The sequence below is a fragment of the Pongo pygmaeus genome, chromosome X (assembly GCF_028885625.2).
Source record: "Pongo pygmaeus isolate AG05252 chromosome X, NHGRI_mPonPyg2-v2.0_pri, whole genome shotgun sequence".
NCBI lineage: Eukaryota > Metazoa > Chordata > Mammalia > Primates > Hominidae > Pongo > Pongo pygmaeus.
Genome location: NC_072396.2, coordinates 148,341,380 through 148,413,468, shown reverse-complemented (window position 1 = coordinate 148,413,468; position 72,089 = coordinate 148,341,380). Strand labels below are relative to the sequence as shown.

Genomic DNA, 72,089 nt, shown 5'->3' with positions numbered 1-72,089 from the left:
ACAAGCACATTACACTCAACAGCTGGAAGGTTGGATATTTCAACTTAGATGTCAGAGAATAGATTCCAATTCTAGTTTCTGGTTTTATTTGTTCTGAAAAATATTCAACATGTTCTGTTACAGCATTTAAATGTCGGTTTTAACTATGCCTAATGATATGCTATCAGTTTCCTTCTGTAGTGAGTGAGGAAGATGTTTAGATTTGAAGAAAGAGCCAAGTTGTTGGTAATCTTTTTGCAAGCCATTTCTTTTTAACATATTTTGATACATTATCGACAGTATTATAAATTAATTCCATTTTGTCCATAAAATCATTGGTTTGGGGCTGTTCAAGACACTGAATGTGCCACTCTTCTGGTGCGAAGACAATACTTTATTTCATCTTTTCCTTCAAAAACTCTTATGTACATATTTTTTTCCTTAAAAGCAAGCATACATCACTATGTGAAAGATGATTTTTACCATTTCTATAAAAACCATACCAAAAAAATCCATTCAATGGCCATTATTTGATTAGTTTCATAATTTTCACTGGATCAGCATCAGGAGGTATAACTGATTTATGTGCTTAAAGTAGTTTGTGAAATTATTTTCAAGTGCTACTTTATTGTCATAACAAACTAGCACTAGCTCCATCACAGATACTCTTAATGAAAATATTCTTGTCTTAATATTGGTTACAAAAGAATCATTGATTAAATGAGAATTTTAATTTTTTTCTCTTGTACCATGGGTTTTCAGTGATAAATAAAACGTAATCTAGAAGTTCTTCAAGATATATGTATGATATGTATACAGGAGGCTGATTCATACTTTGCAAATCAGTAAAGAAAATTAGAAAAAAATATTTTCATGTGTGACAAGCATTTATTTTATAAACTTTGTGTGTCATAGACATAATGAGATTTCTAGTGGTATCTATCACATTTTTCCCAAATGGTTTTCTGGTTTTTTTTTTTAACTATGTATAATGTTTATCATTAACTTGGCAATTTTTTTTTAGTTTATATACCATACCTACTTGGTTTATTATTTTTCTTTTTAATTAGCTGCTTGAGACTTAATCTATTGTAAGCTATTACATTATCTGTTCAAATAATCTCAGATAAGTTCACATATAATATGAGAACCTAAAATAGTGTATTTCTATTTTCCCACTCTCATACTTTGTGCTATTATTGTTGTGTATTTTACTTCAACATGTTAAAAACCAAAAGGAAAATGTCATTTTTGTTTTAAAATTAATTCTCAAATAAAAATTAAAAATTAAAAATTATTATTATTTTAAAACTTTTAGGTTCAGGGGTACTTAGGTGCAGGTTTGTTATATAGGCAAATTCATGTCATGGAGGTTTGTTGTACAGATTATTTTGTCAATCAGGTACTAAGCCTAGTACCCAAGAGTTACTGTTTCTGCTCCTCTCCCTCTTTTCACAGTATCTGTTGCTCCTGTGTTGTGTCCTTGTAATCTCATCATTTACCTTTCACTTATAAGTGAGAACATGCGATATTTGGTTTTCTGTTCCTGTGTTAGTTTGCTAAGGATAATATGGCCGTGTTTTTTGTTGTTGTTGTGTCCCTGCCAGGTTATGGTATTAGGATGATGCTAGCCTAATAGAATGAGTTGGGGAGGAATCTCTCCTCAGGTTTTTTTGTTTTGGTTTGGTTTGTTTTTGTTTTCGTTTTTGGAGTAGTTTCAGTAGCAATAATACCAGCTTGTCTTTGTATATCTGATAGAATTTGGCTGTTAATCTGTCTGTTTCTGGGTTTTTATTGGTTGGCAGGCTGTTTATTACTGATTTAATTTCGGAGCTTGTTATTGGTCTGTTCAGGGAATCAATTTCTTCCTGGTTCAGTCTTGGGAGGGTGTATATGTCCAGGAATTCATTCATCTCTTCTAGGATTTTTAATTTGTATGCATGGAGGTGTTCACAATAGTCTCTCATGGTTGTTTGCATTTTTGTGGTGTCAGTGGTAACATCCCTTTTGTTGTTTCATATTGTGTTTATTCGGGTCTTCTCTCTTTTCCTTTTTACTAGGCTACCTACAGTTTTTTTTTCAGAAAAACAGCTTAGGAGTTTGTTAAACTTTTGAATTTTGTCTTCTTGTGTTGATCTCCTTCAGTTCAGCTCTGATTTTGGTTATTTCTTGTCTTCTGCTAGCTTTGGGGTTGGTTTGCTCTTGCTTCTCTAGTTCTTTCAGCTGTGATGTTAGGTTGTTGGAGACCTAACTTTTTGATGTGGGGGCCCGGTGCTAAACATTTTCCCCTTAACACTGTTTTGACTGTGTCCCATAGATTCTGGTATGTTGTATCTTTGTTTTCATTAGTTTCAAATAAATTCTTGATTCTGCTTTAATTCCATCATTTACCAAGAAGTCATTGAGAAGCCGGTTGTTTAATTTCCATGTAATTGCAAGGTTTTGAGCAATTTTTTATTTGTGGTTTCTGGGTTTTTTTTTTTTTTTTTTTTTTTTGAGACAGGGTCTCACTCTATCACCCAGGCTGGAGTGCAGTGGTGCGAATTTGGCTCAGGGCAACTTTGGCCTCCTAGGTTCAAGCAATCCTCCCACCTCAGCTTCCAGAGTAGCTGAGACTACAGGCACATGCCACCAAGCCCAGCTATTTTGTGTGTGTGTGTGTGTGTGTGTGTGTGTGTGTGTGTGTGTGTGTGTGTAGTTTGTAGAGATGGCTTTTTGCCATGTTGCCCAGGCTGGTCTCAAACTTCTGAGCTCAAGCAATCCTCCAGCATCAGCCTCCCAATGTGCTGGGATTGTAAGTATGAGCCACTGCACCCAGCCTTGATTTTTATTTTTATTGTGCTGTTGTACAAGAGTATGTTTGGTATGTTTTCAGTTCTTTTGCATTTATTGAGGATTATTTAATATCCACTTGTGCAGTTAATTTTGGAGTATATGCTATGTGGTGATGAGAAAAATGTATGTTCCGTTGTTTTGGGTGTAGAGTTCTGTAGAGGTCTATCAGATCCATTTGGTCTAGAGTTGAGTTAACGTCCTAAATATCTTTGATAGTTTTCTGCCTCGATGATCTATATAGTACTATCAGTGGAGTGTTGAAGTCTCCCAGTAATATTATGTGGGAGCCTGAGTCTCTTTGTAGGTCTCTAAGAACTTGCTTTATGAACCTTGGTGCTGCTGTGTTGAGTGCATATACATTTAGGATAGTTAGGTCTTCTTGTTGAATTGCATCCTTTACCATTATGTAATGCCCTTCTTTTTCTTTTTTGATTCTTGTTGGTATAGAGTCTGTTTTGTCTGAAATTAGTATTGCAACCCCTGCTTTTTTCTGTTTTCCATTTGCTTGTTAAATTTTCCTCCATCTCTTTAATTTGAGTCAATGGGTGTCACTGCATATAAGATGGATCTCTTAAAGACAACATAACATTGGGTCTTGCTTTTTTATTCAGGTTTTCACTCTGTGTCTTTTAAATAGGGAACTTAGCCTTACATTCAGGTTAGTATTGATATGTGTGGATTCAATCCCATAATTTTGTTGTTAGCTGGTTATTATGATGGCTTGTTTATGTGGTTGCTTTATAATGTCACTCATCTGTGTACTTAAGTGTATTTTTTTAGTGGCCAGTAATGGTTTTTTCTTTCCATATTTAGTGTTCCTTTCAAGATCTTTTGTGAAGTAGTTCTGCTGGTAACAAAATCTGTCCATCATTTGCTTATGTGAAAAGGATCTTATTTTTCCTTTACTTAAGATGCCTACTTTAGATGAATATGAAGTTCTTCATTGAACTTTTTTTTTAAGAATGTTCTATATAAGCCTCCAGTCTCTTCTGGCTTGGAGGGTTTCTGCTGAAAAGTCCACTGTTAATCTGATGGGGTTCCCTTCATAGATGACCTTCCCTTTCTCTCTGGTTTCCTTGAACATTCTTTTATTTCATCCTTCAAAAATCTCACGATTATGTGTCTTGGGGATAAACTTCTAGTGCAGAATCTTGCAGGGGTTCTCTGTATTTCCTGAATTTGACTGTCGGTGTCTCAAGAAGGGTTAGGGAAGATTCCATGGACAATATCCTGAAATACATGTTCCAAGTTGTTTGCTTTCTCTCAGTCCCATTCAGGAATACCAATGACTCATAGATTTGGCTTCTTTACATAATTGCATATTTCTCAAAGGTTTATTCATTCCTTTTTATTCTTTTGGCTTTAATTTTGTCTCACTGTCTTATTTTAGAAAGCCAATCATCAAGTTCCAAGATTTCCTCAGCTTCATCTATTTTGCTGTTAATATTTGTGATTGCATTGCGAAATGTTTATAATGTGCTTTTCAGTCCTATCAGATAAATTAGGTTCTTTTTTATACTGGGTATTTCATCCTTCAGTTCCTCACCATTTTATTGTGATTCTTCATTTCCTTGAGTTGGGTTTTGCTATTCCCCTGAATATTGATGATCTTCATTCCTATCCATATTCTGAATTATATTTCTGACATTTGAGCCAATTCACCCTGATTAAGCCCCATCAGAGATTCTTGGTATTTCTCAAACGTTTGTACTCATTTAAACTATAGTATTTTTCCTTAATGACTCCCAAGAAACTAGAATATGTGAAGTATTTTCAGTGCCCCAAGACAAGAGAGCTAGAATCCAGTCCTTTCAGAAGCAGCCAGGCAAGTTGAGGTACTAGATATGTGCTTCAATTCCTTTTTCCTTGAGGAAGAAGCTGAGAGCTGAATTTTATCACCTTTCTCTGGATTGAACTAGGAAGAGGAACTATGGCAAGTGCCTGCATGCTCATTCAGATCAGATGCTGTTTCAAACCATTGCTCTGGCCTCTGTCACCAGGTTTCCTCATCTCTGTGAAATATACTTGAAAATGCCTCCAGATAAAAATTCAGGAGACGGGGGGTGGAGCCAAAATGGCCCAATAGGAACATCTCCAGGCTACAGCTCCCAGCATGAGCGATGCAGAAGACGAATGATTTCTGCATTTCCAACTGAGGTACCGGGTTCATCTCACTGGGGAGCGTCGGACAGTGGGTGCAGTACAGTGGGTGCAGCGCACTGAGCATGAGCCAAAGCAGGGCGAGGCATCGCCTCACCCGGGAAGCGCAAGGCGTCAGGGAATTCCCTTTCCTAGCCAAGGAAAGGGGTGACAGACGGCACCTGGAAAATCAGGTCACTCCCACCCTAATACTGCACTTTTCCAACGGTCTTAGCAAACGGCACACCAGGAGATTGTGTCCCATGCCTGGCTCAGAGGGTCCTACGCTCACGGAGCCTCGCTCATTGCTAGCACAGCAGTCTGAGATCAAACTGCAAGGTGGCAGCGAGGTTGGGGGAGGGGTGCCCGCCATTGCCGAGGCTTGAGTAGGTAAACAAAGCAGCCAGGAAGCTCGAACTGGGTGGAGCCCACCGCAGCTCAAGGAGGCCTGCCTGCCTCTGTAGACTCCACCTCTGGGGGCAGGGCATAGCCAAACAAAAGGCAGCAGAAACCTCTGCAGACTTAAATGTCCCTGTCTGACAGCTTTGAAGAGAGTAGTGATTCTCCCAGCACGCAACTTGAGATCTGAGAACGGATAGACTGCCTCTTCAAGTGGGTCCCTGACCCCCGAGTAGCCTAACTGGGAGGCACCCCCCAGTAGGGGCAGACTGACACCTCACACGGCCAGGTACTCCTCTGAGACAAAAGTTCCAGAGGAATGATCAGGCAGCAACATTTGCTGTTCACCAAGATCCACTGTTCTGCAGCCTCCGCTGCTGATACCCAGGCAAACAGGGTCTGGAGTGGACCTCCAGCAAACTCCAACAGACCTGCAGCTGAGGGTCCTGACTATTAGAAGGAAAACTAACAAACAGAAAGGACATCCACACCAAAACCCCATCTGTACGTCACCATCATCAAAGACCAAAGGTAGATAAAACCACAAAGATAGGGAAAAAACAGAGCAGAAAAACTGAAAATTCTAAAAATCAGAGTGCCTCTCCTCCTACAAAGGAACGCAGCTCCTCAGCAACAATGGAACAAAGCTGGACAGAGAATGACTTTGACGAGTTGAGAGAAGAAGGCTTCAGACGATCAAACTACTCCGAGCTAAAGGAGGAAGTTCAAACCCATGGCAAAGAAGTTAAAAACCTTGAAAAAAAATTAAACGAATGGCTAACTAGAATAACCAATGCAGAGAAGTCCTTAAACGACATGATGGAGCTGAAAACCATGGCATGAGAACTATGTGACGAATGCACAAGCCTCAGTAGCCGATTTGATCAACTGGAAGAGAGAGTATCAGTGATGGAAGATCAAATGAATGAAATTAAGCGAGAAGAGAAGTTTAGAGAAAAAAGAATAAAGGAAAAAAGAATAAAAAGAAACGAACAAAACCTCCATGAAATATGGGACTATGTGAAAAGAACAAATCTACGTCTGATTGGTGTACCTGAAAGTGATGGGGAGAATGGAACCAAGTTGGAAAACACTCTGCAGGATATTATCCAGGAGAACGCCACAAAGATACTCCTCAAGAAGAGCAACTCCAAGACACATAATTGTCAGATTCACCAAAGTTGAAATGAAGGAAAACATGTTAAGGGCAGCCAGAGAGAAAGGTCGGGTTACCCTCAAAGGGAAGCCCATCAGACTAACAGCTGATCTCTTGGCAGAAACTCTACAAGCCAGAAGAGAGTGGGGGCCAATATTCAACATTCTTATAGAAAAGAATTTTCAACCCAGAATTTCATATCCAGCCAAACTAAGCTTCATAAGTGAAGGAGAAATAAAATACTTTACAGACAAGCAGATGCTGAGAGATTTTGTCACCACCAGGCCTGCCCTAAAAGAGCTCCTGAAGGAAGCACTAAACATGGAAAGGAACAACCGGTACCAGCCACTGCAAAAACATGCCAAATTGTAAAGACCATCGAGGCTAGGAAGAAACTGCATCAACTAACGAGCAAAATAACCAGCTAACATCATAATGATAGGATCAAATTCACACATAACAATATTAACCTTAAATGTAAATGGGCTAAATGCTCCAATTAAAAGACACAGACTGGCAACTCGGATAAAGAGTCAAGACCCATCTGTGTGCTGTATTCAGGAAACCCATCTCACATGCAGAGACACACATAGGCTCAAAATAAAGGGATGGAGGAAGATCTACCAAGCAAATGGAAAACAAAAAAAAGGCAGGGGTTGCAATCCTAGTCTCTGATAAAACAGACTTTAAACCAACAAAGATCAAAAGAGACAAAGAAGGCCATTACATAATGGTAAAGGGATCAACTCAACAAGAAGAGCTAACTATCCTAAATATATATGCACCCAATACAGGAGCACCCAGATTCATAAAGCAAGTCCTTAGAGACCTACAAAGAGATTTAGACTCCCACACAATAATAAAGGCAGACTTTAACACCCCACTGTCAACATTAGACAGATCAACAAGACAGAAAGTTAACAAGGATATCCAGGAATTGAACTCAGCTCTGCACCAAGCAGACCTAATAGACATCTACAGAACTCTCCACCCCAAGTCAACAGAATATACATTATTTTCAGCAACACACCACACCTATTCCAAAATTGACCACGTAGTTGGAAGTAAAGCACTCCTCAGCAAATGGAAAAGAACAGAAATTATAACAAACTGTCTCTCAGATCACAGTGCAATCAAACTAGAACTCAGGATTAAGAAAGTCAATCAAAACCGCTCAACTACATGGAAACTGAACAACCTGCTCCTGAATGACTACTGGGTATATAACGAAATGAAGGCAGAAATAAAGATGTTCTTTGAAATCAACGAGAACAAAGACACAACATACCAGAATTTCTGGGACACATTCAAAGCAGTGTGTAGAGGGAAATTTATAGCACTAAATGCCCACAAGGGAAAGCAGGAAAGATCTAAAATTGACACCCTAACATCACAATTAAAAGAACTAGAGAAGCAAGAGCAAACACATTCAAAAGCTAGCAGAAGGCAAGAAATAACTAAGACCAGAGCAGAACTGAAGGAAATAGAGACACAAAAAAACCCTTCAAAAAATCAATGAATCCAGGAGCTGGTTTTTTGAAAAGATCAACAAAACTGATAGACCGCTAGCAAGACTAATAAAGAAGAGAGAAGAATCAAATAGATGCAATGAAAAATGATAAAGGGGATATCACCACCGAACCCACAGAAATACAAATTACCATCAGAGAATACTATAAACACCTCTACACAAATAAACTAGAAAATCTAGAAGAAATGGATAAATTCCTTGACACATACACCCTCCCAAGACTAAACCAGGAAGAAGTTGAATCTCTGAACAGACCAATAACAGGCTCTGAAATTGAGGCAATAATTAATAGCTTACCAACCAAAAAAAGTCCAGGACCAGATGGATTCACAGCTGAATTCTACCAGAGGTACAAGAAGGAGCTGCTACCATTCCTTCTGAAACTATTCCAATCAATAGAAAAAGAGGGAATCCTCCCTAACTCATTTGATGAGGCCAGCATCATCCTGATACCAAAGCCTGGCAGAGACACAACAAAAAAAAGAGAATTTTAGACCAATATCCCTGATGAACATCGATGAAAAATCCTCAATAAAATACTGGCAAACCGAATCCAGCAGCACATCAAAAAGCTTATCCACCATGATCAAGTGGGCTTCATCCCTGGGATGCAAGGCTGCTTCAACATATGCAAATCAATAAATGTAATCCAGCATATAAACAGAACCAAGGACAAAAACCACAAGATTATCTCAATAGATGGAGAAAAGGCCTTTGACAAAATTCAACAACCCTTCATGCTAAAAACTCTCAATAAATTAGGTATTGATGGGACGTATCTCAAAATAATAAGAGCTATCTATGACAAATTCACAGCCAATACCATACTGAATGGGCAAAAACTGGAAGCATTCCCTTTGAAAACTGGCACAAGACAGGGATGCCCTCTCTCACCACTCCTATTCAACATAGTGTTGGAAGTTCTGGCCAGGGCAATCAGGCAGGAGAAGGAAATCAAGGGTATTCAATTAGGAAAAGAGGAAGTCAAATTGTCCCTGTTTGCAGATGACATGATTGTATATCTAGAAAACCCCACTGTCTCAGCCCAAAATCTCCTTAAGCTGATAAGCAACTTCAGCAAAGTCTCAGGATAAAAAACCAATGTGTAAAAATCACAAGGATTCTTATACACCAATAAACAGACAGAGAGCCAAATCATGAGTGAACTCCCATTCACAATTGCTTCAAAGAGAATAAAATACTTAGGAATCCAACTTACAAGGGATGTGAAGGACCTCTTCAAGGAGAACTACAAACCACTGCTCAATGAAATAAAAGAGGATACAAACAAATGGAAGAACATTCCATGCTCATGGGTAGGAAGAATCAATATCGTGAAAATTTCCATACTGCCCAAGGTAATGTATAGATTCAATGCCATCCCTATCAAGCTACTAATGACTTTCTTCACAGAATTGCAAAAAACTACTTTAAAGTTCATATGGAACCAAAAAAGAGCCCACATTGCCAAGTCAATTCTAAGCCAAAAGAACAAAGCTGGAGGCATCACGCTACCTGACTTCAAACTATATTACAAGGCTACAGTAACCAAAACAGCATGGTACTGGTACCAAAACAGAGATATAGACCAATGGAACAGAACAGAGCCCTCAGAAATAATGCCACATATCTACAACTATCTGATCTTTGACAAACCTGAGAAAAACAAGCAATGGGGAAAGGATTCCCTATTTAATAAATGGTGCTGGGAAAACTGGCTGGCCATATGTAGAAAGCTGAATCTGGATCCCCTCTATACACCTTATACAAAAATTAATTCAAGATGGATTAAAGACTTAAACATTAGACCTAAAACCATAAAAACCCTAGAAGAAAACCTAGGCATTACCATTCAGGACATAGGCATGGGCAAGGACTTCATGTCTAAAACACCAAAAGCAATGGCAACAGAAGCCAAAATTGACAAATGGGATCTAATTAAACTAAAGAGCTTCTGCACAGCAAAGAAAACTACCATCAGAGTGAACAGGCAACCTACAGAATGGGAGAAAATGTTTGCAATCTACTCATCTGACAAAGGGCTAATATCCAGAATCTACAATGAACACAAATAAATTTACAAGAAAAAAACAAACAACCCCATCAAAAAGTGGGCAAAGGGTATGAACAGACACTTCTCAAAAGAAGACATTTATGCAGCCAACAGACACATGAAAAAATGCTCATCATCACTGGCCATCAGAGAAATGCAAATCAAAACCACAGTGAGATACCATCTCACACCAGTTAGAATGGCGATCATTAAAAAGTCAGGAAACAACAGGTGCTGGAGAGGATGTGGAGAAATAGGAACACTTTTACACTGTTGGTGGGACTGTAAACTAGTTGAACCATTGTGGAAGTCAGTGTGGCGATTCCTCAGGGATCTAGAACTAGAAATAACATTTGACCCAGCCATCCCATATACCCAAAGGAATATAAATCATGCTGCTATAAAGACACATGCACACGTATGTTTATTGCGGCACTATTCACAATAGCAAAGACTTGGAACCAACCCAAATCTCCATCAATGATAGACTGGATTAAGAAAATGTGGCACATATACACCATGGAATACTATGCAGCCATAAAAAATGATGAGTTCATGTCCTTTGTAGGGACATGGATGAAGCTGGAAACCATTATTCTCGGCAAACTATCACAAGGATAAAAAACCAAACACCGCATGTTCTCACTCATAGGTGGGAACTGAACAAAGAGAACACATGGACTCAGGAAGGGGAACATCACACACCAGGGCCTGTTGTGGGGTGGGGGAGGGGGGAGGGATAGCATTAGGAGATATACCTAATGTTAAATGATGAGTTAATGGGTGCAGCACACCAACATGGCACATGTATACATATGTAACAAACCTGCACATTGTACACATGTACCCTAAAACTTGAAGTATAATTTAAAAAAACTCAATTGAAAGTAAACAACTAATCAAAGTGAAAAAAAAATTCAGGAGACTTGTAAAAATCAAATTGTCTGTTTCCATTTTCTCAGAGCTCAGAGTGCTGTGTTGGCTATTGCCCAGTATTTTAAAAAGTTGTTTGATTTGTTTTGTCCGGTTTGCTAGTTATTTGTAGCAGGTGAGCTATTCCCATACCAGTATTTTTTCATAAGAGATACCATGTAGATGGTTTCTTTACAGAGCATTAATTGTACATCATTGTACCTATTTTTTCATGATGACTATGATGTTGAAGGATGCCCATTTTTTTGTGCCTCCCCTTTTTCAAGAAACAAATTTATGAATTTCTTGATATATTTATATCAAACTTGGTTAAGAAAAGATTAGTTTACCGGTGAGGTCATTGTATTTTGTTTAAAAATATGAATTGCTTTAGGTTATGGTTTACCAACTTTTTGTGACAATGAATTTATGGAACTAGGAGAACATTCACCACCAATTAAATAAAATCTAGTTTTTCAAACATTCTTTGTATTTTTTTCTAATACCAGTTAGTCTTCTGGATCCTCTAATGAAATTACTAGGTTAATAAATTTACTTTTTCTTCTTGAATTCAAAGATATATGTTTTATCACTGGTATACTATTTTCTAGTTATGTTCACAGTATTATTCTGAATTATACTATTTATATTACCATTGTGTTACTACCTTTGCACTATTTGTGTCTGTTGCTGCATTTTTGTAGAGGATATATCTTTAATTATTTGTAATAAAAAAGACATATATAACAGACACGAGAAATAACATTAAAATGACATTCTCGTATATTTCCAATTATAAAAATTTATGGTGATACAAGTGAGAAAAATTGCTTATATTTGTCGGGATAGTGAGATAGAGGGTATACCAGTGAGGTTTATGGATTACTGGTAATAATCTATATCTTAATAAAAGTGTTGGTTACATGGATGTGTTTACTCAGTGTTGTTTGGATACTTTTAGTATTTTTGCATTCTGTTATGTGTATTTTTTTTTTAGACGGATTCTCGCTCTGTCACCCAGGCTGGAGTGCAGTGGCACGATCTCGGCTCACTGCAAGCTCCGTCTCCCGGGTTCACGCCATTCTCCTGCCTCAGCCTCCCGAGTAGCTGGGACTACAGGTGCCAGCCACAATGCCCGGCTAATTTTCTGTATTTTTAGTAGAGACGGGGTTTCACTGTGTTAGCCAGGACAGTCTCGATCTCCCAACCTTGTGATCCGCCTGCCTCGGCCTCCCAAAGTGCTGGGATTACAGGCATAAGCCACTGTGCCTGGCCTGTTATGTGTACCTTATACATTGCAAAAATGTTTTGTTAATGACATACAAGTATATAAACTTAGATTAACTATGCCTGCTAAATGAGGTGCCATTGAAATTAATCAGTGCAATCTTATAGTACATGTGGAAATTTTAATAACATAATAAAATTTGAAAGATGATTTCTGTAAAAATTATGATTAATCTTGCTTTTAATTCTTAATTTTGTTTCTTTTGACATCACTATATTACCTGTGGAACAGCTAATATATGTACAGGGCAAAGTGTCATTAACCAAACATTGAAGAATGCTGATTTACAAAGTGGACTTCAGGCCAGGTGCAGTGGCTCACGCTTGTAATCCCAGCATTTTGGGAGGCCAAGGCGGGCGGATTACCTGAGGTCGGGTGTTTGAGACCAGCCTGGCTAACATGGCAAAACCCCATTTCTACTAAAAATACAAAAATTAGCTGAGCATGGTAGTGGGTGCCTGTAATCCCAGCTGCTCGGAAGGTGGAGGCACAAGAATCTCTTGAACCCACAAGGCAGTCTCCTGTGAGCTGAGATCGCACCACGGCACTCCAGCCTGGGAAACAGAGGACAGAGTGAGACTTCGTCTCAAAAAAAAAAAAAAAAAAAAAAAGAAAGTGGATTTCAGATACTTTGCTTTCTACTTTGCTAATTTTGCTTAAAGCAGCAATAGTATTTGAAGAACTAACATATCCCATAAGGTGCGTTGACCCATAGTGTCTCTCTGGAGAAAATTTTCAGTGGGCATATGTTCCAGTTAATTCATAATTAAATTTTCTGACAGATACTAGTTATGCATATATATTTTGTTTGTTGTTGAACTGAGAGTTAACTTCTTTATGTACCCTTCCCAGTCATTGTTCTTTCCTGCCCTTAGGGGCTTGAGCTGAAGCCACACACTGCCTCCTAAAGAAACTTTTCCTTGGTGAAATTGCTGCATATACCTCTTCAAGTCACTGTTGAGCCCCGCAACTGGGGACCTGAGCTAAAGCTGCACACTCCCTCCTGGGGAAATGATGCTTTGGTAGAACCATTCCATCCACCTGTTTTAGTTGTGGCTGTGCCCTGCGCCCCCAGGCCTGCGCTGAAGCTACAGCACTCTTTCTTGAGGAAAAAGTGCCTTGGCAGAGTTGATCCATTTACTCCTTATAGTCAGTGATTCTGCACCCTGCACCTGGGAACCAGGTCTAAAGTTGCACACTTCATTTTAGGGAAACAATGCTGTCATGGGGCTGTTCCATCTACCTCTCCCAGTCCCTACTGTACCCTGTCCCTTGGGGTCCAACCTAAGTTACACACCCCCTTCCTGGGAAATGGTGCCTTGGTTAAGTTGCTCCATATGCCCTTCAAAGTCACTGCTACACCCTGTCCATAGGGGCCTGAGCTGAAGCTACACACTTCCTCTAGAGAAATTTAAAAACAATAACAACAGCAACAACAATAAAAAACCTGCCAGTTGCTGCTGCACCCTACCCTAACCTTGCTGGTGCTGAAACGATGCCAGTCATTCTGGGAAAACTTTGCCTTGGCTGTCCATTATAGTCACCCTCTTCTGTACTTGAGCTAAAGAAGTATTCTGCCTCCTGGATACAATACCATGGCCACCCAGAGCAGTCATCCCCTCCCACTGTCTAAGTTGAAGCAGCAACCTGACTCCCAAGAAAAAGTACATTGGTCACCAAAAGTGGTCACTCACCCTAGTACCTAAGCTGAAGCAATGCCCTGTATCCTAGGGAAATGGTGCCTTGGCTGCCAAGAGCAGTCATGCACACTGAGCCTGAGCTGAAGAAGAACATTCCCCCAGGGGAAGTGGTGCTTTGGCCTAGCTGAGCAACCATGCATCCCAGAGCTGAGTTGACATAGCATCCCACATCCCAGGGCAAAAAAAAAAAAAAACAGTAGTGGCTAAGCTAAAATACCCTGTCCCCCAAGCCAGACAACTCTAGTAACCTTCATCCCTGAAGCTGGACTAGGCCCCTGGAGTCTGAGCTTCTGAGAAACCTCTCTCTGGGTAGAGAAGTAATCACTGTGCTACTCCCAGCTCCCCCAGGTGTAAACAATAGCTGTGCTCGGCCATTCTGAGGTTCTTGCTGCCACTACACCTGGCCTCACAGAGAGTCTAGGTTATAGCAGCACCCCACCATTCCAGGGACTACAGTTACCGCTAGCACTGCCCCATCCCTGAGGACCTGAGTTTCCACTGGGCTGTATTGGCTCAGGTTCCCAAATTGCAACCACACCCTGATTCCCAGGTCCAAACATCCAGAATGCCCATTTATCCTTGGAGGCAGACCAGTGCTATGCCCTGCCACAAGTGACGGAATTGCAGCAATAACCTAGCCGTGTGGACTAGGAATACAAATTGACTGAAACCAAAAATTGATCCTTAGTACTAACATGTTCAAAGATTCCTGCTATAAAAGCTACTATTAATCTAACTGGAATTCCCTTATATGTGACTTGATCCTTTTTTCCAGTTCTTCTTAGAATTCACTCTTTGTCTTTAACTTTTGACGATTTTACTATAGTGAATCTCAGAGAGAACGTTTTCGGATTGAATCTATTTGGGACCTTTTGAGCTTCCTGGGTGTGCAGCATCTAGGAGTAAACTAAAAGTGGAATTTATAATTAGAAGAAAAGCAGAACACAAAAATTTGAAAAATATGTAGATTGGCCACGTGGTAGAGAAGAAAAGAAGATTCTCAGGTAATAAATCCAAGGATTTTGTGGATCAACAACTTGCTAAAGAGATTAGCACAAATAAGAGGGAGCCAGGTGCTGATAGCCAAGACAATGATAAAAAGTCCCTAAAGGCATTTCAGAAATCTTCAAGTTCACCCTTCCCATCAGAGGCGCAGAGGCCTTAAGAGGACAGAATGGTTTTGGCGTCCAGGCCTGGGGCTGCTGTTGCCTTGCATTGCCTTGGGAAGCTGCTCCCTACATCCTCACCGCTCCAGCACCAGCCATGGTTTAAACGGCCCCAGGTACTGCTGGTGCCCCTGCTCTAGAGAATGCACATGGTAAACCTTGGCAGCTTCCACCAGATGTTAAGTCTGCAGGTGACCAGGATGAAAGAGGCTTGGTGGCTTCCAATTATATTCAGTTAGTCATCAGAAAACTTGAGACTTTGGGACAGTGAGAAAGCAGCATCAGCTCTCCTACCTGGTATTGGGAAGTGAAGAGTTTGAACGCAAACTTAAATGTATTCTAAGTTTGCTTCTTCTATGAAGCAGCTTCTTGTATTGAGAGGCGACAACGTGCTAGCAGCCCTCGCTCGCTCTCGGCCCCTCCTCGGCCCCGGCGTCCGCTCTGGCCGTGCTGGAGGAGCCCTTCAGCCCGCCGCTGCGCTATGAGGGCCCTTCTCTGGGGCTGGCCAAGGCCGGAGCTACCTCCCTCTGCTGGCGGGGAGGTGTGAAGAGAAAGGCGTGGGCGGGAGCCGGGCGGGGCTGCGCGCCGAGGCCGGCCTGCGCGGTTTCCAGGTGAGCGCGCGCTCAGCAAGCCCCGCACTCGGCCAGGCTGGCGCCTGCTGGGCTTGATAGGAGTCTGAATCCGGTGCGTGGACCACCGTTCCCTCTTCCCGGGATCACTGGCCATGATAGCAGGTCTCTGTCTCTTTCTCGCTTCCCCTCTTGATTGTCTGGGAGGAGCTCCCTCTGGGCTGCCAGAGTGCCCGGGTGAGATAGGCACGTGGATATGGTAAGTAAGGCTCTGAGGAGTCAATTTTGAAGCATGAGTTTTTTACTAGGATGCCCCCAGAATACTACTGCCCCCTTTCCCCTATTTTATACACTGAAAACTATATTTTAAGATTAAATGGAGTGCGAATGCACTAAGAAAGTTCATTGAGGCACAAACCAATATCAGTTCTTCGGTAAAAAATGCTAAAAATTGTTGTGGTTCATATGGACTATTGATTTCATCAGCAGAAAAAATACAGTTTCATTCATTTGAAAAATCACATTCAGTGCTCCATGGCAAGAGTATTACAACAAATTCTCTTCAAATTCTCCATGTTTGGTGTTCATAATCCACAGGGTCAAGATAGTAAAGTTGGAGCAGTCCCTTTGTCAGGGAATAGAAAAAACCTTGGGAGGAAGTCCAATAGAGTTAAAGAGTCCAATGATTAGAAAACAGGAAGCTGCCCTCTCAAGAATGATTAGAAAACAGGAAGCTGCCCTCTCAAGAATGCATATGCACCAATAGGGTCTAGCCATCAGGTATAAACAGAAATCTAGTTTAGACAGATAGTACCAGAGAATTCTGGCATTATGCAGCCAGTATCACAGACATTATTGAGCCAGAGGGCTAAGTCACAACAGCCACACTTCTGGAAGGATTAAGTGATACAAAGTGAAACTCTAATCCCTAATTCTAAATCCTATAAAGCTTGAAGGAAAGCAAACAAGTGAGGAACATACAAATGGGGAGAAAAACCATGGATCCAATTACTGAAATCAGAGTATAAGATAACAGTTTTATTTCCAAGGTGAACAGGCAGGATCACAAAGTTTGAGCTTTAGTAAAAAGGAAAATGTCCTTTCAAGAATGCAAATGTAGCACACTTTGGGAGGCCGACACGGGCGGATCATAAGGTCAGGAGATCGAGACCATCCTGGCTAACACGTTGAAACCCCGTCTCTACTAGAAATACAAAAAATAATTACCCCGGCGTGGTGGCGGGCGCCTGTAGTCCCAGCTACTCGGGAGGCTGAGGAAGGAGAATGGCGTGGACCCGGGAGGCGGAGCTTGCGGTGAGCTGAGATTGCACCACTGCACTCCAGCCCGGGTGACAGAATGAGACTCCATCTCAAAAAAAAAAAAAAAAAAAAAAAAAAACTGCAAATGTACCAAGAGTGTCAGATTCAGAAAGAATGGTAATATAATGCCATTTCCTGCTAATTGAGAAGTTCAGACTTAATTGGTAAGTCTAAGTTCAAGACATTTTGTATGTTTTTCTTTCTTTATCCAGAATATATGTGATTAAAGCTTATAAAGATTACGATCTCCACAAGCAACTTAGTTTAAGGCTCCTCATTTTTCCACCATTAGTAGCTAAAAAAGTGGTTCTCAAATAATTTATCTGAGATGAAAGTTAACCTCCACCATGAAAAATTTTGCAAGATGTCTCATTGTAAAACAAGAAAATAACATTGCTCTTAGAAAATGAGGCCAAGAGACAATAAAATCAGCACATAGTGGTTCACAGAAGAGATTTTAAAGTGAATCATTTTGAAGCGAATCTGACCCCCAGTCCTTAGACTTGACTGAAGATATTAACACATTTATAAAGAGAGTGTCCCTGCCAAGATAGTGTAAAAATTAGACAATCTCTGACACTGAGTCTGAAGCCCAGACACTGAACTATAGTGAATTCATTAAAGTTATTTCTCTCAATAGGGCTTCTATTGGAAACACTGAAATATATATTGAGCTTTTCATAATCACACACACACACACACACACACACACACACACACACTCCTACTTGACACAGGAGTAGTATACTTTATCAGCAATGGTTCAGAAAGATTAGTTTAAAACTTGCATATTGGAATGTGTTTTGCCAAGGCTGACATCTACAACTCTTTTAACTTTGTGATGTTAGATACTCAGAATAATAGTCTTAGAGTGTTAAAAATAAAATTAGCTAAGTGAAAATATTGTTCAGAACCCTTTAGAATCATTTTCTGAAGTTTGCAGCTCATAGTTTTCCTCTAATTAAACTCTGCTTGTTCTATTCAGCTATTTAAATTACACAGAATTTGATGTTCTGTCAAATGCTCTTAAGGATAATGTAGAATTTCTCTCACTAATTTCCATGTTTCATTCAACAATTCTGTTCTGCTAACACAATGTGATGCCAGAGAAAGAGGTGCTTTCTTGTAGCTTTCTTAGCAAAGGGCAGTGCATGAACAGAAAATGGATTGTAGAAAAAGTTACTGTGAAGACGTTCAGCAACCGTATTTCTTGTAACCCATCAGTTTAAAAAACCCAAAGAGTTTGCTAGAAAGAGTGTGTACTTCTACAAACCTGAAACTCCTCATTCAAAGACAGCTCTCATTTCTGAGCAGGAGGGTGCTTCTAAAATCATCAGAAGAGAGTACTCCCTGTAGCTTCCAGCTGAGAGATACAACAGGCACTTAGCTTGCCATTAAGGGCCCTTGGTACAGTTTAGGGCCCTCAAAATAGTGACCTAGCAAACTGGAGACTGGATAGGTAGGAAAAGGTGAAATCTCGGCCATGCAAAACTAGTAAGTAAAAAAATAAAAAGGAGATCTTGCACTGAAATGCACTGAAGAAGCGACACCTTGTGCTGAAGTGATATGTTTCTGTGATAAAGTCGAGGGCAAAAATAACTAACTTTGAGAACAAGGATGGCATGAGAGTTTTTGTGAAGCCTCTCTCTACCAATAAGCATCACATCTCTTTTATAACTTTACCTTTTATTCTGTTTTCTTCTCCTTTCTGTTTCTTATTCCCTCTTCCTCTTTAGCATTTTCCTTTCTACAACTTTCTGGCTTTCCTTCCTCTCTGTGAGTCAGCCTTGTCAAGTGACCTGAGGCACCAGACACAACGTAGCTTAGTTGGAGATAATCACACTAAAGTAACCACTGATCCATCCCAGAAATTGTGCATGACTCTTGGCAAACCTAATATGTGTGATTAAATGCATTACGGTAAACATGTGCAGACACGTTCACTGAGTCTTCTAGAAATGTTTGAATACTCTGTGCCGTGAGTATTGGCCCCATTTCAGGTTCATTTTCAGATGAAAAACGAGTGTCCCTGATTTCTGAATTGGTGCCCTTTTTGGATCTGGGATCTCAGTGGATATCCTGGTGTAAGAGCCTGACATTTCTGAATCAGGATTGTTGAGTTCTCCTATTTCTCTTTCTAACACTGTCTCCCTTAACCTTGGAGAAGTTTGTCTGTGGGCTCCAATTTTCTCATGTAAATTAAGGGAGTTGACAAGGAAGGAAAATAAGTTTCACCTTTTTAAGCAATCACCACTGATTGGAAGAAGTTGTTTGAGTCACTGTATTCTGAGTATCCTGGTTCAGTATGGTCACTGTCCTCTATCATGATTGCATTATAACACAACAGCTAGGTGCAGGGGTTAACAGCACTAGATTTGGAGTCAAACTTCTCTGGACCCAGTTATCAACTCTAACCATTATCATGCTACTTAACATCTCTAAGCCTGTAAAATAAGATGAATATTTCCTACATTACAATTTTTCTGTAAAGAATGCATTAGATAATTCATATAAACTTCATAGCATAGCACCTTCACAGTGTAAGCCCATAGTGTGTGTGTGTGTATATATATATATAGCTAATTATGTTTATGGAAATCAGTTCACTTACAAGCAGAGGATTGTGGAGTGCTGCCTTGCCAGTACAATCTCTACACTGAATACTTTCTAAGGTGCTTTCCATCTCTGGAGTTACACTTCCATGGGTACCAAAACAGCACAGATTGTGTGATTCAGCAAGTTTGATGGAATTTATGTTAAGAATCAGTGGGCTGTTGACAGCTTTCTTTAGTTAGCTATGTCAATTCAGTTTGTCATCCAACTTTTGGATTTCTTTTAACTAATTGTTTCTCCCCACACAGGAAACAGTTAGAACCAGGAGGGACCATAAAAAAAAAAAAGGTGATTTTATTCAACGAGTAGATTAACTTTACACAAAATTGATTTATATCAGCTTATTATAATTAACTGGTTATCTTTTCCTGTGTCTAATGAATCTAGTATTTTTATGGTTTTCAGTGAAGTTACCACTTCCATTTAAACATTTCTAACTCTCAGTCTTCTGTGGATTCTGGTAAAATAATAATCATTTAACAATTGTTTTTAATGAATGCTTGTGTGTCAGGCATTTTCATAGCCATTAGAGATACAAAATCATATAAGACATTACTCTTGGAGCATCACTTCGCTTCCAAGGAAGTCAATATTAGGTGAAAGTGTCCATGCTCTCTCTTTGCCTAACATTAATACACTGGATGCTCCCAGTTGAAATGGTGGCATCCTAAGATGGTGAACCATCCATTCAGCTGTGAACCACCCTACCCACCCTGTCTTACTCCCTATTTGTGTTGAGCAGAGTGAGCAAATTATAAGCCATAGTTGTAATATATCACTAAAATTTCTGATATTGTTACTTCAGCATAGTATCAATTACATTTATCCTTTTTTTATATAAAGGCTTCCCACCACATAAGGATCATACTCTGTCCTATGCATATGAATTACCTTCTCTTCATTTAACCGAACATTTGAGGTTGAAGAATATTTAAAACATCATTTATGCAACAGGGGGCACAGGCTAAAACACCAAGAAAAATTTAGTCCAAATATCAAATTTGTTTCCATCTTATGTGTATTTTATATACAACAGTGCTTTTTACATAATTATTCAGTTTATCTTCTAACGCTAGTGAATTTTGTGCACTATGTTTAGTGCATTTAATACAAAAGTGGGTACATTTTGTGTTATGATAAATACATCCAATTCTTCAAATGCTTTCCAAAGAGAACATACTATTTTTACTTAGTCAGTTGTAGAGCTGAGTAATACCTGTGTTGATAATAGAGGGCTTGGTTATGAGAAATTGACTTGGGAGTAGAACCAAGTATATAGATGATAGCCAAATCCAAATCATTTCTCTATAGTATATTATTACAAGTGTACTTATAAGCTACTTTTCCAGTATTATTAAAATAGTGTAATTATTCCTTCATAATTAGAAAATTTCTGAGTATTCAAAAACCTTGATCACCCTAAAGAAAGAACATAAATGTATAAATAATTTGTAAATGGTAATAAATTTATAGACATATCTATCATTTTTATATACTAACAAGTTAATAAGTTCATAGTCCATGTTGATTTCCATATGCTTTTAATTGATAAAACTCATTATTTCTTTAAGTATCAGGTGGAGATGTTCTCCATAAAATTATACTACAGGTTGAAATGGAAACATTCAGTAACATACCTGTATATTTTGCTTTTCAATACCACCATATGATTATTTAGATATATCTGTGCAATTGGTATCATTCAAAGTTCTCACATTCAACTCATGAAGCTTATAATCTTGTTGTGCACACATAAAAGGAAACTAGAAAGCAATTCACAACCTTATGCCTTCATTAAAACTGTTATTGCCTTGTGTTAAGGTAAACCTTTGTTTACAAGTCTATCTCCATAAACAGTGTATGAGCTCCTTGAATTTTGCCTCATATCACTTCCTGCCTGCAGTCCTGTTCCCACCTCGCCCAGTGTGTTATCTCACCCTGCATCCAGTCATCTTCAACACTTCAGTGGTCTTCCGTTAACAACATATGTAATATCCAAGTTCCTAATCATACCATTCAAGTTCCTCCAGGACCTGGTCCTTGGTACTCCCCTACTTTTCTTTCTCCAACCAAACACCTTATGTGAGGTTTATAAAAGTGTGGTCTACAAATTTATCTTATGGGATTCAGTTAAGATATTACTTCCTCAGAGAATCTTTTTACAACTCCCCTTGTCCCTTCTTCATGTTTTCCCAGTTGCTAACAACAATTCTTGGTTTGATAGTATGAGGAAATGAGCAGAATCATGCCGTATTTACCATTTGATAGCTGTAGCCTTAAAACAGACAGCCAATGTTGTATTGAAGACAGATCACACCAGCTTCTGAGAGCCAATTGTATTCATATCTTCCTGATTCTTTACAGAGTGACATCATTTTGGTGGATTGAAAGAAGTCCGGGTGACTGAAAATGTCACGCAAATTGGTTACATGATACATATCACATTTTTTCTTTCCAGAAAGCTTGTCATTTCAGGATACCAACATACCACTGCAAAATGTTTGACTACATCAGTAACGTGATAAATCGTGAAAATATGTCATTAATTCAAACAAATGAAATAGCTCTATTACATCAAAATTTGAAAATGAAATTATTATTTTCTTAATTAAAATATGATGCTTTCCAAGTCACAGTTTCACAAATGGTTTGAGGATAATTTGTATTTTTTTTTTCAGTAACAGTTGCCTAAGAATTTGAGTAATTTTGTGTATAACAACTATGGTAATTTTGTTAATTTAGTCATCTTGATAAATGTATCAGATTAGTTGTGCAGAAATCTCATAAATGTCAACATGTACTTTGGTGAGAGAAGGTTGTTATGACAAATGTGAAAATACATTCATTTAGTCCTACCAAAAAGCAGTCAGTCTGTACCCAACCAACTATTTTTGAAGTTTGCTCCAAAGAGAAGTTTCAAGCCAATAGCCCTTCTACCGATAGCAGTTTGCATAGATCTTGAAGTACTCAAATCTCCAGCTGTGCTGCTATGAAAATACCAGACTGGGACTGCTCTGATCAGGAGTTTTAGAGAAAATAGTTTTCTCTCTATCAATTTCCATGATATATAAACAGTGTCATAAGAGAATTCAGATAAAATGCTTGAATGCAAACTATCAAATATATAAGAATCCTTCTAGTGAAACTCAACTGTTAAATATTTGCTATGATGTAGTTTAATAATTCCCAAACATTAATTGATGTTGGCCGGTTGAGATGCATCAGAATCACCTGAACAGCTGGTTACAAATACATATTATTTATGTATCCCATAACGAGAAGGTATATATATATAAAATTATATTTTAACAGGTTCTCTAGATGCTTCCAGTATATAGATTGAAAGCACTAGTGTAGTTTTTGACACAATGTCCTCTCCCACAAATATTTTGTTCTAGTTTTCAAGTTTGTCTTTCTTTTATTTTAAAACGTATGCTCTCATATCTGAGTAATGACCATGAAGAGACGCCAGAATTCATCAGTAACATCGACAAATAGCAAAAACAATGTTTTCAGTATAGAATACAAAGTATTGTGCTTACACATGAAAAATGAGCAGGGAAATTTAAGCAATTATCTCAATAATTTGGCTTGCCTTTCACTTGATAAAATATTCTTTCTGATGACCTGTCCACATAATAGAGGGATGGGTGCTGTGATAATTGACTTCTCCAGGTAATTTCCTCAATTCTTCTTTTTGAATATACAAGTTATTCTTTAATAGAATAAACAAAATCTGAGGCATTGGCTTTTGGTCATTATTGCTCTACAAAAAGCTTTGCTTATTTCCGTATGATAAAACTACCTCTTGATTGTTTAAAAGCTAGACACAAACTAGAATGTATTGACAGAATGGCAACTTAGTCTCTCAAAATATATGTGAGTACATAAACAAAAGTAAACCTGCTTTGTTAATTGATAGATTCATTTTCATATATACCCTTCTTTTCCTGAAAAAGATTTTACTTACCTCCGTTGAGTTTGCCTTTGTATTCACCTCAAAGACTGCATGGAGACTTTAAGGACAGCAGATGGACAGCATCACAGCTATAAGCCAATACCCTGCTCATCTTAGTAATGTATCATTCATTTAGAAAATACACACTAGTTTTAGAAACACAAGGTGTGTTTTCTTTAGTATCCATGAGTACATAACCATTCTCACTTTTGTATTTGGTTACACATTTTTTTAATGGAAAGCCAGAGGTTTCTGTGTTCCATAACCATAGAATTGTTACATTACTCTGTTGTTGAATGCCTCTGAATGTCATTATAACACCATGTAATTTTCGTCTTAATTCATAAAACATTTTAAAAATTTATGCTAACACTTGGAAACCTGGGGAGTACCCTACTTCTGAAAACAAAAATAGTAACACTTAACAATACTATCAGTACTTAATACAGGGATTGCTTTGACTGTGTGTGTGGGGGAGGTTGAAGGTTGGATCTGCGTTATTGACTTTAACATCTTGGTTCTAATGTCTTGTCCAGAACCACTAATTTAATTACTATTTTGAAACACTCATAACACAACGTGGCTATAACTGTACATCTGTTGGGCTTTACTTGAAATTATTATGAAGACCAGTTATAATACATGATCTGGTCTTCTTTTCTAAGTGGTGTCATTAATCCAAATTAAAATGCTTAGTTAATGTGCTTTCTGCCATACATGGGAATTAATATATCTTTTATTGACAGTGTAGATGATTTGGGATGATAGGATCAGGGTAGATTGCATTATATTTATTTTCACAAAACTAAAATTAAAGGTTAAAATAATAAGAATATTACAAATACGTTGGAACTTAAAGCATCTCTATTAGACAGTCATATCGATACATGACATTAGAATGGAAAGAGCCCCGATGCAGAAGTTAAGAGCCTTGAGTTCTAATTTAGATTCAGTTACTATCAAGCTGTGTGACTTTGGAGAATTTACTTAACCCCTCTGGACATCAGTTTTCTTCATTATGATATAAGGATATTGAATTGGATATTCTCTATAATCTTATCAAACTCTAGTGATTTCTATGGGAGAAAGTGAAATCACCAGCATGACAGTTTGAGGCCACAGAGGGCTAGAAACATGACGGCAAATATTTTCACTGATTTATGTTAAAACATGCTGGAAATAATTGTTGAACAGGACATTATAGTGTTAGCTGTGTTCTACAGTTTCAGCTGACAAAGCCCTTAGAATAAGAGCAAATGTATCTAGAAAGAAAAAACATAAAAGCAGAATTAGTTGAAAAATACTTATTTTAATTTGATTAGGCACAAAAATACCACTGCAATCCAATTTGGATTTAGTTTACAAAAATAATTGTAATGTGATTCAATCTAAAGTGGTGGTTCCTGCTGGACAAAGCCAAAGGTTAAAAAAAAGATACAATTTTAAAATAGGTCAAGAACTATGAAATGTATGGTTCTCATCTTAGACTGTGAAAGTGTGAAAAATGAGTCGGAATATAAATACAGAAAATGCGTATATAATTTGAAGGAGAGGCTCAGCTGAGAAACATGAGATGTAGATTCAGAATGTAGGTCATCTTTGAGATTTAAATACTCACAGTAAATTTCCACTAATTGGGAATAATAGAATGGAGAAGCATTTAATACAAAGAGTCCTTTTAGAAAAATAAATACTTAGGCAGTGCTACAGAATGACTTCCATTCAGCACAAACACATATAATAATTCATCAGTTCGCTTCCCTTCATAGATGGATCATCTTTTTGCTAGGTGAGATTGGTTACAGTGGGAGAAACCTAATTCATTCAAAATGTCACTGGCCAGGTTAAAGACCTTCATACATTTATTCTGTCAGAGAAAACTACTGGTGAATAAATAAAAGGTAGGGAGTAAGTAGAGTAAAAATAACGAAAAAAATAAAGCATAATAAAACAAGTTTGTAATTTACAGTTGTATACAAATAAAAGATGTTATTGTCCTTGTGATAGTTTGCTGAGAATGATGGTTTCCAGCTTCATCCATGTCCCTACAAAGGACATGAACTCATCATTTTTTATGGCTGCATAGTATTCCATGGTGTATATGTGCCACATTTTCTTAATCCAGTCTATCATTGTTGGACATTTGGGTTGGTTCCAAGTCTTTGCTATTGTGAATAGTGCCGCAATAAACATACGTGTGCATGTGTCTTTATAGCAGCATGATTTAATAGCATTAGGAGATATATCTAATGTTAAATGACAAGTACATGGGTGCAGCACACCAACATGGCACATGTATACATATGTAACAAACCTGCACATTGAGCACATGTACCTTAAAACTTAAAGTATAATAAAAATAAATAAATAAATAAATAAATAAATAAATAAATAAATAAAGATGTTATTTAAAAAGACCTTCATAGATCCCTTTGATAAGAAGATCCACCCTAATTTCAGGAAATGAAAAATTGTGAATCTCAGAAATAAAGTGACTGGCTTACTTGTTTTCCCCTCTTCCCAAGCTCATAGATTCTATTCAATGTTTTCATTTTATTGAATTATTTTTGATGAGATACGGGTCACTCTTGACACTCTGGATGCGATTGAGCCCGAACTCACCAGAGTCTAAATAATATTTATCTTTGAACCACATTATTTTAGCTTTAAATAATTTTTATCACCATTTTTAGCCACCATCTTTGATGCTTTATGGTAGATTGGAATTGAAAACCTTGCTCTGCCACTAAATAGTTTTATGACCTTGGAAGATCGCTTTCCTAGGTCCTCAGTTCCCTCAAGTATAAAATGAACATTCATAAGATGTCGTTCAGATGCACAGCTCAATGGATTTTATCTCCTCTCATGTGGATCAGCTGTAGGCTTTGTTCTGTGTATTTACACTTCTGTAATCCTTTAGAGGATCCAGTATGGATTTATTCATGAGCAACATCCCAAAAGAAGCATGGTGTTCTAAATGAAAAAAAAAATCCAGCTATTCAAATTATCCACTATTTAATCATTTTCTCATGTAATAAACATTTACTGAGGCCCTACTAATTGTCATTGAGATAGTAGGTTTCAAGTCTAATGTAGGAACAAATGAGAAAATAAACAATTATAATAAAACACGACAAGGGCATGATAGAGATACAGATCCTGAAGAACAGGTACTGCAGGAGCATAGAAATGAAGAAGCCAGACAATTTGGAAGTTTTCCAATTAGATACAATTTAAGCCTTTTTTTAAATTACCTATATCAATAATACATAAATTTCCATTTAAAAAAATCCGCAACCAACTGGATGAAGTGTGACTTTTATAGACTTATTTAAATGGAAAATTACATACACACATACACAAAAACACACACATTCATGTGGTAAGGCTACTGTGAATATTCAGCAAGGTAACTGGAGTCAATATATCATATATCTTTGAAAGTATCAACCATAAACAAACCAGAATGCACTAACCAGAAGCAATGACAAGAGGAGAGAAAAGAGAGCATGGCTGCACTATCTCAGAACCACGCTGAATATGCACTTTGAAAGGTATACTGATAATTCATTAAAACCACAAAGAGAATCTTACATTACGTTTGCTGGATTTGACTACCTTGCCTCATGATGTGACTAATTACCTGTCAAATTCAAATCTAAAATTATAAAAGAAAAATTATAGGGTACCTCTAAAGAAAAAAACGTGGGGAAATTTCCACAGATCGTCCCCCACCCTCATTTGAATAACTAATAAACAAACACATTTGTAGATCAAGTTAAAGAAAGGCATGAGAACTGAATCTTTCAACAATTTCTACGGAAGTGAGTGGAATGAAGAACTGAGATAATTAAGTAAACAATCTGGGAATAGAGACCTAGAAAGGCAGAATGAGTTTGGGTCTAGGTCACCTGGATGAGTGATCTATGTAATTACACTACTTGAACAAATGCTCAGTTTTCTATGTTACTTTCCAGTTAATTTAATAGTCCAAAAATATAACCGAGACAGGGTCCTCATCATAAAAGTAAAGTGTTATATTAAAACAATTTATTCAGATGCTTTCAGGTCACAGTGACTATCTGGGACATCTTTAGACAAAAAATATTTTGTTTCCTTTATTTTCGTTAAAACATAGTTGTAATGTGTAGCTGATTCCTCTGATTCTCCACATCACATCTGCTCAGCCCACATCTTATTTCACCTGCAGCTTCAGTGGACAATTTTATGTGAGCTCAGACTCACCTCATGCTGGCAGCATCTCACCTCAAAAGTTTGCCACAATGTCTCTCTGCTTTCTTCCCAGGGCCTTCTCCAATAGCACAGGAGTAAGAACATTCTTTCCACGTATCAGAAATGGGAGATGATTAGCCTGAAGAGTAATTTTTAACCAGTGAGGGACAAGATATGTTATATTGCCTCTGTTCATCAGGTGGAAAATTCTGGCAGTCATTCTGTGCACTTTTCAGGAAGTCTCAACACAATGGAGCCCCTATTGCCCACAGCGAAGGTCTCAGTTATATACCTTAGATTGGCATATTTATTTTTCCACCTTCCTATCTTCCTCTCTCTGCTCCCTTACTCCTGCTCCTGGTAACTCCCAAATAAACTACCTGCACTTTGGTCTTTATCTTGGGCTCAGCATTCAGCAGAATTTAAACTAAGATGGTGTGATAAATTATTTTGTGTTCATCAGAATTTCTTCTTCCTGAGTTTAAATGAAAACAATATTTCTCAGTCTCCTGGAAGTAATGGTAAGGTACCTGTGACAGATTTCTGACTAGTGGAATGTCAACAGAAGTAACCTAAGCTGTTTTTGTAAACCTCAAAGTATAAGGAGAGCAAGTTCATCACTGAAGGTCTCTCACCATTCCTGTAGCACCCTGCTTTTCTCAACACTAGCTCGAGCACTTAGTATACTCTACAGAAATTGTTGCTTTGTTTATCTTTCCCCTTACTCAAACATCACTAGATTGTTAGATTTTCACACAGAGCCTGTCACAGAGGAAATTTTTAGTAAATGTTTTTGAATGCATAAATAAAGCCTAATGTCCGAGCAAAAGCTCACCAAAAACCTTAAGTCACTAAGAAGTTGCAAAAATTAAATCCCCTTACTTTACCCTATATCCATTCTCTTGATTATTTAGCCTTTCTCTATGAGCCTTTCTTATCAACAAATATTTTTGCTCAAGTCTTTTTCCAAAACCAAACCAAACAAAAACCTTCCTGGATTCTTTTTTATAGCATCCAGGTTACAGGTTATCCTTCTTAGTCAATTTCACAGCCAGATGTCTTTAATGAGCTGTCTAAATTCAACATCTATGCCTCCTCACTTCCTACTCACTCTTCATCTTACTTCATTTTGGCTTCTGTCTGCACAAGTCTGTTGAAACTCATAAATGTCACTGAAGAATTCTATGACTCTAAAGCGAAAGAATATTGTACAATCTTCATCTTGACTTCTTAGCAGCAGCCTTCACAGTTGGCTATTCCCTTCTCCTCAAAACAGTGTTTTAACTTGATTCCTGTGATATCCACTCATTTAAATTTCCTCCTTTCTAGTTGCCTTTTTTCAGTCTGTTTTGGGGGCTCATCTTCCTCTCTATGTTCCTTGAAATAAGTATTTCTCTAGGCTTTTTCATTTTCTCTTGGCACACTAGTATTATATGGCATCACCTGTCATTTGTGCACTGATTATTCCCAAATTCATAACCATATTTCCGATTGCTCTACCCATTTACAGATATCTATTGTCATTCCATCTGCTGGATATATATATGTATATATAGATATAGATATAGATATAGATAGATATAGATATAGATTTTTTTTTTTTTTTGAGACGGAGTCTTGCTCTGTCGCTAGGCTGGAGTGCAGTGGTGCGATATCAGCTCACTGCAACCTCCACCTCCCGGGTTCAGGAGATTCTCCTGCCTCAGCCTCCCAAGTAGCTGGGACTACAGGCATGAGCCACCACGCCCAGCTAATTTTTGTATTTTTAGTAGAGACACGGTTTCATCATGTTGGCCAGGATAGTCTCGATATCTTGACCTCGTGATCCGGCTGCCTCGGCCTCCCAAAGTGCTGGGATTACAGGCATGAGCCACTGCACCCAGCCTGATATATAGTTTTAAATATTCCACAAACACTTCATGTGAACATATCAAAAAATGAACCCATTTTTTGTGCACTCAGACCTTAATCTACCACTCCATCTGAGTCTCCTGTCTCAGCAGATGGCAGATGAATGCCTAGTAAACAAAAGTAGAAAATTGATAAAACCCTATCCCTTTCTCTTCCAGTATCATAGGATCACTACATACTATCAATGCTGTTCCCTAGGTATCTCTCAAAATCTATCTTTTCTTCATGTTCCCAGCAGACATCTCCTCATATTAGGTCATTATCATCTCTTACAAAGAATTCCATATTATACCTGGCTACTATGCCTACCTCTCATTATATTTCCCTTATCTCTTCATAAGTCTGCCTTCTCCACTAGACTGAGTGCTCTTAGATAACAAATAATTTCCTTATGCATTTTTACAATTTAGAACTTGTTGCAATAGGCACTTGAAACATGTTAGTTGAATAGATGAATAAAATAATGGATGGATGAAGGCTACTCTATTTTTCTCTAATTATGACATGTATGTATATATACTGCTTCTTTATATTCTTAGCAGGCTTATGTTCTTGAAGTTTCAAGATCTGAAAAATTTTGCCCTAGGGATTAATATCCAAAAATAGATAAGGAAGTTATACAACCTAATACCAAATAGACAAACAAATGATCTTGTCTAAAAATAAGCAAAGAGCCCAAATAGATATGTTTCCAAAAAGACATGCATAAGACCAATAGGTATATGAAAAGATGTTCAACATCACTAATCATCATGGAAATGAAAATCAAAACCACCTCACACCTGTAAGGAGGACTATATGAAAAAGACAAGAGATAAAAAGTGTTTGTGAGGGTATAAAGGGAACTTTTGCACACTGTTGGTGGGAATGTAAATTGGTATAGCTGTTACAGAAAACAGTATGACGATTCCTCAAAAAATTAAAAATATAACTACCATATTATCTAGAAATCACACTTATGGGTATACATATGAAAGAAAGGAAATCAGTATATTCAAGACATATCTGCATCCCCATGTTTATTGTAGCATTATTCACACTAGCCAAGATAGAAAAACAAACTGAATGTCCATCCATGGATAAATGGACAGAGGAAATGTGGGATATCTACACAGTGAAATATCATTCAGCTATGAAAAAGAATGAAATCCTGCCTTTTGCATCAACATGGATGAATCTTGAGAGCATTATTGTAAGTGAAATAAATCAGATAGAGAATGACAAATACTATATGACCTTATATGTAGAAACTAAAAACGTCAAACTCATGAAAACAGAGTGTAGTATGGTGGTTTGCAGGGGCTATGGGTTGGGGGAACAGGGAGAAAGTTTGGTCAACATGTACAAACTTTCAAATGTGAGATGAATGAGTTCTGGGGGTCTAATTTATAGCATGGTTACTATAGTCAATAATACTGCATTATATACTTGAGATTTGTCTAGAGAGTCGACACTAAATGTTTTCACCACACACACACACACACACACACACACACAAAATGGTAAGTATGTGAGGCGATGGATGTGTTAGCTAACTTGATTGTGGTAATCATTTCACAATATATACATATATATATAATCATCATAGTTTATGTCTTAAAGAGATACCAATTTTGTCAACCACTGCTCAATAAAGCTAGTGAAAAAATTTGTATTCAACACACAAAATGACCTACATAATTTCTTGAGAATTGATGAATAATCTGGGCTTTCAAAATATCTTTTTAAAGACAATCACATCATCCCATCTTTAAAAAATCTATTGGTTCAAATAAACATAAGTTTTAAGAAACCAAATATATTTCAGCTACCTTGAGGGAATGGGATCAGCCAGCTAGAAAAAAGAAAAATGGTGAGTTAATTCTGTCAAACAACTTGAGAGTTTTTTGTTTTGTTTTAACAAAATATGCTAATTTGTTCAAATAAACCAGTTATGTTGGTACTGTCTAGCACAATATATTTGCTAGATGTCTAGTTCTTTTTTATTATTTTCCAATACTTCCGAAGTTTTGCCTTGCTTGCATGTAATCAATACATTATGAAGGTATTTTTTATTAAAGTCACTCAAGCCTTAATTATTTAATTTTATAATAATTTAATACATCGTGGACTTAACTCTCCTTTTAGGCTCTGTATGCAGAAAAATGCAATCTTATTTATAATGTTAAAGAAAAATGTTAAGTGATAGTAAACTGCTTAGAGGAATAAATGCTTCCAAGGACTTTAGCAAAATCAACTTGAATACAAACAATGAGTCAGTTACAAATTATTATCATCTATTAATTAAAATGAAACTCATTAAATGTTCTGTTAAACTATGCTTTACTATTATTTAAATTAATTAGAGCAAGAAATTTATATAAACATTCTAAATACTGAAGACTTTTCACCAATTTAGACTGGCTGTCTCTAATGAGTCTGATTTAACAATGCTTTATTGTCTTTGAAAAAATACTTTGAAAAAAATAATGCACTCTTTATTCTGTGCACTACAGATTTTTATCTTCAGAACAATTGGATTTTCTATATATAGATATGTGTATACATTTACTTCTATGGAAATACTCAGGCATTTCTACTTAATCTATTTTCAGTTTAGTCTGCATCGTATATACCAGAGAGACAAACATTTGACCTCTTGTTCATAGGACTATTTTTATTAATATGAAGTAACTGATTTAAATGAAATTTTCTCTTGTCTTCAGGTAACTTGCAAACATGTTTCTTCCTCACAGTTAAATAAAAGAGACAATGAATGTGCCCTGGACACTTAAAGTATTTGGTTATTCTAAAGTAAGGTGACACTCTTAAAATTTAAAAGACTCTTTCTCTATAGTAAGACTTTCATTCTAATAGGTTCAGATCTGATAACATTTGTACATGGATTCACATAAAAATCATTATTAAATATCAACTATATTGAGTAGTTTTGAACATTGTCTACAAGTCACATCTGCATAGTCTGTGGATTGTAGACTTTCTGCCAATAGTTGCTATTTAATTTGACCTTGGAAGAGTTCCAGCACATTAAGCATGACATTTATTTAAGTGTTAAATTTATACTATGCTTTTCTGATCAAAAGTTCAAGGAACCAAGTGCAGTGACATGATTTGCCATTATAAAACTAGTCTCATTAAAATTGTGATAACATGATACACATTTTTTTTTCTGTAGTGTCTTTGTCTGGCTTTGGTGTCATGGCAATGCCAGCCTCCTAAAATAAGTTTGCAAAAATTACTTCTACTTCAATTTTGGGGGAAGAGTTTGAGAATAATTGATGTTAATTCTTCTTTAAATGGTTGGTAGAATCCAGCAATGAAGCTGTGTAGTACTGTGCTTCTTTGATAGGAGATTTTTATGGCTGATTCAATCTCCTTACTCATTATTGGTTTATTCAGATTTTTTTATTTCTTCATAATTCAGTCTTTGAAGTGTTATGGGCCTAGGAATTTATCAATTTCTTCAAGGTTATTCAATTTGTTGGTATGTAATTGTTAATATTAGTTTCTTATGATCCTTTGTATTTCAGTGGCATCAGTTGTAATGTCTCCACTTACATTTCTAATCATGTTTATTTGGATAGTCTCTGTTTCTCCTAGTCTAGCTGAAGGTTTATACAAACCTTTATCTTTTATCTTTTTACCTTTTCCAAAAAAACTAACAGTTTTGTTGTTTTTTTCTATTGTTTTTCTAGTCTCTACTGTCTGCTCTGATCTTTGTAAATTGCTTCCTTCTGCTAACACTAGGCTTAATTTATTCTCTTTTCCAACTCTTTGAGGTATAACATTAGATTACTTATGATCTTTATGTTTTAATACAGGCTTTTATCACTATAAATTTCCCTCTTGAGATAGCTTTTGCTGTATCCCATAGTTACGGTGCAATGTGTTTCCATTTTCATGTTTCACAGAATTGTCTAGTTTCCATTTTCATTTTGTCTGTGACCTATTGATCGTTTAGGAACATGTCGTTCAATTTCCCATATTTGTCTATTTTCCAATATTTCTCCTGGTTTTGATTTCTAGTTTCATTTCATTGTGATCTGAAAAGATACTTGATGTGATTTCCATCTTTAAATTTTTTAATATTTGTTTTGTTGCCTAACATATAATTTACCCTGGAGAATATCCAATGAGCACTTCAGAATAATATGTATTCTGCTACTGTTGGATGGAATGTTCTATATGTGTCTGTTAGGTCCATTTTGTCTAACATATAACTCAAGACAAATGTCTAATTATTACTTTTCTGTCTAGATGACCTAAAAGTGGGGTATTGTACTCTCCTACCGTTATAGTATTGCAGGCTATCTCTCCTTTCCGATCATTTAATAACTGCTATATGTATTTAGGTGATCCAATATTCGATGTAGATATACAATTGCTATGTACTCTTGATGAATTAGCCTCTTTATCATTGCATAATGACCTTCTTTGTCTCTTTTTATAGTTTTCAACTTAAAGTCTATTTTGTCTGATGTAAACATAGTGACTCCTGGTCTTTTCTGGTTTCTATTTGCATGGAATATATCAATCCCTTTAATTTCAGTCTATGTGTGTTCTACTACAAAGTAAATAAGCAGAATACGGTTGGATCTAGTTTTTCAAAAAATCTATTCAGGCACTCTTATGTCTTTTTATTTTTTTGCCTTTTGTAAAATGCCAAAGTCATTTTCTCTTTTATTTTATTCTTTTTTTTAAATTTTATTTTATGTTAAGTTCTGGGTTCATGTGCACAACGTGCAGGTTACACAGGTAAACATGTGTCATGGTGGTTTGCTGCACCTATCAACCCATCACCTAGGTATTAAGACCCACATGCATTAGCTATTTATCCTGATGCTCTCCCTCCTGCCACCCCTCCAACAGGCCCCACTGTGTGTTGTTTCCCTTCCCGTGTCCATGTGTTCTCAGTTCAGCTCCCACTTACAGGTGAGAACATGCGGTGTTTGGTTTTCTGTTCCTGTGTTAGTTTGCCGAGGATAATGGCTTCCAGCTCTATCCATGCTCCTGCAAAGGAAATGATATTATTCCTTTTTATGGCTGCATAGTATTCCATGGTGTATATGTACCACGTTTTCTTTATCCAGTCTATCATTCATGGACATTTGTGTTTATTCCGTGTCTTTGCTATTGTGAATAGTGCTGCAATGAACATACGTGTGCATGTATCTTTAGATGAGAATGACATATTCCTTTGGGTATATACACAGTAGTGGGATTGCTGGGTCAAATTGTATTTCTGGTCCTATGTCTTTTTATAGGCAAATTTAATTCATTTACATTCAAGGTAATTATTGTTAGGTGAGGACTTGCTACAGAAATTTTATAATTTGTTTTCTGATTGTTTTGTAGGTCACTTATTTCTTTCTTCCTCTCTTGCTCTCTTCCATGTGGCTTAATACATTTCTGTATTCTTTGAATACTTTCTTTTTATATTTTGTGCAACTACTATAGGTTTTTCCTTTGTAGTTACCATAAGGCTTACATAAAATATATTTTTAACTTTTAAGTTCAGGGCTACATGTTCAGGTTTATTACATAAATAGACTTGTGTCATGGGGTTTGTTGTTCAGATTATTTTATCACTGGTATTAAGCCTAGTACCCATTAGTTATATTTTCTGATCCTCTCCCTCCTCCTACCCTCCACCCTACGAAAGACCCTGTGTGCATTGTTGTGCTCTATGTGTTCATGTGTTTATAACAGGCTACTTTAAGCTGATAATAACTTTCCTATAATTGCATACAAAACTTCGCATTTTTACTACCTCCCTAAACTTTTATAATACGATGTCAACATTTACACTTACTTTTGTAATTTGTATCTCTTAACAATTTATTGTAGCTATAGTAGTTACTTTGAGTTTTTCTTTTAATCCTCCTAGTAGTGATAAAATTGCTTTTCACACTATAATTATAGAATTAGGGAATTTTGAGTGTAACTATGTATTACTCACATCATCGAATTTTTTCAAATGCTTTTGTTACTAATTAGCAGCCTTTCATTTAGATTAAATAACTCCCTTTAGTAATTTTAATAAAGGGGACCTGCTGGTGACAAACTTTCTTCACTTTTGTTTGTCTGGGAAAGTTTTAATTTTATCCTCATTTCTGAATGACAATTGTGTCTGTAAAGTATTCTTGGTGGGCAGTTCCTTCTTTTGTTCCCTTCAGCACTTTGGATATATCACTCTATTAACTCCTGGCCTGCAGGTTTTCTGATGATAAATTCCCTGAAAGTTTTATTGGGGTTACTTTAAATGTGATATGTTATTTATCTGTTGCTAATTTCAGTGTTCTTCACCTTTGATTTTTGATAATTTGATTATAATGCCACTTGGTGCATCTTTTGGGCTAAATTTGATTGGTGACATCTGAGCTTCCTGTACCTGGATGCTGTCATTGTTCCCCGGATCTGGGAAATTTTCAGCCGTTATATACTTAAATATCCTTTCTAGGCCTTTTCTTCTCCTTCAATAACTCTTATTATGCAAAAGGTAGTTCAATTGATAGTGTCTTATAATTCCCATAGGCTTTCTTTATTATTATATTGTATTGCTCCTCTGATTGAATAATTTCAGATGTTCTGTTTTCAAGCTCATTGATTTTTCTTCTGTTTGATCAAGTCTGCTGTTCAAGCTTTCTATTGATAATTTTTGAGTTCAGCTATTGTATTCGTTATCGTTAGGATTTCTATTTGTATTTTTTATTGTTCCTAATATGTTGCCAAACTTTTCATTTTGTTCATGAATTGTTTTCCAAATTTTTTTTAGTTTTCTACCGTTACTTTTTATAGTTCCATGAACTTCCTTAAGATTATTCTGAATTCTTTGTCAATCATCTAATAAATCTTCATTGTTTCTGGGTCCATTATTAGAGCTTTATTAATTTGTTTTGGTGGTGTTATATTTCCCTGATTTTTCATTATTATTGTGTCCTTATGTTGAAGCCTGCACATTTGAGAAAACGGCTGACTCTTCCAGCCTTTGCAGGTGCCCCTTGGTGGTGATAGATATTTACTATTTAGTCTGTCCTGGGTTTCTGTATGAGTTGGCAGTAATGCCAAACAGGCAGACCTTGGTGTCAGATTCTCTAGATGGGCTGGACCACCTCCTATGGTCTGAGGTTGAGTGGTAATGCTGGCTGTATTCAATGGTCTGGTGAAATAATTGGCTGTACTCTGCCATTAAGTGATGTTATTGCCAGTGATCTGTAATTTTCTCTGATCAGGTAAGGTTGAAGGCCATCATCCCTGGCTCAGTGGTACTGTTGTTTGGAATCTGTAGCTGAGCAGGCATGTGTGGTGGACTTCATGACTGGTTGAAGTCTTTGGGGTTACTACTCAGCCACATGGGGTGGGAAAACCCAGAGGCTCTGGTCCATGGATATGTTTAGACTTGGGCTTGCCTCCTGGCCTAGGGTAGGCTTCAGCATAGCACTGAAATTTGGTGAAGTCACAACTCTGCAGTTGGGGTTGAGTGAAGCCTGATGCTTTCTCTGTGGGTGATTGATGACCTTCAGTTGCTTCCCAGTCTGAAAAAGATTGAATTTAAGCATTGGAACTTGGTTGGATGACCTATTCACTGCTAAGATTGAGCATGGTCACATGCTCACCCTACATGTAATCACTGACCTGCAAATGCTTTCTAACCTGGGGAAGAATTAACGTGAGCCCCAGAGCTTAGATTACCTCTTCACTACTAGGGTTGAGTGGGGTCCAGATGCTCCCTCTATGGGTAATCACCAACGCACAGTTGCCTCTCAGCGTGAGGAATACTTAACAAGAGCACCTAGGTTGTGTGGGGAAGCTCACTAGGGATTCAGACCTGTAAGATCAATGGACCACGTTTCCAGCAGCATGATGCTGTTGCTTAGCTTCTCTAGTGTGGTGCTTTTCTTGGCCAGAAGGCATAGCAATCATCTGGATCCACACACTGGTAACTGTGTGTCTCACTGGCATTCTTTATTTCTAACTGAACCTGGGTGATCTAGTGCTGCTGGTACTCCTAATGTTGCTTGTGGGTTGAGACATGAGTGACCCTCCTTTGAAGGGGCTCGGCATGGTAGTGAAGCTTCATGGGCACCTCCAACTAACTTTTCCCACTGTAGAAACCATAGAACCAGGCAAGTTCTTTTCCTGTGGTGCTGTGCTAGCTAGGAAGAGGGGCAGTCTGATCAAAAAGAACCATTGCTCTTATAATTTCATTGTGGCTTTTCTCGGTTTTGCGTCCAAGTGGCTCAGTCTCATTGCCACATTCTGGGATATTTGGGATGGGATTCTTGCCTTTGGGTAGTTGATAGTTGAATTTCTGTGCTTGGGAGTAAAGCGCAAGAACTATTCTTCCAATTTGCTGACATTACTGATCTTGTTTTGCCTTTCCTTTAATTTTACATACATTGAATAAAACATTATGTAGTCTTTTTTAACTTCTTTCATGTAGCGTAATTTTTATAAGATATATTTATATTGTTGAGTTCACCAGTCATTTATCACTTTCAATATAGAGTATTTTTGCATTGTATGAATATACCACATTTTGCTAATCCTTTCCCCAATTGATGAAAATGGCCTCTTCCAGTTTTTGGTGATTATGAATACATTTACTCTCACCATTCATATAGAGGTTTTTGTGTAAATACAAATTTTAATTTTCTTTACCAGGAAGTGGAATTGCTGTTGGGCCATGTGTTAAGACTATATTTAACTTTATGAGAAAATGCAAAACTGTGTTCTAAAGTGGTTGTCCATTCTGCATCCCCACCAGCAATCTATGAGAGATCTCTTCACTTTGCATCCATACCAGCTTTTGTTATTGCCAGGTCTTTTATTTGTAACCATTCTAGTACATATTACTGATATATAATTGAGGTTTTAATTTGTGTTTCCTTAATTAGGTAGTAGTATTTTTGCCCAGAAATGTGTATTCCATTTCTTTTGTCAGGCTGTTGTTAATACATGGTGTTGAGTCAATCTAGTCAGTAGTTGAGCTCAAAATGCTTGAAGTATTTTCTTGGTAATCCTGTTTCACCCTCAGCTTTTGGCAAGCCTCGTATGCCTGTGCAACAGAGTGTTCTCTCTCCACATGCTTGCATTCTCTCAGCAGTAGACTGCTTTTGCTTGTTACTCAGTAAGAGGCTTGTGCTGTTGGCAGGGGAGGTCCTCATTCTTCAATTGCATCCTCAGTTTTTAACACTGTGCGCATGAGCCTCAGAGATGGGGATTTCACAGTGTTCCTGCCTTCTTTTCCAGTGACAGTCAATCTCTATCTTTCTGTCGTATCAGTCAGTGTATTGGATGGAAGAAAGATTTCTGCCCCTTTTCCACTGGTAGCTAATCTCCTAGGATTGAGAAGGTTTTCCACTCTTTTCCCAAAGGCAGATGAAACTTGTGTCTACCTTTCTTCCAGAAATCACAGGACTTTGTCCTGGGGCAGTAGGATTTCCTCCCCTTCTTCCTGTAGCATGTGGCTTATGATTGGGATGCAAACAAAGTCCAGGGAAGTAGGCAAGATTTTCTGCCTGTCTCCCAGTGGCAGCTTATCACCACCTATTTGCCTGCAACACAAATAAAGGGCACCCTGTTAGGTCTTGTTGCTTTCAACTTTTCTTATGAGCAGCTAGTGAAGGCCCAGGAAAAAACATTATGAGTGAGGACAGACTCTCATTTTGTCTGAGTCTTTCAAGTGCTCTAGATTAATTAGTAGCCCACAGTAGATTTTTAAGAATCCATTAAAATTCAAGTTATTTTCTATTCACCTGCTTTTTGTGGGCCACGCCTTTCTCCCATGCTCTCTAAAAGATAAAACAGTGTATGTTCTTTGCCTCTCTTCAAAGGCAAAGGGGCTTGTCACTCTTTTGAATTTAGTTCATCTGGTTGCTTTGAACCTTTGCAAACTGAGCAACACAGAAACAGTTAAAGTTTTGTAAATTATCTGGTTTTTTATTATTGTTAGGATAGAAGCAACATGCTCTTGCAGCTTTCTACATCCTAAGTGGAAATATAACTTCTTTCAATCCATGCTTTTTGTATTTGGTCACTCAGCTCACACTATATTTCTTGGGACAGACCATGCTACCTTACAGGTCACTGCTATGGCTACTGTCATGCTGGGCAAAAGGCACTCTATAGCCTTCTCAGGTCCTCAATATACTACTGGCTCTTGCTCCTAACTGAACATGTTAACTCTGAGAAGTTTATGAGAACTCTGATGTAAGTGGGACTTAATATGGACCTTGGAAGGAAGAAAGAATGGGGATATACTGTCCAAAGGGTATATGTAATGAAAAAAAAAAAACATAAGCTTTCTTCTCACTTTTTCATCCTCTTTATATCTGAGACATGTCAGCATTGATCCAACTATGGCACAACCTTTTTAGGGCACTGCCATCTGATGAGGAGCACTCCTCTCTCCACATGGTCTTTTTCCATTTTATGGCTATGTCTTCATCTAAAATAACTGGCAGTGTAACAACTCCTGTGAGGTAATTTGCATGTGTCCAGAAGGAAACATTGCCAGAGAATAGCCCTCTGGCAAAGCCTTGGGTTATACAAATCATAGATTTATAGCCTGCCAAATATCAACAGGCTTTAGCAGTGGGCTTGAAAAGATGGTGTTTTCCTATGATTTCCAGCCCATGATTTGTACTAGTCTAAAAACCCATTCCACTTTGAATAAATCCTCCTCTCCCAGTTGAGCTAATTGATACCTGATGATTCTCCAATTATAAAGTACATTCTTTTGTCTTCTATGAACACATAGATATGTCTAGAAAAACTGATTTTTTAGGCCTTATCAATTGAAAACATCTCAATGTGAATGAGTATATCATGACCCTTCCTGAGATTCAGGTAAGAGAGAAGAGGTGCAGAATAAAACATGAGCTTACTGGCATTCTAATTGGGTGGGGTATGGGCAGACCTTATGAACATAGAAGAAAGAAAGGAGAACAGAAAGAAGAAAATAAACTCATTGAATATGCATTTCTTGTATTTGACCATGTGCCCAACCTAGCTGGTCATAAATTACTATGAGGAAGAAATGTTCTAAGTAGACAAGTATCTTGTTAACAAAGAAATGATGAGTCAGTCATTACCTTGCTAAAGATGACAAGGTTTCTATTTATCCCACTGCTCTAAAAAGAACTCAAGAGAAGAACTTGATGTGAGGTACTGAGCAGACACCTTCTGCTCTCCACACCTCAGTTTCCTCATCTGAGAAATGATGACATTAAATTTGAATATTTCTCAGGACCCTTCCATATGTACTGTGATAAGTTTCTAATTTGTAGTGCTATTTCATTTTGGTGATATGAAAGTTATTACTGTGGATGCATAATATGGAACTGACATTTTAGACTGTTTTTCTAGCTTTGCATTTGCCAGTTAGAAAACCACGTATCAGTGTCATTGATTAGGTATTTCATTGCCTTTCCTTCCGTGATTATTGATCATCTTCCAAGTAAAATTTATTTTAAAACACCAAGGCAATGGTCTTGGAAATGAAATAAAGATGAATTGTAATTCTTTATGAAAAAAAATGGGCTTATTTCAGACCTGGTTTCTCATCATCTCTTTTGGCACATGCTACAAGGCACTGTGAAGAAAAACTACGCATAGCCTGAGTAAAGAAACATCTCATATTCTTTTTACACTCAACCTCCTTGCCAAGAATAAGAAAAACACATGTGATACAGATGGAATCCTGCACTTTCTATAATAATTTTAATTATAATATCTTAATAAACAGGTTGTATCAAGTCACAAATATATCCTAAGTATATATTTACCATATAAATATATCGATCTGTCTACTTATCTAATCTTTTATTGACTTTCTTTACTTGCATGGTCACCATCAGGAATTGATTTGATGTAAAATTTACTATAAAATCAAGATCTGAGCTTCCAATACTGGGGAACCTTCAATTGGAGAGTTAGGAGCTATGCTAGGCATATTACAAACATCATCCCACGTAGTATCCAAAACAACCAAATGAGTTCATTATTATTGTACCCACACGTCAAAGAAGTTATCCAAAGTGCACATAGGTAGGTGAATAAAACATGATTTGAAAATGGCTTTGTCTGATTCCAAAGTGAATATTTGTTCCCTGCTTCCTCTCAGTTTTAATTGACAGTGTATTTTCGAATCTTTTAAATGTATTTTTTTTTCTGATAACAAAAGTAATACATAAGTGTTGTGGGCAGAATTCTAAAGGTGCCTTCCCTCCCCAAGATTCTCATCACTGGTTATTCAATCAAACATGAATTGAGGTACTACTATGATGGGTTTTTACACATACAATTCAAGTTCCAAGTAAATTGACTTCAATAGATGGAGATTATCTGAGTGGACCTGACCTGATCAGGTGAACCCTTTAAAAGCACTGAGTTTCTCTGGCTGCGTGTAGAAGTGGAAGACAGAGAGATTTGAATCATGAGGGAGATTCAATGTGAGAAATCCTGCTGCTCACTGTTGAGACCAGACCTGCAAGAAGGCCCATAACAAGGGACTGTGAGAAGCCTGTAGGAGATGAGCCTGATACTCCAGCTGAGAAATGGGATTCCAATCCCATAACCATAACAAACTGATGTAATGTAAGTCACATCTGAGCAGAAGCTTTAAATGTTATTGTGTGGTTCAGATTAAGCTCATAGTTCATGCTCTTCCTTTTTAGCACAAGAATAGGAATGCCTAACACAGGGGCTGTTCCTTTAGCCAAGGTCCCAGAATCAGAACATATATGGAACTAAATCAGAAGTAAGGAAAACTAAGCAGAGTCACAGTAGCTACCAGTGCCCTGAAACTTATAACATGTAATGCAATTTAAAAGTAGATGTCTTTTGTAAGTCATTGAGGTGTGGGGGCTGTTATTGAGAAGAAATACAGGCACAATACACAGTTTTTCATCCTGCTTTTTCACTTAGTATTTTGTAATATATCAGTTATCTATTGCCACTTAAAAATATCAACACAAACTTAGTTGATTGAAAGAATACATACTTACCATCACACAGTTTTTATGGATCGGGAGTTTGATAACAGCTTAACTGGATCCTCTCTTTCAGCATCTCACAAAGCTGCAGTCAAGATGTTAGCCAATGGTGTGTTCTTATCTGAGGCTCAACCAGAGAAGAATTTCCTCTCAAGCTCCAGTGGTTGCTGGCAGCATTCCATTTTTTGCAGGCTATCAGACTAAGGGCCAAAATTTCTCAATGGTCATCTGCTGAAGATACCCCTCACTTTTTTGCCATGTGTCTTTCTCTATAGGAAAATCTCATGTCAATTTGCTTCATCAAATCCAGAAAGGGAATTTATGTCCTCTAGTAAGATTGGTGCTATGAACTGTGGAGCATTATCACAATAATGATATTCTGTCATATGTGCTGTATTTTATTGATTATATGAAAGCCATAGTTACTAACCATACTCAAGGGGAAAGATTATACAAAGGTGTAAACTCCAGGAGGAAGGAATCATGAGGGACCACCTTACAGCCTGTTCACCGCAGATAGAATTTCTCATGTTACTAAGCATTCTTCAAAAAGGATGCTTTCTGCATTTATTAAAATGTTCATGCATATTTTTCTTTATTTTGTGATTGTCATAAAATATGACAAATGGTTTTGCTAGGGTTCACAAAATATATAACTTTTAGTGTTTACACAAGACCTCATATGAATGGATAATAATGTAATTAGTGTATTGTTCAATAATTAGGTGGTTTACTACTTTTAATTATTTGAGTTATTTGATAATTGTGTACATCCATTTTTTTCCACATATTTACTTATTTTCTTTATATTGCTAGATGACTACTAAATCAAAGAATATGACTTCTTTTAATGGCCTTAATGAATACTGTCACAATAATTTCCAGAAATGTATAACGATTTACAATTTAAATGCCCATCAGTAATGCATTGTCTTACCGTAACTCAGCATGTGTGTGTCTCTTCACTAACAATAGGATTCTATACCACAAAATTGCTAAAGATTCTGCCAAAATCCCCTAGACCTAATAAATGACTTTGGTAAAGTTTCAGGTTACAAAAGCAATGTACAAAAATTAGCAGCATTTAGTTTTTTCTTTCCTTTTTTAAAAATTTTACTTTAAGTTTCGGGATACATATGCGGAACATGCAGGTTTATTACACAGATATATGTGTGCCATGGTGTTGCTGCACCTATTGACCCGTCCTCTAAGTTCCCTCCCCTCACCCTCCACCCCCCAACAGGCCCCAGTGTGTGATGTTCCCCTCCCTGTGTCCATGCGTTCTCATTGTTCAACTCCCACTTATGAGTGAGAACATGCGGTGCTTGGTTTTCTGTTCCTGTGTTAGTTTGCTGAGAATGATCATTTTCAGCTTCTGATTTTTTGAGATACATTCTATCAATACCTAGTTTATTGAGAGTTTTTAGCATGAAGGGGTGTTGAATTTTATTGAAGGTCTTTTCTGCATCTATTGAGATCATCATGTGGTTTTTGTCATTGGTTCTCTTTATGTGATGAACTACGTTTATTGATTTGAGTATGTTGAACCAGCCTTGCATCCCAGGGATGAGACTGATTTGATCGTGGTGGATAAGCTTTTTAATGTGCTGCTGGAATCAGTTTGCCGGTATTTTATTGAGAATTTTCACATCAATGTTCATCAGGGATATTGGCCTGAAATTTTCCTTTTTTAATTGTGTCTCTGCCAAGTTTTGGTAACAGGATGATGCTGGACTCATAAAATGTGTTAGGGAGAAGTCCCTCTTTTTCTATTGTTTGGAATAGTTTCGGAAGGAATGGTACCAGCTCCTCTTTGTATCTCTGGTAGAATTCGGCTGTGAATCTGTCTAGTCTTAGGCGTTTTTTGCTTGGTAGGCTATTAATTACTGCCTCAATTTCAGATCTTGTTATTGGTCTATTCAGGGATTCGACTTCTTCCTGGATTCATCTTGGGAGGGTGGATATGTCTAGGACTTTAACCATTTCTTCTAGATTTTCTAGTTTGTTTGCATAGAGGTGTTTATAGTATTCTCTGATGTTAGTTTGTATTTCTGTGGGATCAATGGTGACATTCCCTTTATCACTTTTTATTGCATCTATTTGATTCTTTTCTTTTCTTCTTTATTAGTCTGGCTAGTGGTCTACCTAGTTTGTTAATCTTTTCAAAAAACCAGCTCCTGGATCCCTTGATTTTTTGAAGGGATTTTCATGTCTGTATCTCCTTCAATTCTGCTCTGACCTTAGTTATTTCTTGTCCTCTGCTAGCTTTTGAATATGTTTGCTCTTGCTTCTCTAGTTCTTTTAATTGTGATGTTAGGGTGTCAATTTTAGATCTTTCCTGCTTTCTCCTGTGGGCACTTAGTGCTGTAAATTTCCCTCTAAACACTGCTTTAGCTGTGTCCCCAGGATCCTGCTACCTTTTGTCTTTGTTCTCATTGGTTTCAAATAACTTATTTATTTCTGCCTTAATTTCGTTATTTACCCAGTAATCATTTAGGAGCAGGTTGTTCAGTTTCCATGTAGTTGTGCGGTTTTGAGTGAGTTTCTTAATCATGAGTTCTAATTTGATTGCACTGTAGTCTGAGAGATGGTTTGTTTTGATTTCTGTTCTTTTGCATTTGCTGAGGAATGTTTTACTTCCAATTTTATGGTCGATTTTAGAGTAAGTGTGATGTGGTGCTGAGAAGAATGTATATTCTGTTGATTTGGGGTGGAGAGTTCTGTAGATGACTATTAGATATGCTTGGTCCAGAGCTGAGTTCAAGTCCTGAATATCCATGTTAATTTTCTGTCTCATTGATCTGTCTAATATTGACAGTGGGGTGTTAAAGTCCCCCTCTATTATTGTGTAGGAGTCTAAGTCTCTTTGTAGATCTCTAAGAACTTGCTTTATGAATCTGTGTGCTCCTGTATTAAGTACATATATAATTAGGGTAGTTAGTCCTTCTTGTTCCATTGATCCCTTGACCATTACGTAATGCCCTTCTTTGTCTTTTTTTTTATATATTTGTTGGTTTATAGTCTGTGTTATCAGAGACTAGGATTGCAACCCGTTTTTTTTTGTTTGTTTGTTTGTTTTTTTTGTTTTTTTTTGTTTTTGCTTTCCATTTGCTTGGTAAATATTCCTCCATCCCTTCATTTTCAGCCTATGTGTGTCTTTGCATGTGAGATGGGTCTCCTGAATACAGCACAATGATGGGTCTTGACTCTTTATCCAATTTGCCAGTCTGTATCATTTAATTGGTTCATTTAGCCCATTTATATTTAAGGTTAATATTGTTATGTGTGAATTTGATCCTGTCATTATGATGCTAGCTGGTTACTTTGCTCATTAGTTGATGCAGTTTCTTCATAGTGCTAATGGACTTTACAACTTGGTATGTTTTTGCAGTGGCTGGTACCAGTTTTTCCTTTCCATATGTAGTGCTTCCTTCAAGAGCTCTTGTAAGACAGGCCTGGTGGTGACAAACTCTCTCAGCCTTTGCTTATCTGTAAAGAATTTCATTTCTCCTTCACTTATGAAGCTTAGCTTGGCTGGATATGAAATTCTGGGTTTAAAATTCTTTTCTTTAAGAATGTTGAATATTGGCCCCCACTCTCTTCTGTCTTGTAGGATTTCTGAAGGGAGATCCACTATTAGTCTGATGGGCTTCCATTTGTGGGTAACCCCATCTTTCTCTCTGGCTGCCCTTAACATTTTTTTCCTTAAATTCTACCTTGGTGAATCTGATGATTATGTGTCTCAGGGTTGCTCTTCTTGAGGACTATCTTTGTGGTGTTCTCTGTATTTCCAGAATTTGAATGCTGGCCCATCTTGCTGAGAGGTGACAGCGTGCTGGCAGCCCTCACTCGCTCTCAGCACCTCCTCGGCCTCGGCGCCCACTCTGGCCATGCTTGAGGAGCCCTTCAGCCCACGGCTGCACTGTGGGAGCCCCTCTCTGGGCTGGCCAAGGCCAGAGCTGGCTCCCTCTGCTTGTGGGGAGGTGTAGAGGGAGAGGCACAGGCGGGAACCGGGGCTGCACGCAGCACTCGTGGGCCAGCACAAGTTCCAGGTGGGTGTGGGCTCGGCAGGCCCTGCACTTGGATCGGCCCCGGGCAGTGAGGGGCGTAGCACCCGGGCCAGCAGCTGCGGAGGGTGCACCAGTTCCCCCAGCACTGCCGGCCTGCACCGCGCTCAAATTCTCACCAGGCCTCAGCCACCTCCCTGTGGGGCAGGACTTGGGACCTGCAGCCCACCATGTCCGAGCCTCACCCCACCCACCCCGTGGGCTCCCACGTGGCCAGAGCCTCCCCAAGGGGCACCGCCCCCTGCTCTGCGGCACCTGGTCACATCCACTGCCCAAGGGCTGAGGAGTGCGGGTGCATGGTGTGGGACTGGCGGGCAGCTCTGCCCACGGCCCTGGCGTGGGATCCACTAGGTGAAGCCAGCAGGGCTCCTGAGTCAGGTGGGGACTTGGAGAAGTTTTATGTCTAGCTGGAGGATTGTATATGCACCAATCAGCACTCTGTGTCTAGCTCGGGGTTCGTGGATGCACCAATCAGCACTCTGTATCTAGCTAATCTGCTGGGGACTTGGAGAACTTTTATGTCTAGCTAAAGGATTGTAAAAGCACCAATCAGCACTCTGTGTCTAGCTCAAGGTTTGTAAACACGCCAATCAGTGCTCTGTGTCTAGCTAATCTAGTGGGGACTTGGAGAACTTTTGTGTCTAGCTAAAGGTTTGTAAATGCACCAATCAGCACCCTGTCAAAACGGACCAATCAGCTCTCTGTAAAATGGACCAATCAGCAGGATGTGGGTGGAGCCAGATAAGGGAATAAAGGCAGGCTGCCCCAGCCAGCAGCGGCAACCCACTCGGGTCCCCTTCCATGCTGTGGAAGCGTTGCTCTTTCGCCCTTCGCAATAAATCTTGCTGCTGCTCACTCTTTGTGTCCGCCCCACCTTTATGAGCTGTAACACTCACTGCAAAGGTCTGCAGCTTCACTCCTAAAGCCAGCGAGACCACGAACCCACCAGGAGGGATGAACAACTCCAGACGGGAGGAACGAACAACTCCAGATGCGCTGTCTTTAAGAGCTGTAACGCTCACCGCCAAGGTCTGCAGCTTGACTCCTGAAGTCAGTGAGACCACGAACCCACCAGAAGGAAGAAACTCCAGACACATCTGAACATCTGAAGGCACAAACTCCGGACACACCATCTTTAAGAACTGTAACACTCACCACGCGGGTCTGCGGCTTCATTCTTGAAGTCAGCGAGACTAAGAACCCACTAATTCTGGACACATTGCTAGGCTGTGGAAGTTCTGCTGGATAATATCCTGAGAGTGTTTTCCAACTTGGTTCCATTCTCCCTGTCACTTTTAGGTACACCACTCAAATGTAGGTTTGGTCTTTTCACATAGTCCCATCTTTCTTGGAGGCTTTGTTCATTCCTTTTCATTCTTTTTTCTCTAATCTTGTCTTCACACTTTATTTCATTAAGTTAATCTTCAATCTCTGATATGCTTTCTTCTGCTTGATCAATTCGGCTATTGGTATTTGTGTATGATTCACAAAGTTCTTGCTCTGTGTTTTTCAGGTCCATCAGGTCATTTATGTTCTTCTCTAAACTGATTATTCTAGTTACCAATTCCTCTAAACTTTTTTCAAGGTTCTTAGCTTCCTTGCATTGGGTTAGAACATGCTTTTTTAGCTTGGAGGAGTTTATTATGACCCACCTTCTGAAGCCTACTTCTGTCAATTCGTCAAACTCATTCTCCGTCCAGTTTTGTTCTCTTGTTGGGGAGTTGTGATACTTTGGAGAAGAAAGGGCGTTCTGGTTTTTGGAAGTTTCAGCCTTTTTGCCCTGGCTTTTCCTCATCTTCATGGATTTATCTATTATTGGTCTTTGATGTTGGTGACCTTCAGATGGGGTTTTGTGTGGATGTCCTTTTTGCTGATGTTGATGCTATTCCTTTCTGTTTGTTAGTTTTCTTCTAATAGTCAGGCCCCTGTGCTGCAGGTCTGCTGGAGTTTGCTGGAGGTCCACTCCAGACCCTGTTTGCCTGGGTATCACCAGCAGAGGCTGCAGAACAGCAAATATTGCTGCCTGTTCCTTCCTCTGGAAGCTTCGTTCCAGAGGGACACCCACCAGATGCCAGCCGGAGCTCTCCTGTATGAAGTGTCTATAAATCCCTGCTGGGAGGTGTCTCCCAGTCAGGAGGCACGGTGGTCAGGGACCCACTTGAGGAGGCAGTCTGTCCCTTAGCAGAGCTCGAGCACTGTGCTGGGAGATCCATTGCTCTCTTCAGATCCAGTAGGCAGGAACGTTTAAGTCTGCTGTATCTGCACCCACAGCCACCCCTTCCCCCAAGTGCTCGGTCCCAGGTAGATGGAGTTTTATCTATAAGCCCCTGACTGGGACTGCTGCCTTTCTTTCAGAGATGCCCTGCTCAGAGAGGAGGAATCTAAAGAGGCAGTCTGGCCACAGCAGCTTTACCGAGCTGCGGTGGGGTCTGCCCAGTTGAAACTTCCCTGCAGCTTTGTTTACACTGTGATGGGGAAAGCCACCTACTCAGCCCTCTTAATGGTGGACACCCTTCTGCCCACCAAGCTGGAGCATCCCAGGTCGACTTCAGACTGCTGTGCTGGCAGTGAGAATTTCAAGCCAGTGGATCTTAGCTTGCTGAGCTCCATGGAGGTGGGATCTGCTGAGCTAGACTACTTGGCTCCCTGGCTTCAGCCACCTTTCCAGGGGAGTGAACGGTTCTGTCTCGCTAGCATTCCAGGCGCCACTGGGGCATGAAAAATAAAACTCCTGCAGCTAGCTTGGTGTCTTCCCAAACGGCTGCCCAGTTTTGTGCTTAAAACCCAGGGCCCTGGTGGCATAGGCACCCGAGGGAATCTCCTGGTCTGCAGATTGCAAAGACCATGTGAAAAGCGTAGTATCTGGGCCAGAGTGCACTGTTCCTCACAGCACAGTCCCTCACAGCTTCCCTTGGCTAGGGGTGGGAGTTCCCTGACCCCTTGTACTTCCCAGCTGAGGTGACGCCCCACCCTGCTTTGGCTTGCCTTCTGTGGGCTGCACCCACTGCCTAACCAGTCTCAATGAGATGAGCCAGGTACCTCACTTGGAAATGCAGAAATCACCTGCCTTCTGCATTGGTCTCGCTGGGAGCTGCAGACCGGAGCCGTTCCTATTTGGTCATCTTGCCAGCCACTCCCTTTGTTTATTATTCATTTGGGTTGAAAATGTAATTACTAAAATTTTCAATAGGAGTTATTCTATAAAGTACGTTGTAATCTTTCAATAGAAATATGCACTAAATGTTTTCTTAACATTTGGATTAATTGTCCTTGGATAGTGATATACCCATCGAAACATTTTTGGTAAACAAATTTAGAAAACAATTTTAAAAGGTAGTAAGATAATTGAAAGCTGTTATTTTCAAAAATTGTAATCAGTTTCTGACTTACTGTGTTTGATGTGGCATATGCCTTTTGGTTTTCTGTTTGTTTTGTTTTCCATAACATGATATGACAGGGTGTTATTCTCACTGTTGATTGCAGGCAAGAGTACAAAAAATTATTAGAAGTTAGCTTGTGAGCATTTAATAAATGGAATTGTTGAACTCTAGACAACGTCTGGGGTGTATACCTTAATAAGAGTCTTCTTTTGATTTGTTAATGTTTAGATGACAGTCATGAGAATGCAATAAATACCTTGCGTCTGGAGGTCAGCGGGGTATTTTTCTAGACCTTTCTTGTTTTTATGGTGTATAAAATAAAGTTATGTGAGCTTGATGAACACTGGAACAAAATTCCAGGGTCTACTTCTCTTTTGTCTTATTTTTAGATTTTTTTTTCATTATCAGGTTTTGTGACTTCTTACAGAGAATGAGACAAGTGTCAGTCAACCTGTGGGAGAAATCTTGGGCCATGCCTTCTCTATTTTTGGTCCTCTTTCTTACTGTCTTTTAAAATATTTTTAGATTTTTATTTTGAAACAATTATAAATTCACAAGAAGTTTCAAAGATACGTACATGGAGGCCTTTTGTACCCTTCAACCAGTCTCTCCCAATAGTAAAATCTTCAATACGCTACCACATTACACTATCAAAACTAGAACATTGACAGTGATGCAATCCAGAGCTTTTTAAGATTCAACACTTTTCTTTTGACTATTCTAGGCACTTTATATTTCCATATGAATATTATAATTATCTTGTCAATTTCTATTAAAAAGCCTTTTTAGAATTTTGATTAGAATTTAGTTGAATCCACAGATGAAATTGGAAATAACTGCCATTTTACAATATTGAATCTTCCAACCGAAAATCAAAGTATACATCTCGATTTTTTTTCTTATGTCATTAATTTATCATTGTAAATTTTTGTAGTTTTAAGTGTACAAGTCATTTACATCTTTGGTCAGATTTATCCCTAAGCCTTTAATATTTTTAGTGATATTTTAAATTGCACTGTTCTTAGTTTCAACTTTCAGTTGTTGAAATTAACTTCCAGTCCACCCTAGGACTACCATTGGCTAAAACATTGCCTCTTCTAATATAGAAACTTCTCATATATAACTGCTAATATATAAACATACAATTGATTTGTGTGTTGATCTCTGACTTTGCAATTTTGCTAACCTCAATTATTGTAGAACCATTTTTTTAGATTGAATTTTCTACATACACTTTCATGTAGTCTTTGACAAAAGACAGTTTTACTTCTCCCCTTCCAATCTGAATGCATTTTTTTCTTTTGCACTGGACACAATCTCCAGTACAAAGTATAACTATGCCCATACTGGTGCACATGTTGGTCTTAGATTGTAGTATCCTGCATGTAAACACTGAGAACAACTTCCAGCACTTGAATATCCACTCCTTCCCCCACCCACATACTGGCAGAATTCATGTTGGGATACTACATTTACTATGAACATACATCCCTGATTTGAAACAAGACTAGGATACACGGTAAAGAATGTTTATTCACTAAAATTTTGACAGACTGAAGGCCATTATTTCAGATTGGAAATAGGAAACTTAAAGGAACTACATGGACATTGGGTAAAAGAACATAGGTTGAAATTTGCCTGGCAGTAGCCCAAAAGTAAATGGTCTTCAAGGTGCATATGAAGGAACTGTAGAAGGGAAATGAGATAATTCACATCTCCACCAATAATTAAATGTAGCCACACTAGCTTGGGGGATTTGAGATGAGACATCTAAAAATGCTAAGTCATGGTGAGGGCAGGAAGACAAAAGAATGAATGACTTAATAGGAATGACTGTGGGGAAGGGCTTGAAGGAATCATCCTCTTGCTACCATGTGAACCATGAACATTAAACATGGAGAAATGGGGAGCGGCAGCAGATCAATTTGGGATGCATCTTCAGGGGATGCTGAAACAACAACAGCATTTGGTTTCCTCTACACCCCTGTCACCCCTCCCCCACAAGCCCAGGGAGTGGTCAGCAGTGGTGCTTTGTGATGCCTAAGCCACCCTAGGACTGCCGTTGGCTGGGACACTGCCTGTATGATCAAACGAAGCTCAAGGGTGTGGCTTTGCCTTGTCTCTAGGAGGGTATACATAGGGAGGGCAAGAGCTCTGGGACATCCTCCTGGGAAGCTTCAATATAGCTGTGCAAGTCTGGAGTCTACAAGAGCCTACCACAGACGTTCTACAACCAACCAGAATCATGGAACAGCCAACTTCATGCACAAATGGGGAGAAGAGGAAGAGCCCCTGTGAATCCAATAACAAAAAAAATGATGAGGTAAGATTGTTAGGTTTTGAAGGGAAGGTGAGGGTGAAAGAAAGACACACACAGAGGGGGTGGCTCAAACAGCAACACAGGAATACTGCAGACACCTGTGGAAGTGGGCGACCCGCTTAATGCCAGAGCCCACCGCTGCTTACAGGCTGGGGTGCTTATAGGTATGGGTGGAAGGGGCCTGGGCAGTTTGGCTTACTTCCTGGCAGGATATTGATAAGATGTTTTTATGATCAGGCTGTGGGATGTCATTGTGGTGTTTCTTGGAACTTTGCCCAGCAAGATATGATAGGAAAGTTTCTTTAGTTGGTCCTTTGTCCGTCTTGTGTTATGATTATTAGGCAAGATTTTTCTCATGGCCCAAACCCCCGTGGAATGTTTCACTTTGACCAAGGTCTGCAAAATAGCAGGATGCTTACAAAATGGTGGTTTGGACTCACATTCTTGCCTTCTACTTTAGTATAAAAGGAAGACGGGCATTGTTGATTATCTGGCTGCTTCCTGCTGAATAGGGGAGCTATAATCAGGGTTTGGGTTTTGAAGCAGTGGGTGTTGGACTTCAGAGTTGTTTTCCTGGAGGCACTGGTACCGGACTTGGCAGAGGAGAAGGATGGTATCAGTGTGTTGCTGGGTGGCTGCCTGGAGAGGGGAGTTTAGCCTTCGGGAAATAACGCAGGATATGAAGGTGAGTATACATGGGCCAATTGTATTACTAGGAGGAACAAGATTAACGGCCCTAAGAAAGGGACCACCTGCTTACGCCAGCTCTGAGTGCAGCACAGAAGTTTAGTTTTGCTAACACTAGAATGAGAAGTAGAGCCTGCTTAGTGTGTGTGGAGGAAGATGAGACAGAAGCTACTAAATGAACCTGGATGGTCTGGTTGTTAGGCAAAGTGTTAATGTTTAGATTGAAACACAAGGGTGCATGTTCCTGACCAATTGGCCAGTAGGCAGAGATAAGAGTTGTGGCACAAAGGAACAAGACACTAGGAGTGGACAGACAAAAGTTGTAGGTTATGGTGGCAAGCCATGAGAAGGTGGGGGTTGAATTCTGCACAAACCCTTTGTTTTAACTTTTATGTTTTTCCAAGTTGAATACCTGCCAGCAAGGGTAGCCCCTCTGAAGGCCTGATAGGAAATGTTGGGGGTGGAGGAGGTGAAGGCTGTTTGGTTTTGGAGAGAGAGCGGGAAATGGGTTTTTGTAACTAATAGCCATTGCGGTCCTGACAGCGCAGGATACAGGTTGCAGTTGAGGGAATTGTTTGTGGATATTTTCCAGGGAGCGCCCTTGAGTTGGATACTTGGAGAGCGGCTCCGGCAGAGAGGGGAGGGGTTGGTAAGAGGTATTTTATGGAATCCGACTGGTAACATCTTTAGTTAAGAGGCTATGAGGCAAAGGAGGGTGATAGCCCTGTGTGTGACTGTGTGGGTGGATTTGATGGATTGCGGGGGGAAAGGTGATTAGCCGAGCAAGATTATAAACAGGTTTTGGGAATGAATTGGTCAATTAGGTGAAATGCAGGTTTATTTTGGACCGGGTTTATGTGGCCAGGTTAACAGGAAGGGCTTTGAACTACTGGATATGTGTGGACAAATAAATTTAACGGTTGGAAAGAAGAGGGAAGTGTGACTGATATAAGAGGCAGTGAGGCTGATGCAGGGAGCTCATCTGTTAGACATTCGGGGTGGGGACTTAGAATATCCCACAGATAAAGAGGACAAAAGGAGAAAGAGGAGATTTGAGTAGGAGTGAAATTTTGGAGGTGCCCTAAAGTCATACCTCCTGGATTAGTGTGACAAATTGGCATGGACTATTCAGGGACATGGGGAAGGGAAACCAGGAAAGATCTGAAATAAAGTAGGAGATAAAAGATTGGAAATTGGAGACGGAGAATGTTATGGACTAAGGTGTTCTGGATTGGCAACTTCTAGAATTCTTGTTAAGTACAGTGAGGTTGGTCCTGTGAGGGAAGGAGAATAATTTGGGGGTGAACAAATTTCTAGATGTGGATCTGGTGCTCTTTTTAGTTTGAAATGGTGCATTCAGTGTGGAAAGGATGTTAGCTTTGGCGCTGTGTGAGTAGTTAGGATAACCTGGTGAGAACTCCTCCACTTAGGTTGGTGAGGGGAGGAGGATTAGTCTGTGATTCAGACCCAGTCCCCTGGTTGTAGGGACAGGGAGGAGTGTTTTGAGGATGGACTTTTAGGCTGGGTCAAGTAAACATTTGTGTACTGTCTTATTAGATGTTGGGTGAGGTGTAACGCCGGCCAAGTATTCCATATAGAAGGGGGAGAAAATACAGGGAGATTTTGGAGGATAAAAGGGCATTTGTACATGAGTTTAAATGGGCTTAGGCTGAGCGCTTTTGGGAAATGACTCATAAACGCATGAGGAACAATGGGAGAAGTGAAGTCCAGGCCATTTTAACCTTTAGGGAGAGTTTGGTTAGTTGTTGTTTTTTATAAAATTTTTCCTGAAGATTGGGAGTGGTAAGGAATATGCAAAGCCGATTTAATGTTTACAGCCTTTACCAGCTGTTGGTTAAACTGTGAAACAAATTGGCCCATTGTCTGACTAGATGCAAGAGGGGAGTTTAAACCAGTGGATAATATGGGTGGAGAGAATAGAAGCGATGGGGTGTGCCTTTTTGGTGGTGGTAGAAAAAGCTTTTATCCATCCAGAGAATGTATCTACTATTGTTAGAATGTACAAGAATCACTTTCTGGGGCGCATGTGAGTGATGTTGATTTGCTAGTCCTGCCCTGGTAAGTGTCCTCAGGTCTGGTGTGTGGGAAAGGAGATGGTTTGAGAGCTTCCTGAGGGGAAGTTTGAGTGCAAAGGGAGCATGCCTTAGTAATATCTTTGAGATGGGCAGCCATGGCGGAAGAATATATATAAGTTTCTAAAAACTGGAGTCGGGGCAGTAACTGGCATAGAAATGGTTGTGCACATATAAAAGTACAGATAGTTTTTAAAACTTGGGCAAGACACTTTTATCATTGAGGTGGAACCATTTTTTCCTGAATGGCGCCAGTCCGGGCAAGTGGGGTTTGTTCCTGCTGGGTATATACGGGGCATATGCTGGGAAAAAATGAGCAATAACGATGGGGTTTTAAGGGCTGCCTGCCAGGCTGCCGAATTTGTTGAAAAGTTTTTCTCGGTTATGGCATCTGCAGCCTTTCGGTGTCCCTTGCAATGGATAATGGTGGCCTTTAGTGGTAGTTTATCCACCCCCAGCAGCTTATGTATAAGTTTGCCATTTCTTATGGGAGTTCCTTTTGTAGTTAGGAAATCCTGTTCCTGCCAGGTGAAGGCATGAGACTGTAGGATATGGTATGCATATTTGGAATTGGTGTAAATGTTGACCCTCTTTCCCTTTGCTAGGGTGAGGGCCCTAGTTAGGGCAACTAGCTTTGCCTGTTGAGAGGTAGCATGGGGTGGGAGGGGATTGGATTCTAGGAGTTTATGTTCAGCAATGATGGAATAGCCAGCTGCTGGACATGGCTCCCTAAAAGAGCTTCCATTAACTAACCATGTATGGGTTCCCTGCAAAGGGGCATCTGAAATGTGTTGGAAGGGGGAGGAGAGGGAGTCTAAGAGGTCCAGACGGGAGTGAGAGAGCTTAGAGTCGGAAGTGTTTACAGGGAGGAGGGTGGTTGGGTTGAGAGTTTTATGTCTCTGGAAGGTGATTAGAAGGTTACCTATGAATAAGGCATGTACCTGCTCTAAGCAGGATGGTGGGAGGGATAGAAGGGATTGATGGTTTATGAGGTCCTGTAGGTAATGGGAAGATGCAATAGTAATGTGTTGGTAGAGAGGGAGTTTCCGTGCCTCTAAGGCCAGCATTGTGGCCACACCCAAGATTTTTAGTCAGAGTGACCAGCCTTGGATGGCAGAGTCCAGTTGTTTTGAGAGGCACATGATGGCTTGTGGGGCGTCGCCGTATGTTTGGCAGAGTAGTCCAAGGGCAAGGCCTTGGTCGGAATGTACATACAAAGTGAAGGGCTTGGTGAAGTTGGGCAGTCCCGGTGCTAGGGCCATTAAAAGGGCATTTTTAAGTTTTTAAGTGGGAGTTGATGGGGCAAGCTGGGTTTAGGGGTTTTAGGATGGGCCCATGTGAGGCTACATATAGTGGCTTGGCCAGCAAGTCAAAGTTGGGAATTCACAGCCAGAAGTATCCCACAAGGCCCAAGAAGGAGGGGAGGTTCTTTTTTCATGTGGGGAAGGGGCATGTCCCAAATTAGCTCCTTTCATTGGGTTGGGATGGCTCGAGAATTAGGGGTTAGGACAAACCCAAGGTAAGTAACTTTGATTTGGGCTACCTGAGATTTTGTGGGTTAGGCCCAATATACTTGATTATGAAGGAAGTTTAAAACCTGAGTGGTGTGTTGAATGGACAGGTTAAGGAAGGGGCTACAGAGAAAGAGGTCATTGACATAATTGAAGGAGGGTACTAGGAGCAAGGGGAAGTTCAGCTAGGTCCTTGGTGAGGGCCTGTCTGAACAGGTGGGGCCTATCCCAGAACCCCTCTAAGAGTACAGTCTATGTGTAAGTCCATGTGTAAGTCCTGTAAGAGTACGGGATATGTGAGTATTAGGATTTGACCAAGTCAAAGCAAAAAGACTTTGGTAAGCCAGATTTAAGGGAATAGTGAAATAGTCGTCTTTTAGTTCAATACAGAGGAGTATTAGGATTTGACCAAGTTAAAGCAAAAAGACTTTGGTAAGCCAGATTTAAGGGAATAGTGAAATAGTTGTCTTTTAGTTCAATACAAAGGAGTATGTGGTAGATGGGGCAATACGGTAGAGTAGAGTATATTGGTTGAGGACCACTAGATGGATTGGTACCACTGCCTGGTTAACAACTTGGAGATCCTAGACAAAGGGGTAAGTCCCGTCTGTCTTTTGGAAAGCCAGAATAGGGGTGTTGTGGAGAGAGTTGACGGGCTTGAGAATTTGAGCTTGTAAAAGTTTACAGATAATAGGTTTTAGACCCCCTAAGCAAGGCTGGATTAAGGGGATATTGAGACTGATAAAGGAAAATTGAGGGGTCTTGAAGGGTTATTTTAACTGGGATGTGATGTGTGGCTATTGTGGGTTTAGAAACATTCCAAGCTTTAGAATTAACAGAAGGTAACAGGGTGGATAATGAGGATGAGTTGGGGGAGGGGGAAGCATTTGGGTGGCAGAGTAAACTAAAAGGGGTAGAATTATAGGAGCCGCATTGCATGGAGGCCTGGGATTTACTTAATATGTACCACCCCAAGATAGGGGTAGGGGACTGAGGGATAACCAGGAAAGAGTGGGTGAAGGGGGCTGTTGAATAGGTTGCATAATAAAGGACGAGTCTGTGTCTACAGGGGATTCTATTGACTCTCACAATAGAGATCGAAGAACTGAAAAAGGGTCTAGAATATTCTGGTAAAACCGAGTAACCAGTTGTCCTATTGAGTATCCAATAGGAAAGACATGGGCTTACTAGAGACTGACAGCATTACCCTGGGTTCCGAGGTGGTGATGGCAGTGGACTTCAGGCCCCACCTGTCTTCAGGTATGGGTGGTGAAGCAGGATGAAGAGTTTCAATGAGCACAGTCTGACTTCCAGTGTTGCTTGATACCACAGATGGGGCAAGGTTTACAGAGTATCCTGGGATTAGGCTAGGCTTTTGCCCAGTGTCCCTGTTAAACGAACTTATAACAGGCTCCTGGAGTTGACTGTTGCCAAGTTGAGCAATTCTGTAGGCCTTGGGAACCCTGTTGAGTGGCAGCTACCAGCATTTGGTGTTTAGCCTGGTCCTTCTTTAGGTTTGGATTTTTTAGTTCTTCCTCTCTAATCTTATAGACCTTGAAGGCCACTTTGATTAAGTCTCTTTGGAAGGTTTAAGGGCCATCCTCCAGTTTTTTAAGTTTTTTTCAAATGTCTGGGGCTGACTGGGAGATAAAGTATAAATGGAGGTAGATTTTGCCCTTATTGGTATTAGGGCTTAAGGTGGCATATTTAGTTGTGACTTTTGAAAGGCAGGAGAGGAAACGAGCAGGGACAGCTTTATTTATGCCAGCTAGAAAGCATGATATCATATGGCCTGATTTCTGTCTGTCTACGGAAGTTGCCTGATAATTCCAACTGGGGTCACTTCTGGGGACAGCTAGGGTCCCTATTGGATTATGAGCAGCATCTTGTTGGTGGAGGGTGTTCTCATGGGCCTGGGCACCCATAAAGATGTGTTCCCTGTCCTCCAGGGTGAGGGTAGAGGAGAGGATGACATATATGTCATGCCAGGTAAGGTCATAAGATTTAGGGAAGTACAAAAATTCCTTGTGGAAGGAGGTAGGATTCATTGAAAAGGAGTCAAGTCTCTTTTCTATATGGGAAAAGTCCGCTAGAGAGAAGGGAACTTGAATTCAGATTATGCCTTTAGCCCTTGCAACCTCCTGCAATGGAAGGACTTTGGAAGGCCTTTGGACATGTGCCTGGTTTCTAGAGAAAGGGGGTTGGGTGTGAGACCTGGTTTGAGGTGGAGAAGGAAGGGTGATCAAGGGCGACGGTAAGGGGGTGGAGGAGCCGGATCTGAAGGAGAAGGTGGAGGGAATGGTGGTGGACAGGAGACTGAAGAAGGGGTGTGTTGGCCAGGTTGAAATTCAGAGGAAGAAGACTTGTCCAGAGGAAGAGGCATTTTGGGGGGTTTCTCCTTGAAGAGGAAGATTTGAAAAGGTGAACAAGATTGGCAGAGAGAGAGAGAGAGAGTGAGGCATGAAAGGAGATAAGCAAAGCACTTCAGATTATTTACCATTGCATTGAAGAAAGTTTTTTAGATTATATTGAATTTGGAAGTTGAATGTTTTGTTTTTTGGAAGAGGGGAGTGAATACTCTGGATGGGAGTGACTACCCCTGAGGAAAGTGAGTACTCTGGAAGGGACTGAATACCCCAGGGGGGAGCGAGTACTCCAGAAAGAAGTGAATACCCCATAGGGAAGTGAGTACTTGATTCCTCCTGGGAGAAGGGACCTGGAGAGTTGGGGCAGCCCCGTAGCTATTCATGTTCCCCAGAGGCCGGAGCAGCCAGAGTGGCAAAGGTTCTGAGGGTGTACCCTAAGAAGGTAGGCTGCAGTCACCTGGTGACTGGGGAGACCTCTCACCCAGCACTGGAATTTTTTGGAGAATGGGCAGAAATAGAGAGGAATCCGGAAAGGAGGAAGAGGGAGACTCACCCACTAATTGAAGCCCAGTGTTGGATGTGATGTCCAGCAATGGGGGTGATCCTTGTTGCAGGTGCCCGGAAACAGGAAGGAACAAAAAATAAGGTGGATTGTTTGATCAATATCTGGAGGTTAGCCCAGGTCTGGAGAAGACTAGAGAATAAGGGGAATGGGACTGGGAACAGGGAGTACACTCAGGATTTGGAAGCAGGCCCTGGTCTAGTTTGTGCTGCTTGCTGCTTTCCAGGTTGCAAGAGAAAACTTACCCATTAGAACCCAATCACCACTCCAGGTTTTGGCACCAAAATGTTAGGTTTTGAAGGGAAGGCAAGGATGAAAGAAAGACACACAGGGGGCAGCTCAAACAGCAACACAGGAATATGACAGACACCTGTGGAAGTGGAGGACAAGCTTAATGCCAGAGCCCACCGCCGCTTACAGGCTGGGGTACTTACAGGTATGGGCAGGAGGGACCTGGGCAGTGTGGGATGCTACCCGGCAGGATATTGATATGATGTTCTTATGATCAGGTGGTTTGGCCCTTTTTCCAGTGGAATATCATTGTGGTGTTCCTTAGAACTTTGCCAAGCAAGATATGATAGGGATGTTTCTTTAGTTGAGCCTTTGTCTACCTTGTGGTCAGGTGGTTAGGCAGGATGTTTCTCCCAGCCTGAACCCCCATGGAATGTTTCACTTTGACCAAGGTCTGCAAAATAGCAAAGAACTTACAAAATCATGCAGTTTGGACTAACAGATGACCCTACCCATGCTCCTCTTCTTCTTCCCCATAGATCCCTACCCTATGATTCTACCTTGTTCTTCTCTGGCACAAACCTGTTCCTCAACCTGCATTCCTTCCCATAAAGCCCCCCTTGCTGTCCAGTCTCTACCCTATTCACCCAAAATAATGTCTTTCTGGCTTCTGCCTGTTTTCTTACCAGATGCAGGAGGCACCGAACAGAGTCTCAGCCCCTGAACAGAGCTTTCAAAAGACAAAAACAATAGAATATCTAACAATAATAGTGTATTACTACAGGAAGCATAAGAAAATAAATTCAAATCAACTGGAGAATGACCAGTCCCAAGAGAACTCCATCGATCCTGTCCAAGAGGAAGAGGACGAAGGCCTAGACTCATTTGAAGGATCTTCACAGGAGGATGAAGACCTAGACTCATCTGAAGGATCTTCACAGGAGGATGAAGACCTAGACTCATCAGAATGATCTTCACAGGAGGGTGGGGAGGACTAGTCAAACATGGAGAAACCAAATTGGACAAATCCTCACCACCAATGGCGAGGATTACAATAAAATCAAGTTTGAGGAGCTGATGACTGTGTATATCTCTGCCTGTTGTCTGATGGTGGGAAGGAAGGGAAGGGAAGAGGTAGGCATTTGAGAAGGGAAGGATATGAGATCCTGTAGGGTTGGCAGACAGACCCACAGGTTGACAGTTACCCAGACATTGTAAATAAGGCCTGGGGGAGGACTTATTCCTAGAGACAAATTTTCTTCTTAAAATTTTATCTAACAGGAGAGGAAGAAAAGGACTTGGTGTTTGGAGCATGTGAATGTGTAGAAGGGCATTTAAAAAGATCTGTATTGGCTGGGCGCGGTGGCTCATGCCTATAATCCCAGCACTTTGGGAGGCCGAGGCAGACGATCACCTGAGGTCAGGAGTTCGAGACCAGCCTGTCCAACATGGCAAACCCCAGTCTCTACTAAAAAAAAAAAAATACAAAAATTAGCTGGGCATGGTGGCAGGTGCCTGTAATCCCAGCTACATGGGAGGCTGAGGCAGGAGAATCACTTGAACCCAGGAGGTGGAAGTTGCAGTGAGCTGAGATCTGGCCACTGCACTCCAGCCTGGGGGATAGAGCGAGATTCTGTCTTCAAAAATAAATAAATAAAATAAAATACAAAGATCTGTATTGTATCTAGGTGACAGTGACACTCTTTCCAAAATGAAGACACCAAAATCACCGCCTCCAGGCCACATACCTCGTAGTGATTTGGGTTGCAACTCAAACCAATACTGTAAGCAACTGAAGCCCCTCAAACAGACAAAAAACTTCACCCTACATAGAGTAAGACAGCATGTCACACACACCAAAATAATGGTGTTTGGAGGCCATGGCCCAATACTAGGGCATTTCCTTGCTAAGAAACTAGTGGCTATTGTCTACTGCAGGCAATAAATGAAAGCGTAGTCTACAGAGAATTTGAATATAGTGATACAAGTAAAAGTTGGTATTTTTATTACCACTTCCATACACCAGCATTTCTATAGAATGTCAATGATTAAGAATTCTTTCCTTAAAAAAATATTGTTTTTATTGAAGGGAATACAATAGAGTGGTTTGGCATCAATGAAGAAGGCTGAGTTATATTCTTTGAGTTGATTGCTCAAGACCCTCTCCTATTTATTTACTCATTCACTCTCCTTTGTTTCCATGACCCAGTTTTATTTCTCTCGTCTACATTGGCAATCATTGTAATGCATTTGATGTGTATTCTTTTCTCTGTATGAGTGTTAATACATGTTTTTTATTGTTTGTGGACATTTGTTTTCAATTTATGTAGCCATTGTCAATATTTAATGTTTCACTCAGGCCTGTTTGTAAGATGCATCTATTTATATATAATCTGTTCTTCCCTTGTAAATTGATATATCAGGTACATTTTTGTATTTTGTAAATTTAAAAAGATATTTTGATATTTAATATTTGTACCCACCTTCTGATCCATGTTTTGTTTAATTTATAACTTAGTATTACATTCTCTTTCAAGTGACTGTAAATAGTATCATGTGTTTAATTTTGATTTCTACATGTTCAATGTTAGTATATAGAAGTGTGATGATTTTTTATTTCTATTTTAAAGAAATTTTATCGTGTATATTTGAGGTTTACAACATGATATTATGGGATACATAAAGTAAAATGGTTACTATGGTGAAGCAGATTAGCATACCTCTCTTCTTAGTTTTTAAGTGTGTGACAATAGCAGCTAAAATCTACTTATTTAACAAAAATTGATGACGCAATTTCATCAGCTTTAGTCCCCCTGTGCATTAGATCTCTACACTTGTTCATCCATATGGTGGCAAATGCCAAGATCTCTTTTCTTTAAGTCTGAATAATATTTAGTTCTGTATAACTATAAATAACTACACACACACACACACACACACACACACACACACCACGTTTTAAAATCCATTCATCCATTGATGGGCATTTAAGTTGTTTCCATATCTTGGCTATTGTGAATAATGCTGTAATGAATGTGAGAGTGCATATATCTATATGAGGCTATGATTTCATCTCCTTTGTGTATATACCCAGAAGAAGGATTGCTGGATCATATGGTAGTTACATTTTAATTTCTTTAGAAACCTCCATACTGTTTTACATAATGGTTATACCAATCTACATTTCCACCAAGAGTGTACTAGGTTTGTTTTTTCTTCACACTCTCATCAAAATTTGTTATTTATTGTTTAATTGATAATAGCCATCTTAACAAGTGTGAAGTGATATTCTCGTTTTAGTAGGCATTTCTCTTTTGATTAATGATGTTGAACATCTTTTAATGTATCTGTTAGCATGCCATTGTAAGAAATAATATGAAGAGATACCACACTGTATCTTTTACTCAATTTCCTCCAATTATAAGATCTTGCAAAAGTATAGTACATCGCAACCAGAAAACTGGCATTAGTACAGTCCATCTGTTCAGATCACCAATTTTACATGTGCTCGTGTGTGTGTGTGTGTGTGTGTGAGTGTGTTTAGTTATATTCAGTTTTATCATATGCCTACATTTAAGGGACAACCACCATAATAATACAGAAGAGTTTCATCAACACAAGGATCTCTCATTTTTCCTGTAATAGCCACACCCAACTTTCCTCTCAAGTTCATAATCCCTAGTGACCACTATTCTCAGCCTATATACTTTTGTTATTTTGAGAATCTTATAGAAATGGAATGATTTGAACTTGAGAAATATGATTTAGGATATCTGGTAGGGGAAATTTCTAAGCAGCAAAGCACTCAAGATATAACCTGGATTATTCTGAAAGTATTCAGTTATATGCATTCACAAAGAGATGGTTTGCTACTGGAACATACATTTGAAAGGGAAGCAGAGCATAAAAGTTTGAAAAATTAGCAGCCCAATGATGTGATAAAAGAGAAAACATCATTTTCTGGGGAGGAATTTAGCACACTGCAGAAATTTGCATAAGTAATGAGGAGCCAAATGTTAATCACCAAGATAATGGGCAAAATGTCTTCAGGGCATGTCAGAGATCTTGGCTGCAGTCCCTCCCATAACAGGCCAGGAAGCCTAGGAGAAAAAATGGTTTCTCTAGGCCCAGGGCCCCCGCTGCTCTCTGCAGCCTCTGGACATGGCACCCTGCATTCCAGCTGCTTCAGCGCCAGTTGTGGCTAAAAGGGTGGCTTCTATATGTTGTTGGGCCTGCAGTGAACAAAAGTCAAGAATTGAGGTTTGGGAACCTCCACCTAGATTTTAGAGGATGTATGAAAATGCCCGGATGTCCAGCCAGAAGTCGGCTGCCTTCTTTATAAAATTACAAAATTTCTGAGGCCTTGCCAGCCATGCAGAACTGTAAGTCAATAAAACCTCCTTTGTTTATAAATTACCCAGGCTCGGGTAGTATCTTTATAGCAGTGTGAAAACGCACTAATACAAATATTTAACTGGGAACCTAGTTCAGGTGAGTTGGGATATAGTGAAAAAACATAAAACTACTCAAAGCATAAAATAACTAGAATTAGATCTTTTTCCTGGATGTATAGCTCTATTTTTATCATTTGGATTACCTTTGGCAATCTCACTTTACTGTAGTATGCTATGCATTGCTAGCAAGAGCATCATGTATAGCTACTTACAAAAGAGATAACTTAAGCATACATATCCATGATTAAAATTGTAACTAAATTAATTACGAAACACATGAGAGGGAACCTAAATATTGCTATTGCTGGATTAAACAGGCAATGCATATCCTTAATAAACATAACCGTGTTCTTTGATCTGTATCTTAGAGTCTGTAAAATATATTAATACTTCTACCTTAAAAATAATGCATTGTTTTGTGTAGTCATATAGCACTGGATGAGTGTCAACTGCGAACACACTACCAGAAATACCAAAATCTCTCACCTGGCTTTCTAGAATATTCATAATCACCCTCCATTTTCTTTCTTGATCTTTCTACCAGGTTCTTTCCATTGCTCCCGTAAAGTAAAAAGTTTTAAAGACTTTCATGGAGTACTGACTTCTCCTATGCGCCATTTCTTTGACCTCCAGCTCACCCCAACACAGCTTACAGAAACATTATAAGAGGGAGAAGAAGCATAGTACATTGCAGTTAATGGCATGCACTTTGGAACCACTGTCTAGTTTGTGATTTGGGGCAAGTAATATAGCCCTGTACATGCTTCACTTTCCCTACCTTATAGAGTTATCAGGATAATTAAATTAAATTAATGATAACTTATTTGTAAAGCACTTAGAACAATTTCAGGCACATAACAGGTATTACGCAGAAAGTTTTAAAATCAACAAATAAGTCTCTCTAGGCTTAGCACAGACATTACCACCTCCAAGAATCTTTCCATAATTTTGCTCTCACAAAACCAGGTTACATGCCCCTTCCCCTTAAATTTCTCCTCCGTGTGCTCTGGCTTCTCGTTATATTCATCACACTATAATGTAGTTGTCAATTGCTCTTAGGATTTCCCCATTGGAGTGATAGACAGGGCAGATGTTCTACAGCTGATAAATAGAAGTTTCCTTATGGCAGGAATTTTATCTTTTTTCCATCTATCAGATCCCCAGTGCCTAGGATAGTATCAAGTACAGACACATGTAACTAAAAAAATTTGTTGAATGAATTGTCTAAATTTTTCATCTGCTAAGATTCTTACTCCTTTTATATGCTCACCTATTATAGTACTTCACATTATAGATACACAATAATAATAACATTAACAGTAATTAATCAATATATACCTGTCATGAACTGCCTTGGTCTGTTTTGTGCTGATACAACTGAATATCTAAGACTGTGTAATTTATAAATACAAAAATGTTTCTCCCACAGTTCTGGAGGCTAGGAAGTTAAAGACCAGCTCATGAGGATGTGATGAAGGTCTTCTTGCTCTACCCTCACATGGTGGAAGTGAAATTTTCTGATGACATAATCTTACATAATTACAAATTTGCTGATGACATAATCTTACATAAAAAAAACCTAGAGACTTTACCGGAAAACTGTTAGAATTAATAAGTGAATTGAGAAAAGTTGCAGGGTACAAAATCAACATTAAAAATTAGTAGCATTTCTATGTATTAGTAACAAATAATCTGAAAAGAAAATTATGAAAACAATATGATTTAGGGTAGTAACAAAAATTAAATACCTAGGTGTAAACTCCACTAAAGAGGTAAAATACCTGGGTACTGTAAACTGTAAAACACTGATAAAAGAAATTTAAAAGACACAAATAAATGGAAAGATTTTCTCTGTTCATAAATACTATGAAAATGTCCATATTACTCAAAGCAATCTAAAGCCTTATTGCAATCTGTATCAAAATTCCAATGCTGTTTGTAACATGAATGAAAAAGAAATGTTATGAAATGTTTTGGGTATTGCTTTTCTGGTTGGAATCCTCTGTGGCCAGGGGTGCCTATGCTCAAGTTCTTATCCTGTGTCCAGAAAGAATGAGGTATGCACACAAGTAGAGGGTGAGCAAGATGAAGAGGAGCTTTATTCTGTGTTAGAACAGCTTAGAGAAGACCTGCAGTGAGTAGCTCCTCTCTGTAGGCAGGTCATCCTGTCATCTCTGCAGCTCTCAGCAGAGTGGGGGCCTGAAGTGAATGGATCCTCTCTGCCAGCAGGGCATCTTGAAGAGTGTTCAGCTCTAAGCAGAGAGGAGGCGCTGGAGAGGGTAGCACTTCTTGGCAACTGACTGTCCCAATGTCTGCTGCTCCCAGCAGAGAAGAGGCCTCGGAGAGGGTGGCTCCTCTCCGCAAGCATGCCATCCCAACATCTGCAGCAATTAGCAGAGAGAAAACCCTGGAGAGGGTAGCTCTTCTCTCCAGCTGGTCACCTTGATGTCTGCTCTGCCTTGGCTAAGTCTGGGGTTTTTATGGTCTTCAGAGGGAGAAAGTGCATGCTGATTGGTTCATGGACAACCATGGGCGGGCCTGGGAAAAAGCACCACGAGTTCCCTCTCTGGTCTACAGTACTGGCAGAGGAGCGCTTCAGGACTTTCTGGCCTGAAGGTGGGGCTTCACCGGGGACTTGCCGTCTTCTGCCCAGAGTCTGTCTGCCTCCCACTGCCATTCATGGTGCCCAGACTGTGCCAACTGGCACCTGCAGGCCAACACTGTGCTGCCCACTCCCCAGCTGCCTCGGCTTCCCTCCTATATACATCAGTGCCCAGAATTCAGAGGGGTCCAAGGAGGCAGGGGCCTAGTGTCAGCACTGCCTCAAGCGTGCACTCACCCAGCTGGGCTGCAGTAGCACCAGAGCTCAGCCCCAACTTTGTTCCAAGATCAGAGTGGGCTCTGGTAGTGGGGAGAGGCCAAGCAACGGGAACAGGCACTTCTGAGCCTGGAGGGGTACGGGGACCTACCCAGGTCCCCAAGAGTACAGAGAATCCTGGGTCTGCAGCCAGACTTGGATGGCTACAGCTGCACCCAGGGACCTCCCACCAACCCAACTTGAAAGGGGTGGGGCTCCCACTTGTACCCAGCTCCTGCAGGCTCTGTGGAGTGTGCATCCTCAGCCATACCTCTGTTATTGGAGCAGGTGCCAGCAATGGGGAGAAGCCAGGCGGCGGGAGAAGGCACTTCTGAGTGTGAGGGGTAGGAGACCCTCCCAGGACCCCAATAGCACAGAGACACCCAAATCTAGAGCTGCAGTGAAGCTCCTGCCTGCTCTGTGGAGGAGGAGGCCCCAGCCCCATGGGGACAGGGCTCCTGCCTGCTTAATGGAGTGTATAGCCCTGGCTGCACCTCCCTGCTGCAGTGGCATCTTGGCAATGGCCACTCTAGATGGGCCACTGCCACCGTCAAAAATACTTCAATTACTATGGAACCACAAGAATTCAGCAAATTCATAAAACAGAAATCATACTATCCATACTCTTGGACCATAGTGCAATAAAAATAGAAATCAATGCTAAGGAAATTGCTCAAAAGCATACAACTTAATGGAAATTGAACAACCTGCTCCTGAATGACTTTGGGGTAAATAATAATATTAAGGCAGAAATCAATAAATTCTTTGAAATTAATGAGAAAAAATATACAACATATCATAATCTCTAGGACACAGCCAAAGCAGTGTTAAGAGGGAATTTTATAGCACTAAATGCCCACATCAAAAAGTTAGGAAGATCTCAAATTAACAACCTAACATCCCAACTAGAGGAACTAGAGCAACAAGACCTAACTGCAGCTAGTAAAAGACATAAAAAAAAAAAAAAATGGAGCTGAACTGAAGGAAATTGAGACACAAAAATCATACAATAGATTTAATTTTAATAACAAAAAGTGACCAGAGAGTTATGCAATCTGTCCAGGACTTCATTAAATGACAAGAAATGGAGATTCAATAAGTGTGGTTGAAGGCAATGACTAGAGAAAAAATTAAAAATTATTTTATGTTTATATCTCAACAAGTCCAGATACCACAAAATACTGATTGTAATGCACCTTTATCATCTCATGAATTCCCTTAATTCAGCTCTTTTCCTTCAGATTTGAATATAAAGCTATTAGACCAACATCTAAATAAAGCTAACAATTTATATCTTTTGAGAGACTAACTTTTTCTCCCTCAATTATACAGGCAAATCTGATTTTATCGCTTTTTACTTTTATTTAGCTTTGAAGATATTGCATTTTTTATTTTACAAATTGAAAGTTTGTGGCAATCCTTCATTGAGAAAGTCTATCGGCACCATTTTTCCAACAGCATGTGCTCACTTTATGTAGCTGTGTCACATTTTGGTAATTCTTGCAATATTTTAAACTTTTTCATTAGCATTATAACAGTTAGGGTGATATGCGATCAATGATCCTGAATTTTACCATTGTAATTGTTTCAGAGTACCACAAACCATGGCCATATAAGATGGCAAACTTAATAGATACATTTTCTGAGTGTTCTCACTGCTCCACTTCATGTCTTTCCCTCTCCTCTGACCTCCCCATTCCCTGAGACAGAACAATATTGAAATTAGGCCAGCTAATAACTCCACAATGGCCTCTAAGTGTTCAAGTAAAAAGAGGAGTCACATGAGTCCCATTTTAAATCAAAAGCTAGAAATGATTTAGTTTAGTGGGCAAGGCTTGCCAAAAGCTTAGACAGGCTGAAAGTTAGGCCTCTTGTGCCAAATGATTATCCAAGTTGTGAATGCAAAGGAAAAGTTCTGGAAGGACACTAAAAGCACTATTCCAGTTTCATTGATATGGAGAAAGTTTTAGTGGTCTCTACAGAAAATCAAACCAGCCACACGACTCCCTTAAGCCAAAGCCTAATGCAGAGCAAAGCCCTTACTCTCTTCAAGTCTATGAAGGCTGAGACAGGTGAGAAAGCTGCAGAGGAAAAGTCTGAAGCCAGCATGAGGTGTAAGAAAAGAAGCTGTCTCCATAACGAAAAAGCAGCAAGTTCTGATAAAAGTTGGGCAGTAAGTTATCCTAAAAATCTCGCTAAGATAACTGATGAAGGTGACTACACGAAACAAAATATTCTCAATAGAAACAAAACAGCCTTCTATTAGAAGAAGATGTCATCTGGGACTTTAATAGTTAAAGAGGAGAAGTCAATACCTGCCTTCACCACTTCAAAGGACAGGATGACTTTCTTGATAGGAGTTAATACAGCTTCTGACTTTAAACTGAAGCCAAGGCTTATTTAACATTCCAAAAATCTTAGGGCACTTAAGAATTATGCTAAATCCATTCTGCCTGTGGTCTATACATGGAACAAACATAATGTGTTTGCACACCTAACAGACCACAGTGCAATGCAAACATAATTTTTTTTTTTTTTGAGACAGAGTTTCACTCTTGTTGCCCAGGCTGGAGTGCGGTGGTGTGATCTTGGCTCACCCCAACCTCCACCTCCTGGGTTCAAGCGATTCTCCTGCCTCAGCCTCTCAAGTAGCTGGTATTACAGGCATGAGACACCATGTCCAGCTAATTTTGTATTTTTAGTAAGGATGGGGTTTCTCCATGTTGGTCAGGCTGGTCTCAAACTCCCGACCTCAGGTGATCCACCCGCTTTGGTCTCCCAAAGTGCTGGGGTTACAGGTGTGAGCCACCGTTTCCGGCCCTGCAAACACAATTTTTATATGCACCGGGAAAACAAAATTTTTGTGTTACTCACTTTATTTTGATATTTATTGTGGTGGTCTGGGACTGAACCTGCAATATCTCCAAGTTATGCCTGTATTAAGGTTATGAGACCTGTGCAACAGCATGTATGATTTTCTGTTTTCCTCTCATGTTATTAGCTACATGTTTCCTCTCATGGTATTAGCTATACAGACAGTATAAAATAAATATAAAAATTCAAATAACTGTACAATAAAACTTCATATTCACTAAGAATTGCAACACTACTCAAGTTGAGCTGATATTTGACTGGAAGCACCACTAGGAAAGGACTCAAAATATATAATACAGTACTGATTTTCTGGATGTTTTATATCCATTCAAAATTTGATGGATGATAGACAGTTTAGGGATTTAACAGTATAATGTGTTAAAGTGTGAATTAGGCAAAATCTGAGCTATGACATGTGAATACCATGTTGTTAATAATAACCTACCTGTTGTTGATATGAGGGGGAGAGAGCAAGGGGCTCACCTGCTCTGTTTTACCAGCAATCTATACCCAAATAGCTGAGGCCTGAAAATCCACTCGAAAGCCTTTATTCTTACAGATCAGTATTGGGATCACTTTCATTATGCAATCCTCACTATTCAAAGAGTTGCCATAGAATTACCAGTCATTTAAATCTTAAAGCTTTGACATTTTAAGTTTTAAAAAAATTGGCCAATGGACTCCATTATGAATCTCATTAAAAGTATACACATTATTTTCAAAAGAATGAACATAGATACAATTTTGATTACAGTTGCTATTCATGGACCAGCTCCCGGACTATTCAAAGATGCCAGGTAGGATAGATTGTATTTTACAAAAATGACAGCACCAATAATGATCTCATCCTGCACGTTCCTCTTACAACATGAGGTTCACACTCTGCCTTTGAGAGGTGGGGGCTATGTTGACTCTTTTTAATTCTGGGAACACCTTTGTAATGACCAAGGAAAAGAACAAATTTAAACCCCTACTTCACAGTATAAACAAAATTAACTTGAAACGGATAGAAGGGACCAATATGTAATAGCCAAAACTATAAAACACTTTGAAGAAAATATTAGTGTAAATATTCATGATGCTGATCAGAAAATGACTTCTTAGATATGACAACTAAAGTACAAGCAACCAAAGAACAAATACATAAGTGAAACTTCATCAAAATAAAAAGGTTTTGTACATTAAAAGATACCATCAAGAAAGAAAAGAAAACCCAGAGGATATGAAAAATAATTCTAATCATATACTTTATAAGAGGCTAGTATCTAGAATATATTCTAAAATTTTACAACTCAATAATCAAAAGACAAATAACCCATTTTTTAAATGGGCAAATGATTTCAATACAGATGTCTCTAAAATGATATAAAAATGGTCCATAAGCACACAAAAAATGCTTAACATCATTTGCCATCAGTGAAATGCAAATCAATACCACAAACTTCCTATCCACTAGGATGGCTATAACAAAAATACAGATCTTAAGTATCGGTGGGGATGTGAGAAAATTGAAACACTGTGCATTGTTAGTTGAAATTTAAAATGGTACAACTACTTTGGGAAACAGTGTATAAGAAAAAGAACAGCAAAATAAGCTCAAAGAATGTGGACATAAAAATATAATGATAATAAAGTTAACAGCAGAAATAAGTAAAATATAAAAATTAAATTAAGGATCACTCTGGGCATGGTGCCTCATGCCTGTAATCCCAGCACTTTGGGAGGCCAAGGTGAGATCACTTGAGGTCAGGAATTTGAGACCAGCCTGGGCAACATAGTGAAACCACTTCTGTACAAAACATTTAAAACTTGGCCAGTTGTTGTGGCACACCCCTGTAATCTCAGCTAATCGGGAGGCTGAGGTAGGAGGACCCATTGTCAGTTTCACTCAACACAATATAAAAATCATAAGCAAAGTATTACCAAA

At 39.2% G+C, this 72,089-nt stretch overlaps 1 protein-coding gene across 1 annotated transcript; it reads left to right on the top strand.

Moving 5' to 3' along the window:
* The first annotated feature begins 15,818 nt into the window (after nucleotides 1-15,818).
* LOC129024545 (sperm protein associated with the nucleus on the X chromosome N2) lies at nucleotides 15,819-61,447 on the top strand. Its single transcript, XM_054471662.1, has 3 exons — nucleotides 15,819-15,986; nucleotides 52,334-52,530; nucleotides 60,667-61,447. Exons 2-3 carry the CDS (start codon nucleotides 52,453-52,455, stop codon nucleotides 60,946-60,948), a joined length of 360 nt encoding a protein of 119 aa, XP_054327637.1. The 5' UTR covers nucleotides 15,819-15,986; nucleotides 52,334-52,452; the 3' UTR covers nucleotides 60,949-61,447.
* Nucleotides 61,448-72,089: the final 10,642 nt, after the last annotated feature.

Bases quoted from the DNA above. Each gene is read 5' to 3' on its own strand.
- LOC129024545 (XM_054471662.1), top strand. From the start codon at position 52,453: ATGGAACAGCCAACTTCATGCACAAATGGGGAGAAGAGGAAGAGCCCC. The intron at 52,531-60,666 runs GTAAGATTGTTA...TTTTCTTACCAG, and splicing joins ATAACAAAAAAAATGATGAG to ATGCAGGAGGCACCGAACAG.